Consider the following 72,089-nt stretch of genomic DNA (forward strand, 5'->3'; position numbering starts at 1 on the left):
GTTGGCGAGGGTGAGAGAGAAAGCAGCATGTATGAGAGGTAGATGGGGGCAGGGTGGGGAGGGGGTTGGCCATATTTGTTCCATCAGAGTGACAAGGGTGGGGGTTGTCTGTCCCCAGGGAAAAGGGTGGGTGACTCTGGAAAGGAGTCCTGCCATTCTGCCAGCCCAGTCCTGGGCAGACAGATATCTGCCGTGAACTCGCCCTGACTGTGCCAGGAATCCCAACTCCACTCATCCCTCCCTAGAAGAATCCCAACTCCACTCGCCCCTCCCTGGAAGAACCTACAACTCCACTCACCCCTCCCCGGAAGAATCTACAACTCCACTCGCCCCTCCCCGGAAGAACCTACAACTCCACTCACCCCTCCCCGGAAGAATCTACAACTCCACTCGCCCCTCCCCGGAAGAACCTACAACTCCACTCGCCCCTCCCCGGAAGAATCCCAACTCCACTCGCCCCTCCCTGGAAGAATCCCAACTCCACTCGCCCCTCCCCGGAAGAATCCCAACTCCACTCGCCCCTCCCTGGAAGAATCCCAACTCCACTCGCCCCTCCCTGGAAGAACCTACAACTATGTGAGCTTGTAAGACATTTGTGTCTTCATGTAAAACAATCCCACTGGCCTTCTTGCAGACTGACCGCTAGCCACAGCTACTCCTTGGGTCCCCACAGGGCCCTGGTGACCCCTGCCTCGGAGGAGGTGGGGTTCAGGTGTCACGGCCCCCTCAGGGCAGGCGCCAGCTGGGCTGGATGGGAGCCGATGGTGAGTGGCATCCTGCCTACAGCTAAAGGCACAACTGAGCTACAACACCTCCGTGTCACCAGCCTGGTGGCGTAGCCGCTGTGACAGGGCCACACTGGCCTGGGATGCCTGCTAGGCAAACATCCCTCATGCCCTCATCTCCCAGCGCATGCTAGAAGCCCTCTCCCTGAGCTGACATCACCCCTCCAGGTAATACTTCTAGCCACCTCCTCCAGGAAGCCCTCCTGGCCTCACCCCTCAGAGTGGCCCACACTCAGGATTCCTAAGGTCCCAGGGAGTGTGCAGTTTAGAGAGTGGACACGAATGAACACTAGTGCAGGCTTCACCTGGTAGAGTCCTGATGTCCCACCCAGAGCCACATTCAGGACTCAGGCCCCTGGGGTGTGTTGGGGGTAGGGTGGAGGCAGGAGAAGAACTGTGACTTCTGCAAAGGGATTTTCCTCTGTGCCAAACAACCCCAGTGGGGAACAAAGGGAGTTTGAGTGCCCGGTTCTCTCAGGGGCCCCCAGCTTCAAGTGTGCCATGGTGTCTAGTTTACCCAGGGAGCCTTGCCTCCAAACCAGCCTGGCCTCACATCCAGAATCCTCCAGCCTCAGCCCTAGTGTGATGAAGGCTGCCGCTCTCTGTTCTTTTGTTTGTTTTTTACCAGTTGTGAGACTTGAACTCAAGGCCTGGGCACTGTCCCTGAGCTCTTCTACTCAAGGCTATCCCTCTAGCACCTTGAGCTGCTGCTCCACTTCCAGTTTTCTTGTGGTTAATCCGAGATAAGAGTCTCACAGGCTTTCCTGCCCTGTCTAGCTCTGAATCACGATCCTCGGGTCTCAGCCTCGGCCGGCTCCAGCAGGTGCCAGGAGACCTGTTTTCAATGATGCCTCAGTTCCTACACCAACCCCCAACCCAAGGAGGACACAGCGTGTTTGTTTCTTGGCACCTGCAGCTCCCAGGCCTGGCTCTGGAGAGCGAGCGCTGTGTGCAGGCACAGCTTATTGGGTTTGCTGGTTTGCTTCGTTTTCTTGCCCCCCTCTTCACTGCGGCCTGAGGTTGAGACCAAATTCTGGTCTTGTTGGAAAACAACCCAGTGGCCAGCAGGAGCGGCTGTGGTTCTGCTGGGGACCACATTCTTTCGGCTTAGACTCCCCCTCCCCATCCCCACTCTGCTGGTTTCAGGCTTGAATCTGTCCCAGCCAAACAAAGCAAACCACCTCGCGGGGTGCCCACAGTGCACCCAGCACCACCTCTCTGGGCACAGTGCCCCCCTTTACTGAACCACAGGTCCCTCTGGCGGTGGTGCCTACTTACAGGAGAGGTCACGGAGGCGCTGGAGCTTGACCACAGTTACGCAACGCCTTGTTGGCAGAGCTGGGATCTGAACTGACGAGCTCAGATTTGAACTCCAGTCGGGCCTTGCATATTGGTTTGTTCCTTCGTTTATAGACAAGGCCTCCCTCTGGAGCCATGGGCTACAGATTGGCGAGTCAAGGCAGCAAATCATTTAGAATGTGGCAAAAGCTGTTGAGCCTGCCACAGTAAAGTCAGGCTGGGGCTATCACATCTCCAAGGCCACCCTGAGGACAGGGACTAAGGATGGTGTTAGAGACAAACATGGCCCCATGTCCAGCTTGTCCATGGATGTCTGGATGGCTCATTTGACCGTCAGGGCTGGGATAAGCAGCAGATGTCTTTCTGGGAGCCCCAGCTGATGGGGTCAGCTGCCTCCAGGGCTGGTGATGGAAACACAGACAGCCCGTGTAGCGAAGGCACTTCTGCACTTTGAAGAGTCATCAAGGTGGCCAGCGATGATCCTTCTGCAGCGCAGAGCTCACGGCTGTCATTTCCCCCGGAGATGTGGCGCTGGGGACACAGCTGTACTGGAGATGAGATGGACCAGCTCGGGACCAGTGGCTCCCCCAGGCCCCAACTTCAAGTTCACTTCCACGGTCCAGGAGGGCATTTCAGGCTGGTCCTGCGAGCCCCTCACCACTGAAGCATTCTTTTCCCAGAGGCAGACAACGGCTCTGTGTCCTGTTTAAGCCCCTGCTCCGGGGAGGGCCAGGGAGTCTCTGCAGTAATCCAAGTTGAAATCCAGCCCTGAACCCCGTCACGCACGAGATCATTGTCAGTCAGCACACCCCGCAGGCCAGCCATGATGCGCAGCGAAGGCAACCCACGCAGAGTCTCTCCATGGTCCCCGCAGCCGCTCCAGGGCGGTGTGACCCAGCCACCATTCTGTCAGTCACCTCTCCAGCCTTACAGGTCCTCGTAGAGGCACAGAGCTCTGTGTCCAGCCCTTCTGATTCTAGAATGTTCTCAGCATCCCTCCAAATAGGCCCCACCCCAGTCAGCGGTCCACCCTCGTGCTCCCTCCTGTGGGAGCCCTGTGGGTACTGGTAGCATGTTCTTGAAGAATAGTCCAGTGCCAGGCCAGGGTCCCAGCTGAAGATCCCAGGGTCGGGTCCCAGCAAGGTCCCCCTCACTGGCCTTATTGTAACCCCAGGCTCCATGGCGGGAAGCGGTGGGTAGGATTGGGCCACGGGACAGCAGGGAGGGGTCACGCCCACGGAAAGCCACGCCTCCAGCCACGGGGCTCTCCCAGGCCATATGCCACCCAAATGAGATTCGTAAATATTTTGTACCCAGAAGCCATCTGCAGGTTTGATAGCGCAGAGCCTGGCACCATTTGTGCCATAAGGTGTTTACTAAATGTATATTGATGTGCTGGTACCCAAACAAAGCTTGCGCTCCAAAAGGGGGTGTGAGGGGGGCTGGGTTCCCACGGCCGGCCCTTTCATGAACCGCAGCTCCCAGCAGTCCATGCTCCCTGGAAATGTTCAGAAACCAGCAATTCATACTTTGTAATATGCACATATGTCTTGAATAGTGTAATCAGATGTTGTCCCCAACAGTCACCCCACCCACGGTACTAATCACCTCCTGGGCAGTGTCTCCACGCTGTACACGCTGTCTTCCTGCTGGTTATGCAGTGGCCAGCTCTGTAGACCGGGGTCCCAGGACGGTAGCGCTCGTGCTCAAGTTACTCTTCTTCTCCTTGATTTTGCTTTTGGAGACAGGGCCTCAGTATGTGGCCCAGGTTAGCCTCAGACTTGCAATCCTCTTGTTTCATTCTCCCAAATGCTGTGATTACAGGTAGGTGCCACCAGGCCTGGCTTAACTATAGTTTTTTTTCTCTTTTTTTCCTTCCTTTATTTCTCCCATAACTCAGACCAACTTCTGCTAAAGACAGGCCATCCTTTAACAATACACCCATGTTTGTTTTATCACCCCAACTAAGCACATTCTCTTTCACCTCACTTTGGGGGCACCTTTGGCCTGGAGGGAAGTGCATTTTCATCTAGTTAAGGGCAAGGACGTGCATGTTGATTGCTCTCCCCTGCCAGCTCCATTTCTTAGAAAACCAAATTATCTAAATTGCCCGGTGCTACCTCTGAACCTCTCTACCTCATCACTGGGTCTTTGTCCTCAGATCCATGCCCATCTTTCTCCTGCTCTGTCACCAGCCCTCATCTCCCCTGTCTGGAGGCACCAGGCCAGGTTTGACTGAGTGATGGCCTTGCCTGGGGGCTGGAGATTGGGGTGGGTGTCTCCCTCTCACTTTCTGCCAAGAAGAGCTGCGCATTTCTGCAGCGCTGGCTCCCTCTCTGGTGTCCCAGGCCAGCCCTGGCCAGGTCTGTGCCCACTCAGTTGAGTATGACTGATGGATGGCCTCTCTCAGGAGGCCAGCGGGCAAGTTCACAGCCCAGCGCTTGCTGCCAGCTTCAGTGTGGTCAGGAGAAAACAGTTACCCCCATTTATGAGCAAATATTTTGAAGGTGAGCTTACTGAAGATGGTTTTCATCCCATGAAAGCAAACACGGTTCAGGGCTGTCCCCCACAGACCTGCCATTTAGCTGGTAAAATGGCAAAGTATCTGCTAATGGCTTTGGCATTCTGGTAATTGGAGGAAGGCCTGTTTGGAGGCATTTCCAGAACCAAGTTTGCAGTATCTTGGTAAGCTGCACATGACAGCTGCCATGCGCAGAACCCCAGGTTGGGGTTCAAGCCAACAGTGAAATGCAGCTATCTCGTATGCCTCTGCTCTATGAACCGCTCCAGTAAGCAATCCCCCTTGGTCTGTATCTCCACGTGCCCTTCTTGGCCACACAGAGACGGTTAAAGGAGGAAACAAGAGAGGGAGACGTGGGCAGCAGGAATTTTATTCTACAACAATTCTGTGGACTTGAATGCCCATACCTCTGGCACCCTGGCAAGCTGGATGGGCATTTCCTTTTTCTACCTAGGATTTTAGCCTGCAAAGAACGTGAGGTGGGAAGAAGGGGCAGGAGAAGCAGCAGGAATGCAGTCAGCCTGGCCTCCATCCTCCTGGCACAGCTTCAGCATGAGTGTCCTGGGGGCATTCGCGACCCCCCTTCTTCCCACGTGTGGCCTTTGAGATGAGTTGTCTTGCTTCTTTTTTGTGCAGGCTGAGCAAGCCTGAGGCACCTTTCTGGCCCCAGGCACTGCCTACCCCTGTCCCCAGCCAGGGAGGGGAGCAACGCCGCTCTCCACCCAGCCCCCGACAGCCAGGGTCTCGATCTGAAGAACACAGGCTCTGAGCTCTGGTATGAGCCCCCACGCCAGTGAGACATGACCCTGTGATCAGCCATGGACAGATGCTTCCCACTTGAGCCCTCATGAAGGCCGAATTACGTATGGAGGATGTGTGTGGACTGAAACTGGGTGAGGACATGGAGAAGAACCCCAAAGTTCTGACTTCCTCCCCAGGCTTAGTGCCCAGGTCATGAGTTCTGGCCAGGGCTCCCTGCAAGATTGCCCCCCCCCCCGCCCGACCATCCACCAGCTGCAACCTTGATTAGGCTGTTTCATTTCTGTGTGCCTCAGTTTCCCCACTGCAGGATAAGACAACACCGGCCCGGATCTAGCGATTATAGCAATTAAAGTAGATGTTGCTTCAACAGCTGTTTGGCGCTCCACTGGGGTACTCGGTGCCCTTATTTTAGCTCACGGGGAGACCATGAGAGGTTATTAGTCGCCCCCAAAACTCAGATTTATTCTTGGTGTCCCAAAAGGTAGTACCCCAGAGGTATGAATTTAAGCCACTCAGAAGGAATCCTGCTGAATTTTAATCCCCCACAGAAGGCTTATTTCTGTAGCCATAGGCAGACTCAGTTTTTTGCCATCAGACTAGTTCACCACCAGCCCAAGAGAAGCTCCTTGATTTCCTAGAGGGAAAGGGAGGGGAATCAGCAATTAGATATAGGACTGCATGACTGACACCTCTGCATTCCTACAGGTGCACCGACCCCAGGCACCTACTCCCCTCATCCCTCCCTCCCTCCCTGCCTCCCTCTCCCCAGTCCCCAAGTACCCCACACAATCTGCCATGCCAGGCTCGTGTCTGCACCTTCCACCAGCTTTCCAGCTCTGTTTTCCACAGGCTCACACAAGCCACCTCCTCACAGCCTGTCCCTCCCCCCCACACCCCCAAAGACTCGTCACCAACAAGTAGAGAGACAGCGGAGGCCTCTTCATTAACCAAGACATGATCTATCAGCCCCAGGCAGGGGCCCAAGAAAAGCGATTTTCCCCAAATGACCTAACACCATCATCAATCACCCACCCCAGTCTGTCCTGAGCGATGTCCTGGCTTTTACCTCCTTCCATTAATGTGAGTGGCTGGAATCGAGGTACATATTTGGGGTGTGGTCAGAGAGGTGCCCATACCTTTGCGAAAAATACAGATGCTAGGGCTTTGACCCCCTTTCCCTTTCCTTCTTCATTCCAAGGTCCATTTTCCCGAGGGAGCAGTAGTGTAGAATCTCCCAGGCCACCACTGAATCTTGAGCTTTCTGGCAGGTGATAAGGAGGCTGCCACATGGAGGCCACCGTCCCTCCCTGCGTGTCTAGTCTAGGAAAATCTCTCTTGGCTGGCCCCATCAACAAGCAGACTGAATTGATATGCAGAGGCCCTGTGGAAATTTCCTCCTGCATGTTTTATGTAAACAAGTTCATTTGTTCATTCAGGGAATCCACAGTTCTTCAAAAGGCCCTGTTTATAGTAAAAGAAAGAAGCAGAGAAATTTGGATTGGCTGGCAGCCAGCTCTACACCTCCAGAGCTGTCAAACTGTTAGAGCAACATTCAAAGCTCAGATGTTTATGTTGAGATGGGTTCTTAAGCCAAAATGAAAATATTGTTTTTGGATGTAACGGCCAGATATATGAGCAATGGACTCCCGGCTTGACAGACAAAAAGGCCAGTGTTTTGCAAAAGGGCGGACAGTTGGTGATAGGTGGGTCCTCAGGCTGCCCTGGGTCACAGGTCTGTCTCGAGTCCCTGGACAGCACACAGAGGCTTTTACATTTAACATTAAAGTAAGAAGAGAAAGTGCCCGAAGCCAAGACCTTAGCACAGCAATGGTCTGTTCTACTTCCTTGGATCCTAAGGGTGGCAGGTGGTGGGTGCGGGCTGGGGAGGAGTGGGGGATCTGCCTGGCAAAGACCTGAGGGTTGACTCCTTCCCAAGTTTAACGTTCTGTATTTGCTGTTAACCAGAACGAAGAGCAATCTAACCACGGTTTCCAGAAAAGGTTTACCAGGAAGAATATCTTCTATCTGTCAAGATTTGTTGTTTCTGAAAATCCAGTTGTGGCTGAAATAAAATGACCAAGTTTTATTGGGTCACAGTAAGAATATTCGAGTATTTTCTGTTGCTTTGGGTAGTGCTGGATCCGGGAACTCAAGATGTCAGCCTGCGGTTCTCTTTCTCCTTGTTTCAACTGGACATCCCATTGGGTTGGCTTCATCCTAAGGCAGGTGTTACCTGTAGGAAGGTGACTGCCACTGCTCTAGCTACTCACTCTTGCCCTTGCTGTCACTGAAAAGTCAGAGGGCCAGTCTCCTTCAGCTAAAAACAGGGATTTTTTTAAATAAAAGAATTAATTTTATATCATATTTCAAATGACGTGTCTAACAAATAAGTATTCAAGAAGGGAATCTCTATATATAATCACTTTAAATGGCCAGATGCCCACATGTTAGCACCCCATGGCCACAGTGATGGGCTAAGTTTGACTGGCCCAACCTGGGTCAGGTCCACAGCCTTGGACCCAGCCAAACCACATGGGCAGAGCCACAGAATTAACTATGAGAGCCAAAGAAGTAAGTTGAGATGGAGGGAAAAAAAAACTTGGTCTGGAGAACCTATCAGAGCAGTAGAAAACAGCAAGGATGTGAGGTGTTGGGTTTGAAGACGGGAAATCTGGGAGCATCTACTCCCAGTCTAGGTCAAGTTCTCAAAACTTATCTTCAAGGCAGTGAACCCCAGAGTCCATGGGATCATCCATGATGAAACCAGGTCGACGCTGAGCTCTAATCCAGAAAGGTCAGACCCCGGCCTGCTGCCCGCTCGCCTCTCCAGCTCCTGTTGCTCCATCCAGGGACTGAGAGAAAATGGCCCAACATTCCTGAGGATGAGCAAAGGGTCCCAGAATCGCACTGACTTCAAGAGCTGCGCCCCAGATCGATCCTCCTTCCACCTTAATTTTATCAAGGCGGTGCTGCTATGTTTTAATCAATTTTGTAATCTTTGGTAATCATATTAAAAAAAGAATAAGAAGCCGTTTATTCAGCCCAGGGTGCTCACAGCTGACCGTGTTAGGATAGAATTATTGGATATATATTTTTGATTTTGTTTTTATTCTTTCTATTGAAGAAAATGGCTCCAATTTTTTTTCTAATTTTCTTCCTTAAATGCACCTACCATATAAATGTATTTGCAGCACAATCATTTTCAGGTGGACAGCTCAGGGACAGGAAGCGCCCTGGGCATTGAGCAGTTACCACAGCCATCCTTCCCCAGGACCTCTGTGTCTGCCAGACTGAAACTCTGCATTTGTTAAATAGTAACACCTCACCGCCCTCCCCTAGTCCCCAGCAGGTATTTCTTTGACATGTTTATAAGGAAAACATAAATGTATGCGGATGGAATAATTTCCTGTGCAGTATCTGTACTATGATTTAGAGAGTTGGGAAACCCTGCAGGGGTTTTCAGATCTGAGCTTGTGGACATTTCAAAGCCCCACCTGATGGCAGATCCAGGACGACCTCCAGGACAGGAGTGAAGCCAACAACTTTCTCAGCCCACCTTCCACCCCTGCCCTAGAGAACCTCCCCTTCTCTACTGTCACTCAAGTTGATTAGGGAAGCTGACTCCACCCCCATGAGCTGGCACTAGCCAATGAGGGCTGTTCATTGCCCAGGCTGCAGTGATTGATTCAAACAATAGAACCCAACACAGGTGCCGGGCACTCAACCTCACCCACATCCTTCCCTAGGGGGAGCAGAATCCCGCCCCTTCATCAGCTGGTGTCCAAAGGTGGGGGCTCTACCATGATTTCCAGCTGAAGTTGTAGACCCAGCGAATGGCTCTGCCTAAGGACATCACGACTTTATTTACTCCTTGAAACCCCCCAGGAGGAACATCCTAGGACTATATTTCCAGGTAAGGAACCTGAGGCACAAAGGTGGCAGAGCAACCTTTCTGGGTTCCCATCAGCAGGGTACCTGAGCAGAGATTTGAACTCAGGCAGCCTGGCTGGAAACCATACCATGCCCTAGCTCTGGGAGTAGCTCTGGCGCAAAGGGGGTGCACGTGCAGACTTCTCTCTTTGAGAATTCACCCTGGTGATGACAAAGTGCTCGGCAAGGTCTCCCAAACCCAGCGCTTTTGAGTTTTCTATTTTGAAGCCTGTGAAGGACTTAAGAGCCCTTCTTCATGGAGACAGGGTAGGGGCTCTACAACAAGCCAGCCTTCTATCCTCCCTCTCCATTATCTGACCCCACAGGGCCAAGCACTCCCCTTTGCCTTGTGAGACTGAACACTGGTGGCAAGGGGCCAATGCAGCCTGGACATGGCCCCCTGGAAGAGCAGGCTTGGCTGGGATAACATCGGGTGCTGTCTGCACATGCAGAGTAGCCAGGGGCTGCAATTACAGTGCTCATCTGGAGTCTCGCTTGACTTCCATGAGTAATCGCCAGCGCCACGCCAGTGTTCAAAGCAGGAACCGGCCGTGTGAAGACTTCACCCGCTGCTCTCACACCCGCCATAGCCCCCAGAACACCTGCTCCAAGCAGCTGTCCCTGGTGCTTTCCCACGTTCCCCAGGTCAAAGGCAGCTAAGCACTCAGGACCTGGTATAGCTCACCAGCTATGGAACGTGGGAAACACAATGGCTAGCTAGTCTGGGGACATTTCAGACCCATCAAGAAATGGAAAAAAGCCTGGCAGTGGTGGCTCACACCTGTAATCCTAACTACCCCAGAGGTTGAGATCTGAGGACTGAGGTTCAAAGCCTGGCTAGACAAATCCAAGAGACTTCTCTCCAAGTAACCAGCAAAAAGCTGGAAGGGGGCGGTAGGGTTCAAGTGACGAGAGTGCCAGCTTTGAGAAAAAGAAAGTGAAAAACCCAAGCAAGAGTGAAAGGCTCTGAGGTAAATCCCTTGTGTCAACACAGACACACACACAGACACACACACACACACACACACACACACACACACACACACACGATTACAAGTCTTGATTAGGAAGTACGATTTTCCCTCTTTCTATTCTATGGAGCCCCAAGTCAATCTGCAAATCAGGGATCACTGTGTATGCCCAGTGAACAGAAAAGTGTGCAAGTGAGGCACAAGTTTCCACCTTTTCCAAAACGTGACTTCAACCAGCCAGGGCACCTCCCAGAGCCCAGTCTTCTCCATCTGCACAGCAGTGCTGATTATACAAGAGATTAGATTCCTCATCTCGAAAGTTTGTGCAGAAAAATGCATTCACTAAACTATGCGTTGTCACTAAGAGGTTATTTAAGCCAATTAAATTGGGCCTTGGCACTGGCTCACCAGCTCTCTCCAGCTCCCCATCCATCTCCATTAGAGGTGAGGTCACACAGGATGGCCTCCTTGGGGCTGGGCGCTGGAGGCTGGCGCGTTCCTACTTATACCGGGGCCTTCCCTGCTTTACATCTGACATCCTAGCCTACAGGCAAGTCTACTCCTTGCCCAGAAACCAAGACTTCTAGAAGACTTCTTTGAAGAAGCCATGCTGGCTAGCCCTGAAGGATGCTGGTGAAAGGCCCAAGATAGGAGAGAAGGGTCAATGTGAGCTCACGAAAGATGGGCCTCAGACAGATCCAAGAACACAAAAAAATCTACTCTGCCCACAGAGAGGAGACTTGAGCCACCGCCTCCTCAAGGCCCCTCTGCTGCCCCGAGTGTGAGATGACAATATCTCAACTAGATGGTGGCAGTTTCTTAGTTCACCTTTTAAGTCATGTATCCATCCATCCATGACTTGAGTTAGAACGCAGGATCTCACGGGCCAGGAGTTCGGCCTAGTGGCATAGTGCTTGCCTAGAATGCATGAAGACCCGGGTTCAATTTCATGGCAGCACATACATAGAAAAATCAGGAAGTGGTCTGTGGCTCAGTGGCAGAATGCTAGCCTTGAGCAAAGCTCAAGGACAGTGTTCAGGCCCTGAGTTCAAGCCCCGCCCCTGGCAAAAACAAAAAACAAAAAAATCTTCAGGGTCTCAGGTTTGCCAAGCAAATGCTCTACCACTGGAGTCCCAGCCCCAGCCCTTTATGTTTTAATACAGGATCTATCTAGCAGGTTAGATACTTAAGGTCTTCTGTGTATGGCCCTGGTGTGTCTCCTGGGCCACTAGGGGCCACTCCTGTGGCTGGGGAGTCGAGGAAGAGGCAGGCCACGTGGAATCAAGCCTGCCACTCTACACTGAGCCTTTATCCAAGAAAATGCCCGATGTCAGGAAAAGTTGGGAGATTTTGGTGAATAACCAGCACTCAGCTTGTTTGTCTCTGTGTCCTGGGGAAGCGGAGTATTGGAGGTCTTTCGCTCCATCATTCTGGATTAAAGTACCCGTAGGAGTTAATGTCTACTTAGGATTTGATCTCTGAGTAGGATTCTGTTGTTGTATTTGGAAGGAGATTTCTGTATTTATATTAGAGATGAATTTGTGTTCCCTGACTAGTAAGGAGGAGGGCGGGGGAGACTTTAGATCCAGAGCCTGGGCTTTGTGTGTCTCTCACCTGGCTGAATGCAGAGGCTCTGGCCAGGCAGATCTTCTCCAGGGAGTTTGGACAGCTAAGAACAAAGTAAGAGGTCCCTCCTTCGTGCTCAGCTGAGCTCGAAGTGCTAGAGAGGCTGCCTGGCCTTTCCAGGGGGGAAGAGGGCCAACAGAAGGCAGGGTGCTCTCAGGCTGACGGGTGGTCTGCAATGGCCAGCAAAGGCAACTTCCAGGCTGGGGTCAGCCCCTTTCCATCCCATCTCCACCCCCAGCCTGCTCCAGCAAACCAGCCTGCCTGCGTCTCACAGCTCCAAGTGCTTCCAGGACGGGGCTGGGAAAAGTCCTGGAAGGGGCCGGGAGTTCTGCCTAGTGGCAGAGTGCACGCATGAAGACCTGGATTCAAAGATTCCTTGGTACCACATACATAGAAAAGCCAAAAGTGGTGCTGTGGCTCAAGTGGTAGAGCACTAGCCTTGAGGAAAGCCCAAGGACAGCACTCAGGCCCTGAGTTCAGTCCCCAGGAATGGCAAAAATTAAAAATTAAGAAAAAAGAAGTCCCAGTAGTATGGGTATGAATGAGAAATAAGCAGGCTTAGAGTCTAAACAAACATTCCTGTTTACAGAGTGCTTTGTCTTTACTCTGGTCACCAACCTACAAGTAGCCTGGTTCTGCCTCTCACAGAGCTCTTGCTGACTGCCTTGCTGGCTTGGAGCAATTCAGGCACTGGATGAATTACTGGATGGATGGATGGATGGATGGATGGATGGATGGTTTAGCGGATGGATGAATTGACAGATGATGGCTTAGTGGATGGATGGTAGATTGGTGAATGGTACATGATCGGATGAATGGATAGTTTTGTGGATAGGTGGGTGGATGGATGGATAAATGGTGGATGGTTTAGTAGATAGATGGATATATGAAGGGATGGACAGATGGTATGCTAGATGGGTGGACTGGCGGTACTAGAATGTGCTGTTTTTACTGGTGTGAATGGTTTCACGCTCTTCATTGAAGGTAGGTTGTGTGCGCAGAGGTAGAAGGCATTTTGTGGCCATAGAGCACCAAACCAGGGAGGACCGGGTAACCATAGCATTGAAATTCCTCCAAGAGCAGGGGCTGAGGATCCCACAGACAATCCTGGCCCAGAACCTGTCCCCGCGTGGCTTCAAGAACAGTCACAAACAATCAGTCACCAAGGACCAGCCAGCACTGTGGAGCACCAGGCCAGCCACCAACCTTCCGGGGCCTCTCATTTTGCCCATCTGCTAAATTGTGCTTGTCAATCACCTGTCTGACACCTAACGTAGCACCAAAAAAAACCCCAAGCATGAGGTAGGTGTTGCCTCAGGCCCAGGCTGCCTGGCTCCAGTCCCAGGTCTGCCCCTTGACAGTGGCATGGCTTTGACCTCAATCTCTCCAGCCTCTGCTTCAGAGCCCAGCCGTTAGCTCAGGGCTGACGCTCAGAGAAGCTGTGTCAGAGCCTCGCAGCTCTCAGCAAGCACGGATGTCATGAGCTCTGCCTGCAGCAAGGGCCTGGCCTGCAGTAGGTCCTCGGTATTCTGAAATGAAGTCACTGAAGAAGCAGTTACAGGCCCCATGATAGATTTCCACTTGTCCTGGCTACCGCCTGGTTGCTTTCCCAGTCCCTCAGTCTGCCCAGCCTCTTCCGGGTGGTCAATTCCTGTCTCCTCCCATTCAGAGAACAAAATATCCAGACTCACGGCCCAGGAATCTTGTACCTCAGCTTCTCTCCACCTCAGCTTCTCTCCAGTTCTTCTAACAATCCCCCAGTCCTGTCTGGAGCAGAGGCAAGGGAGTCATGTCTTACAGATGGGCCTGGACAGTTGGCATCTCAGAACAACAGCCTGCTCTGGCACTGTTTCCACCCCTCTGGCTCCTGACCATCTGGTCCCAACCAGGGACCAGTGTCCTCACCAGCTGTGCCTCTTCTGTGTCCTGGGACAGATTTATGGCTCCCAGGCCTCCTCCGTCTGGCCTCGCGGACGGGCGGCCCCTGGCTCATCCCTCCCTCCTGCCTTATAGCTCCCAGAAGGCCATTTAGCCAGTGTCCAGATTAATGGTTTCTTGGCATCAACCACCAATTCTCTGATTTGCCATAAAACTGCCTTGGATTAGACCCCAAGGACAGTACTGGGAGGACAAGATGGTCAAGGGGAAGCCTACAGGGCAGGGACTGGAACCTACGTCTGCCAGCCCTACCTCCTCAAGACCAAGATGCCCAGCTACCTTGTCTCCCCGGTCCCAGGCTTCTGCCAGATCTCTGACTGCACTGTGTCCTGATAAGGACCAGGCCTGCTCCACGGCCTTTGCTCCTGTGGTTCCTTTGGCTGAGCCCAGGGCTGGCTCCCTATCCCTGCAGGGTTCACATCTAAAGCCACCTCCTTGGGCATCTGCCCTCACAGTCAGTGATCATCTTCATGAATTTGCTTCCCTGCATGGTGAGAGCCATCTTCCTCCTGGATTGAACCCTCAGAACCATCTGTCAGGCTACCGCTGTGCCCTTGAACCCCAGCAGTGCTCCGGGACTGTTCTCCAAGGATTCCCTTGCTGAGAATCCATTCCTTTAGACAACCATATCTGACAGGGACAATGACAGTCAGTATGGAGCAGGAGCACTGAGCGAGACACTGTTACGTATCACAATGTCCACTCCAGCCTTGGCCCATGCTGTGGCCCCTGCCAAGGGAGCTGGCCTGCGCTTCTATTCTGGGATGCATACGTCTCCCACAAGTCCTCTCCTGGCCCCTCCACTCCAGGGTAGGGCTTCTGGGAGAGGTCTCTCTGGAGGATCCAGCATAACCCTAGAGATCTGGCCTTTGCCTAGTCTCCACTTCTCACTTGCCTAGAGACAAGGTGGCTGGAAGCTGTGTGGCCCTTAGTGATGCAGCCACCAGGGGCCTGGCTCTGCTCCCTGCTTTCCATACATTCATTCGTGTTGGCCTGGACTCTACAGAATGGCTATTACTGCCCTGTTTCTTCAGATGGGCAAACAGAGGCACGAGGCAGCTGAATGGCATGTGCAAGGACACACAGCCCAGTAGTAGAGCAAAGAATGGGCCAGACGACAGATCACTTCGGCCACATCTGGACCCAGCACCCCCACGGTGATTTTAGTATGGAGTCTCTTCCCTTTGTGTTGGCTGCAGGGCTGGCAGTACGGGAGTCCCTAACTCTGTTCCATTATTTACCCCAGCAGGCCCCCAATTTCTCCAGTGAAAAGCTTGGAATTACTTCTCCTTCAACCTGATTGGTTTACAGGTGTGTACATCACTCTAGGCTAGCCAATCATGATGGTCAAAAGCATAACGACGTACTGAATGGCTAAACCCAGGTTTGATGTTCCTGCCCAGAGCCAAGTGTGGGGTTGGCACCACCTTAGGGAGGTAGTGGAGGGCCCTGCTTGGGTCAGCACTCTTGCTGGGGGGGCAGGGGGCAGGGGTGGGGGCGCCTGGAGGGGTCTGGTAGGGAAGTGCCAGTGCCATCAACGTGGCTGTGCTTATCCTGACACAGCACAGCCTGGAATGTGTGTGTGTAGGCACAGAGGTGCTTTTTTGTTTTGTATAACCTTTGTAGCCTCAGAATGATGTTCTCTGTACAGACTTCTAACACGCTACAAAGCAGGGCATGTGCAGGCCTTCCGGGAGATGAGGCTCTGACGGGAGAACGCTAGGCTCGGGGACAGAGCTGTGCTCTGGTGATTCACACGGGTCAAGGCGAGTCTGCAGCACTGACCTGGACCCCGAGACACACGCTCCTGACCAGCTCGAGGACAGAGCAGCACTGACCTGGACCCAGAGACACACGCTCCTGCCCGCTTCCAGAGAGGCCTGGGATGCAGCTCTTCAACCTCAGGAAGTGACACAGACAGATGGCGTGGGACTCAGGGCTCAGACCTTGGGAAAGAAATGAAAACAGTAGAAATTTGAAGAGCTCATGGATGGGGTGGGGGTCTGCACAGGGCTAGTGCCCAGTGTCAGCTCAGCGGTCACCAAGGGCTGGCAGTGAGGTTGAGGAGGGGAGCGAGAGTCCTGCCCAATGCGGGGCGGGGACATTCCTAACCCCACACGACAGTGTCCACTAAATGCTAGAAGCTGTGGACAGGTCAGTGCACTAGACTGCCAGGAATGGAAAACACAGCTAGAAGTGAATTGTAGGATGAAGACAACTTGACTTCCTGAGCTGGACAGGCCTGAGAGTTCCCGCAGAACTCCCTGGAGCCAGGGGCTTGGAAGCTGTGCAACCCCCAAGGTACAGGTCGAGGCCTGGCACCAAGAGGACACCCAAGAAAGGCCTCATGAGACATTCATCCATCCAACTTCAGGTCTGGTCGGCTGTGTGCTCCTGGTGCCACTGCTGAGAAGGGCTGAACACTTCCCTTTAAAGTTTCTTTTATTGTTATTATATAGGTGATGTACAAGTCAGGGAAAGAGGACATTTCACCCCTTCCCTTGCTCTCTCCGTTTTCTCCTATCCCCACCCATAAGCCATGCAGTTCATTTTCAACACTGTGTTGAAAAGCCCACAGAGAGCAGAGCTGGCAGTCCTTAGGCCAGGCTCTGCCATAGCCTGGGCTCTGAGATCCATATCCACAGCCTGAGATCCTGTTGGCCGTGTTTGCTTCCCGACTCCTCTCTGGTCACTGTGCCCCAGCTCAGGGAGTGAGGGGTTGGGTCTGCCAGAGACAGAGACCCATCCACCATCCTCCATATTCCAATAGCGACAGTGAGGACCTAAATCCAGCGCCATGTGCTTGGTCAGCTGCACTGCCTTTCTCTCATGTAGCAAATTTATAGGGCACTTGCACACAGACAATCAGTTCCTGATAGTTTATAATACCAAGGCTCTTTCATTTCCCCCCAATAAATTGAGTCAATATGGATCGGCAGATCAAACAGAACACTTCCCGGCAGCAGGAGGCTGAATGCTTTACAGCGATTTAGGAAACTGGAGAAGACCGAGGTTGGAGGTTCTATGCCCATTGGATGGAAACACATTTGTTTGGTCTGATTTCCTGCTGATGCAATTAGAGCAATGAACGCCAGGAGAAAGTCTTTCTCCCAAGACAGAGAAAGGTCTGCTTAGTATGCAAAAGAGCGCAGTTACTTGTGACACAGGCGCTCAGAGCGTGGTGAGGAAAGCACCCGGTCTGATTTGCAGCTTGAAAGCATTCAAAGATGAATAAAACATTGAATTAATTACTGAGGAACCGTCACCAGCCTGCAGAGGATCCGAGCACCTTGAAAAGCAAGCACGGGAGCGCGTATCTGCCCCATCCCTCTCACTGGGTGAACATTTACTGCGTCCCAGTCCGCCAGTCACCCACCCTCTGCTGCTGGTGCCTGGAAACAGCCAGAAGCAGCCTCGGCTATGCATGCCTGACCCCGAGGGGGGCAGGCAAGGCAGGAAGTGGGGGCTGCTTGTGGTTTTGGACCAGATTGGGCAGGCCTCATATGGTGTCACAGGGACCTGACCTGCAGTGTCCTTGGAAAGAGCATTGCAGGCCCCGGGATCCCACGGGGATGGCAGGCCGGGGCTCTGCTCTGTGGACTCACATGCTAAACAAACCTAAGGAAGGCAGGGGGAACCACGACAGAGAAGAGGGCTGGCTAGGCGTCAGGGCTCTGTCCCAGGCCATGGTGACCGGAGGAGGCAGGCTCTGCTGTCCTGAGACCTCCGGGCCTGCAATCCCAGCCGATTCTTCTGTGTCTCCGGAGTGACACTCTGAGCCCATAATACAGGTGGGAAAACGGGAGGCGCTCGGTGGGCAGGAATCCTGCTTCTGCTTTTTGGTCTTCCTCCATGGAGGCTGGGAACATGGAGGAGAGGATGGCCGCCCTTCCACGTCTGAGGTCAGCACTCAGCGAGCTGCAGGGGCCTCATCCCTCGCTCCCACTCTGAGACCCATGGTGTTGAGGAGCCAGAGGGAACCGAGGTGCTGAGAGGCTGCCATAGGCCTGGCCTCCGGGACACACAGCCCCCACTGTCCTCCATCTGCTCCGTCCGCAGAGCTGGGCCCGCTCCCAGGGAGACGCTGACATCCTGCTTGTAATTAAACTGTGATTTAATTAGCCGCTGAAATGAGGTTCCCGAATCCATCCTGGATGAATGTTAGACAGCGGCTCCCTGTCCCGCACTTAGAAAATGAGGCCATGGAGAGAAGGGGGCGGCCCAGTCTCGGGGCCCCTCTCAAAGGCAGCTGTCCAAGGTTGGGGGTGTGGGGTGTGGGGGACCCGGCTGTCCCAGACTCATGGCACCCAGGTGGATGTGGGCTGAGGCAGCGCTGTGCCCGGGGCCAGGGTGCCGACCTCATGTGGAAATCACATGGTGATGCTGCCCTTGCTGGGATCCAGTGTCCTGCTGGGGGCCTCAGCTCAGATGTCCCTTCTGAGCCACCTGGTGAGCGTGCCTGCCCCACCCTGGCGTGGTCCTCTCCCACACCCACCCTGGAGCAAGCAGCTGTTGTGTGCCTGGGACTGCCAGCCGTGCAGGCTCCATCACCATCTGTTTACTCTGCTTGTGGAAGTGTTGGGGATTCATCACCCTAAAGTGTGTGGTGGGGTGCTGACCAAGGGCCTCTGAGGAGGGGAGAGCCAGGGTGGCCACCCAAGGGTCCATGGTATGATGGGGCTGGCTGGGGCAGGGTGCTGGAGGAGGGGGTTCCTACAGTCTTCCATTACCCCCTTGGATTTTCTTCACCTGGGACACGCCCCTGCCACCCACTGGTCAATCAAGGGCAAGGGGTGGAGTCCTGAGTGCAGCGCCCACTGGGAAATGCCACCAGGGACCTGGTCTGGAGCCGAGGTCCTGGCAATGGGCAGAGGCTGATCCTGTGGCCTTGGGAATGGCTGAGAGCCCAGCGTCCTGCGATTGCTCCACACACATGGCGCGTGACCCAGCCTAAAGTAGACCGGTGTCTTTCTGGGCTCTGATTGGCCCTCGGTCCTCACAGCCACCCCCTGGCCCCCAACATGCAGGCATGAGCCCTGAGCCGCCAAGTGACCAGTCCATCCATCCATCCATCCGTCCGTCCATCCCATCTCATCCACTTTAGCCGCTGTGACCAGGCATGGCCAGCAGGGGCGCTGCTGAGGGAAACTCACCACCCATTGCCATGGACAAAGGCAGTCTGCCCTCAGAGAGGCTTGCAGACTTGGCCTGCCCTGGCCTCGCCTCCCTGGCCCCTAGAGCAGTGCTCTGTCCTCTCAGGCCACAGGGTGAGTGAACACTGTGGGACAGCAGAGAGCTGACATGATTTATAAAGGCTCCTGGCCCACTCACACCTTGGGAGCTGGAGGAGACACACACAGGCGCTCAGAGTGCAGCATTGTCCTGAACAGGGTCAGACTTCACCCCTCTTCACCTCTGCCAGTGGCTCCCACATCCCAGCTGCCATATCTCCCCTGTACAGAGTGGAGGCCCCGAGCTTGTCTGCTGTGGCCTGCTCATACAGGCACCAGGACCCGAGAAACCCAAGTCAATGTCCAAAGCAGAAAGTCTCTGCAGCCTTCTAAAGACACTGGGCAACTTGGCCCCATTTCATCTTATACTCCTCTCCTCTTGCCTTTCACACTCCCTGCTGCTCCTCAGACACACCAAATACAATGCAACCCCAGGGCCTTTGCACTTGCCATTCCCAATGCCTAGAATGTCCTTTCCCCAAGATAGCCGGGCCACGTGGCTTTCTTGCTCAACTAATCCAGATCTTTTCTCTGATGTCACCTGTGCAGGGAAACCTTCCCTGATTAAGAATTCAGTTGTGGCCAAGAGTTTGTGCATGCTAGGCAAACACTCTACACTAAGCCAAAGCCCTGGGATTCGATTCCTCAGTACCATATACACAGAAAAAGATGGGAGAAGGGCTGTGGATCAAGTGGTAGAGCACTAACCTTGAGAAAGCTCAAGGACAGTGCTGAGGCCCTGGGAAAATTTGTTTGCAATCCATCTGCACCGATTTTCTCCTGTGTGTTTTCATCACCCAATATGTTATTATTTTACGTGGTTCTTCTCCTGGCTCTCCTGCCGGAACTTCAGCTCCAGGACAGGAAGTCGGCTCAGGCTCCACAGTCATTCTCATCACTCCTTACATCCAATATTCTGTGGACTGAGAGATGGAGAGAGGAGGGCGGGAGGGTAAGTGAATAGATGGAGAAATGGGTGGACAAGTGGAGGATGGAGAAATAGATAGAGGGGGCTGGAAGGAGTGAGGGAGTGAAGGAGGCCAGGAAGGAGGGAGGTAGAGGCTAGGTGGATAGGTGGCTGAGTGAGGGATGAACAGATGGACTGGATGGATAGATGGCCATGTGTTTCCCTGGTAAACCGATGAAGGCTTTGCTCCCCCCCCCCCAGACCTCTGTAAGCCACAGAAACCTTGGGGGTCAACCTGAGCCACACTGCCTCGTGCCTACAGGAGGTAGTGGAGTCCCCGGGCTGGGGTCCTGGAGCTCAGCAGGGCAACTCCTGCCAGCACTTTCCTATGAAATATCCCAGTTTTTAAATATTAGCAAAAGTCCACTGAAAAGGTGTCCTGTGGGACAACAGGAAATGCTGGGCTCAGCTCACTCAGGGCTACTAGGGTGTCCTGGCCCTGCCTCCTGGCATCCATCCATCCATCCATCCATCCACTCTATCCATCCATCCATCCATCCACTTCTCCACCTATCCATTTCTCAGTCAACTGGTACCCAGTAACAGAGGCTGCCCACAGCTGCTTCCTGAACCACGTGGCCCAGACGGCTCTAATGCACATGTGTGCACACGGCACATGTGAGCACATGCACGCACACGCGCGCACACACCCACACCCACACACACACAGAGTCACCCTTCACATGGTCACAATCTGACTTTGTGTGCCACCTCTTAAGAAAGGGGTCCCGGGGAGTGGAAATGGAAGTCCTTATCAGTTAAAACAAAACCCAGACATCTACCAGCAATGGCTTTAGTCAGCGCCTCTGTCCTGCCATTGTGGGTGGGTCCCACATGAGCTGAGACATACAGGTGAGTAGGAGCTACCAGGAAGAGATGAGGAGAGGTAGCAAGTGCAAAGGGACTGGGGCAAGGAGGACCAAAGCAAATTGTGGCTGTAATAGAGTAATCACTGCAGGGACCATATGGAGAAACCAGCGCAGGAAGTGTGTGGAGAAGAGTCTGAAGCCAAGGGGAGCAGGGCCTGCGGAGAGTTAGAAGGCTTGGACTTTGTGGTAAGTGCAATGTGAAGTCACGCGGGTGCAGGGCAGGGAGGATGCCGGGATGGATGATATCTCTAAAGATTCATTCTCCATGCGGGGTGGCATGGAGTCACCCTCCATGGAGGGGCCTGAGTGGACACGGGAGACCAGGAGGTCAAGAGAGGTGACCATGAGATATTTAGGGGGTTCAGGCCCACCTTGGCACCCCGGCTGGGCCCTGTGGCACCCGCATTGAGGTGTGAAGCATGGATGTGTCCAGTGGTTCTCACTCCAGGACAGGTGGCCATCAGCTGTCAGGAAGCAACCCTGCTGGACCCCAAACCCCAGAGCCCCAGAGGCTTCCCCAAGGCCCCTCCCTCGACCAGGAGAAGCTCACCCAGAGTGCACACCGCCCAGCCGCAAAGCTCATGTTTGCGTTAGCTAATGGATATAAATGACTCGCCTCGCACAGCCAGGCACAGGCGCCGGGCACGTCCACAGTAATGTGGCTCCAGGAGGAAAATTAAGTGCTTCAATTTGCCACTTTTCAAGATGAAGAATGTGAGAGGGGGAAACCATTCTGCAGAGAGAGAGGCGCAAAGCTGGAGCCCCTCTGAAAAGCGGGGGATGCTGCCCTGGGGAGGGGCCAAGAGCTGCAGCTCAGGACAGAGGGATGACAGAGCCCAGCCCTCCAGATCTCAGACCTGTCATGGGCGGGGCCTGGTTGGTGTGCACGGCTGTGCTGTGGGTGTCCAGCGCCCAGTACTGGGTTAGACAGGATGTAAATTAGGCAGGGCAGGAAGTCCCACCCCCAGAAAGAGGGGCTCGTGATGGGCTCAGAGGATGGCAAAGCACCCAGGGGGATTGTGGCTTCAGGTAGGGCTGGACCTAGAAACCTGAGTTTGATGCCTGCTACTGGCATCAAAGAAGATGCTCTCTCCTTTCCCCTAGAGTGAAGCCATCTTCCAGTGCAGGGCCCCAGAGGGAAGAAAGAGTGCCTGCATCTCACACAGGCTCACTCCATGAGCCTCCTGCCTCCATCCTGGCTGGTCAAAGCCTGGGGAGGGGCGGGGAGGGGGGATTCTTGGACAGGACCACCTCTAAGGCGTTCTGGAGAGGCTCACAGCAAGGCAGAGGCAGAGGCAGAGGCAGACATCACCACTCCCTTGCTCCATTTTCCTCAGGAAGTGTTACTGGATCACATCATACGGTGATAACCAAGTGTGTTCATGGTGCAAACGTATTGATTGTGCCTGGTATTTGGCAATGAGAAAGACAATAAAAGCAGCCATTGTCTTGTCACCAGGCTGGCCAGGCTGTGACTGATTCCCAGGAGAGAGGGTCTCCCCATCCATACAGGGGTTACTCAGCCTGCTTGGGGTCGAGCTGAGGAGCATCTGAGGGCACGCTGGGCAGACACATAGCAGGGTAGGCAGGAGTGACGCCGGAACACAGTGTGGGGACACCGGAAGGGAAACCTCCTGCTGGGACTCAGGCCAGCCAGGTTGGTGACACATAGGTTTTGGACAGGGATAGCCATTCTTAAAGCAGCTGGAGTCACCATCTGCTACTACCCTGGGCCCTACCCACTGGGCCCCCAGCCCCCTATCTCCCAGCTCCCCTGCCCACCTCCTCCCAGCTCCCCTGCCCACCTCCTCCCAGGCTCCTGCCAGATAGTGCTGCACCAGCTCAGGCTGGCCTTAGCATCCTAGCCAAGCCCCTTCTGACTGCCAGGATGTGGAGGTGATGCGCCCTGAGGACCCAGAAGAAAAGAGGGTCTCATGTGGGGCATGTTCAGTCTGAGGGGTCCTGCGTCCCCCATGGGGCTGCCCCGTGGCTGCCGGACTTGCCTGGAGGGGAAGGCAGAATTGGGGTGTGGGCACCAATATTTCCTCCCTTCCGGTAGTTTACGGAGGCACAAGGCTGGCTGATGTCCCACCTCAGCCCTTCTGGCACCTCGTGAGGTGCTCCTGTCTCCTCTCCTGGCGTCTGTCAGCTAAGTGCACAGCTCATTTATGAAATGTGCTAATAAACCACCATGAGATCACGCTGGCAATTTCCAGCCGGTCCCCTCCCTCCCTTCTCTGCACGGCAGATACCTCACAGTCTGCCATCATCATCGCCCTGTTAGCCCAGCTAATTACCTCCTGCCCACAGGGGTGACAGACTCCCTGGGGAATCAGACTCCCTGGGGAATCAGCATGCTCAGAATACTGATTCTGGATTCCAGAAGGGTCCCCTGCGGGTCCACTTGGGAGGTCTGTGGGAGCAGCCACATCCGGGGTACTCAGATGAACCAGGAGCCCTGGGTAGGAGATGGCACTTCACTAACTCCAGCCTTGTCTCACCCCTCACCGCTCCTCCCTGAGCCTGATCTCTTGGGGAAGGCTTTGAACTGTGACCACTGGCAGAATGAGGGTTCAGATTTCCCAAACACTTGCACCAGCATTCTGGTCCTGAATGACTTTTTAGTCCCCTGTGTAGCCCAGAGCCCATCACTGTAGTCAGGGACGCTCGGATTGGGCAGGATGAAGAAAGGACTGTTCTGATTGGTCAGATGTGAACGTGGAATTCACTGAGCTGCAGCTGGTTGCTAAGCAACTTCATTGCTCTTCTCTGGTACCCAGGGTTCTGAATGTGGAATTACTGTGGAGAGAACCTCAGTACTGGACTCCTGCTCCTTGGCAGAGAGAGGGAAGCAAGGGTGACCTTGGTTCCAATCCTGGCAGTGATTCTAAGTAGGAGACCTCGGGCAAATGCTTCTCTGTGGGGTCCCTCTCATGTAAAGTACAGGTAGTAATGGCCCACTTTTGGAGCATTGGCCAGGAATCCATCACACTAATTGTGCATTTGTAGGGTGCCTGGAAGAAAGCCTCCCCTGGAGCAGGCATCAGGAGAGAGCCGACTTTGAACAGAAACCACTGTCTGAACATGCTCAGTTCTGAGTGACCCCCTCAAGGTCAGGCTCAGGTGGGAAGTTCCCGCAGGACCCAGGCCCTGCCCGCCCACCTTCCTAGCCACACGGAGCCAATTCTGCTCCACTTGCAGTCAGATCTGGATTCCAGTCCCAATTCCCCACCAAAGCCACTATGGAGGGCCTGGTGCGGCTGGCATCCTGTTACACACCTTGCGTGGACCTAGTGACATGTGTGTGCACACAGCTCAGGGTGCTGTCTGCACACGCCCACCTCTGTCACGACGTCATTACTGAGCAGCCGTGGGAGGTGTTCCAGATAGAACGGTGGACCTTGGGCGTGAAGGCCGGAGCCCAGGCCCAACTTCTGCTGACACCAGTGCCCGGGGGCTCTCTGGCCCCCACTCAACACAGGACGAGACAGAGCCTTCCATACCCTCAGATGCAGGCCAGGTCCTGCCAAGCCCAAATCCCCCTGCTCTCACACACGCTGTTACCCCTTCCTCAGATCAAGGTGATACAAGATCAGGTCACCAGGTCAGAGCAGGAAGGTTCTTGATTTCCTCAGAGGACAAAGCTCAAGGACAGATTCAAAGGACACTCAGCAGGAGCAGCTGATTAATGCAGAGCAAAATGAATGCAGAGGAGACGTGCGGTCTGGAGGGGCAGAGCTGGCAGGCTTGAAAACCAGCAGCTGAGCTGAGGCCCCAAGACCCCATAGTGTCATGAGCTTTTTATCCCCCCTGCCCTGCCATTAGGATTGAACTCAGGTCCTCACACTAGGCAACCGTCTCCAGCCTGCTCTGGTTATCTGGGAGATAAAATCTTGCTTTTTTTTGCCCAGGATGGCCTGGATCACAATTCTCCTATTTACAATTTCTACTATGATGCCAGGCAGAACCTCTGCATCCAGTTCTTGTCCGAGATGAGATCTCATGAGCTTCCTTTCCCCCCTCTCCACCCTGGGTTGGCCTGAGACCTCCACCCTCCTGATCACATCCCAGGCGATTAGGATGAGATCATAGCCAGGGGTCAGGGGCTCATACCTAAGGACTGGGGGTGGTCATTCCTGGAAAACTGTTTGTGGAGCATCCACACACCGGGCAGCCATGGCAGCCAGTCCCAGGCTGTCGTTTCTGAGCTGAAGGTATCTCAGGTGTGCTGTTCACATCTGCAAACCAACAGATCACCCAAGTCCTTGATCTTAGCCAATCCTGGTAACGCAGGGATTGGGTGAGGAGTTAGGGTGATGGCTAAGCTTTCCCTCTGTGCTCTCCCAGCATCTCCAGCCGTGCCTAGTTGCTATGATCTGACGGATACGATCCCCCACAAAATTAACCACAGTCCCCCTAGACTGAAGAGGTGTGGCCTTACGTATGCTTCCCAAAGGACATGAGTAGAAGGGGATCTCCCTTTCATCTTCATCCCCATGTGCAGACACAGCAGCAAGGCTCCATTTTGGAAGCTATTAAGAGTTCTGTCAGAGCCTCCACGCTGGACTCCTTAGCCTCCAGAACCACGGGAAATACAATTCTATGGTGGAAAGAAGGAACCCAGGGCAGAGCTGGGAAAATCGATTTTTGGCTGCCATTTATAACAAGGAAGGAGCAGACGTGAGAGCCAGGCTCGCTTTCTCTTAGGGGGACACTGGCCAAAGCTGGTTCCCAGCCGCTGCACACACCTGTCTCTTGAGGTATGCCACCTGAAAGATGACGCCTGGGCGCCCCTGGAGATGTGGAGTAAACGGCCTGCAGAGCTGCTCAAAACCAGAGTCCTGAAGATCATACAGATCCACCCCAGCAGTTTGGGTGGCAGTCAGCTTGGGGCGTTCTTGCCTGCCAGTTCCCTCTGTGTCTGGGTCTTTCCTGTACTGTGCCCACCTCTGCCCTTCCTGTCTACTGCCCAGCTTGCTCCCAAATGGGGTGCGATCCAATGGAGACATTTGTGCACAAAGGACACATGTGCATGAAGGGCACATTGCTGTAACTACTGAGCTTTATACACCACACACACACACGCACCAGATGACCTCATCCCCTCTGCCAGCCCTCGCCCAGGTGCAGACAGCTGGGGTGGGAGGTGAGAAGCTGCCTCGCCGGGGGCGACAGACCAGTTTCAATAGTTGAGGAGAAGCTGGGTCAGCCAGCCAAGACGTGTTTTCTCCAGCAGCAGCCTGGGAGGTGTGCAAAAAAACAGATCGGATTTCTCTCTGTGACTCAAGCTTCCCTCTGCCATGAGCCATGACTGAAGTCATCGCAACACCTTTCTGTGTGACTTCGGTGGGGTGGGGAGGGATGGGGGGAGGGAGGGCCATCCTGGAGTGCGGATGCTTAAATCCCAGACGGAAGTCATCCAGGCCGCCAGAGCTGAGAGCTCCCCAGCACCTCCCTGCAGTTCACACTTAGCAAGGCTGAGCAAAATGGCAGACGTGGGGCTAAGAGGTTTTAACAACTCACCTTCCCAATTCTAGCCTCAGAATGAGCAATATTGTCTAGGAAAGCACATATTGATGTGAATGTTTGTGTGCACATTGGTACTGGGGCTTGAACATTGTCTCCTAGCTTTTTCACTCAAGGCTGGCCCTCTACCACTTGAGCTACAACTTCACTTCTGATTTCATTGAAGATAAATGTTAAGACTTTCCTACCCAGGCTGGCTTTGAACCATGATCCTCAGACCTCACCTTCCTGACTAGCTAGGATTACAGGCATGGGCACTCAGTCCCAGCCTCCTCAGAAGTTTGGAATAAGGAGCTAAGGAGGCGCCAGGCACACAGGCAAGTCAAAGGTGCAGCATGTTTCCCAGTCCGTCTCAGAGGCTTCATGAGCTGGAAGCAGGTGCCCACAGCGCCCTCTGCAGGCCAAACCTCGGCAGCCCCTCTCTGTGGGAAGCCACCTTGGAGGAATGGCTAAGGAGATCATGCACCTGTGTGAGTGTGTGGGCACGCGTGCATGTGTGCAAATGTGTGCTTGTGTGCATTTCACTACAAGTAAGTCCTTAGATCTTACAAGACCAGGATTCTTTGGGAAGTGGAGGCTGGAATTTTCAGCTCTCACTACAGCCTCAGCTTTCAATAAGAGTTTATTCGCAAAGCAAAATGCACCAGAACAGGCATGAGCTAGGGTGTGTGTAGGACGAGGTGTTGGGGGCTAAGCTGCTGATCAGCAGCTTCCAGGCACCCCGGATGAGGTCATTCCCTTTCCCAAGTGTCAAGCTGTTTGTAAAATGCACACACCCCTTACTTATTCTAGACCTGTGGTCATGCATCAGGAATTTATTGAGCACCTACTAGACAGGAGCACAGTAGGAAAGAGGAGCCCCTGCTCTGTGAGCTAGTCATCAGCTGTGACCTGGGAGTGACTGTCACCTTGCAGTGCTGCATGTCACAAGTTCTCCTCTGTGAGACTGTTTTCTACAGCCTCTCATTGGCTTCAGTTCCAGTTACGGGCCAGGCCCCGTCTCTCCCCTAGGGCTCCCTGGAGTAGGCAGAGCGCATTTCCCACCCATGCTTTCCACCTAGCACCCTCCTTCCTCACCAGTAGAGAGATGTTGGATCCTCCTAGAGCTTCACATTTCCCTTTAGATTCTGCTGCTCCTCAAAGCTTATGTAATTTCATGCTCTCTGCCCAACTAATCCAGATTAATCTTCTTACATTCCAGGACCCAAGAATGAGGGCACAGGTGGCTTTGGGGGCTGCACTTCCACAAGGAAATGTATGGAGAGAACATTCCAGACAGAGCAGGGGTCACTGAGGCCACGCCCCGTGCATGTATTGAGTATTAGGGCTTGATCTCAGGACCTTGTGCTGGCTAGACACTATACCACTTGAACCACACACCCCAGATGTTTTGCCTTTCCATTTGCTTTTTAGATAGGGTCTGAAGCTGGCCTGGACAAAAGACCACCAAACAATCCTATTTCTGCCTCCTATACTACTGGGACCACTGGTGTATGCCACCATACTCAGCCCTAGCTGAGTGCTTAAGAAGATGGCTTTGGCTGATGCAGTGGAGATATCCCTTGAGCCAAACACAGACCAGGCTTCAGGAAACTTCCATCCTGAACTGTATCACCTTCCAGCTGGAAACAAAGTTCAAACTGAGCAAAACTCAGGAATCCACATCTGTGTCCTCAGCTCAATGCCAGGCTGTAGACAAATGCTGGGAGATAAAAATCTCAGTGTTACATTTCAGAGGACAGGGAACGTCCGGGCACACAAGCCACGGAGAACCACTTCACTGCAGCCTCTGTCCAACTGCAAGGTGGGGTGGTGCTGCTGGGCTGGAGGGGGGAGGCTCTGGGTTGATGATAGTCGCTGGGCTGCAGTCCTGGGGAGCACACAGGCCTTCAAAGTTCACGGCAGCCTCCGCTTCCCTGGCTCATCCCGAGATCAAACCGGGCAGCCGTCGGCACTGCCTTTGATTAGCTATGCATGAGACTCACGCAAAGGGCCTGAACGGCAAATAAGGCACGTAATTATTTTCCAAAGACACACTTCAGGGGATGAAACCAGGCCGAGTTCCAGGCCCTAGAAATGGGGCTGGCTTCCCGGGGCCAGGGTGTAGAAGGGTTCCTATTTGGTTTAACATGCTGCCCTCTGAAACATCTGAACAAGCTTTGAGGGCCCCATATTTGCATGCTGCAGCCGGCCCTGGTTGGACACAGTCCAGGAGCGGTCCTCCTCATCTGCATTTCAGAGGGGAGGGACAGTCCCAGGCTCTGAAGTGGAAGAGGAGCGATTGTCCTCATGGCTGCTCTGGTGTCTATGGATGAGGATCCTGGGAACGTGAGTGGGGCCTTGATTGACTGTGGCTTCCCATAAGCTAACCCGAACCACCATAGGCCAAGAAGTATCACTTTAGCCAAGGACAGATGATCAGAGGCTGGAACAGAAGTGTCCCCAACCTCCATCCTGTCGACAATGTAGCCATAGCTCGGTGACTCCCTGGATCAAATCCATGGAGCAGGGCCAAGGGGTGGGAGATGTTACCTCCCACACTCCCAGCCTCTCTTCAGCAATGTAATGAACTTGGCCAGAGGTGGAACAACTTGGTTCTCTGTGAACAAACCAAGCGGTGGCTACCTGGTGATCACAGAGCCAGTCAGCATGGCCCTGTCTCGGTGGGAACCTCAGCAATGCACTGAGATGACACCCTTAGGGCTTCCTCTAGCAAAGGGATTCTCCTTTGACCTAGAGGCAGATGCAAGCAAGCCTGGCTTCCTACAAGGAAGGCACTCATTGCAAAATAGAAATATAGGGTTCTTCCAGGCCGGGAGTTTGGCCTAGTGGTAGAGTACTTGCCTAGCATGCATGAAGACCCGGGTTTGATTCCTCGGTACCACATAGCAAAAAGCCGGAAGTGGTGCTGAGGCTCAAGTGGTAGAGTGCTAGCCTTGAGAAAGTCCAAAGACAGTGCTCAGGCCCTGAGCGCAAGCCTAGGACTGGCAAAAAAATAAAGATATAGGGTTCTTCCTCCACTGCCACTGATTTGAAATTCTTAAAACTTCTGGATGAAGTGTGTCCGCTCAGGGTGGGATTCGAGGACCAGTTTCCAGGGGATCGCTGAACTCTAGTATCCGCCCTTCATCCTGCCACAGATTTAAACAGCAGCAATCTGACCCACCCTCAAACGAGCCGAGACGAGGCTTCCAGCTGTTTCCTGTCAGAACACTGAGCAGTCACGCTGGGCTTAGAAAGAACAAGACCAGTGTGAGGAAGAGGAGACAGGTGGGCCATCCGAATCCAGGTCTCGTAAACCTCCCGTGCTGTAGGCCTCACAGCCCTGTCAGCAGCCCAGGCGCCGAGCTCTCCAACTTGATGACAACCGGCTGATCTGACATCTGGTCATCAGTGAGTCTCTCTGGCACGTCATAACCACAGGAAGACCTTAGGACGCCAGGGCTGTCGGCTCGGTCCTGCATCCCTCCCCCAAAGGACAGCCTGCCCCTTTGCTTTATCCCGCAGGCTCTCTGCAGCACTGATTTAGAAATTCCAGACAACCCATTGTGAGTTCTTTATTGCAGCAGCGGGCAACTGATCTACAATAACAGGTAAAAAGATACGGGTCCCTAGGCGGAGACAGCAGATGCAGTGAGAGTGGAAATCAGAGCTCAACTGTGTACAGAATCCACCTGCTGCTGAGATGGCTCTTCCTCTGGGGTAACTCCCCCTGTCCCTGATACACACACAAGCATACACACAGGCATACACACACACACACACACACACACACACACACACACACGAATACACAGCCTCAATGTCTCAATGTCTGGGAAGAATTCTTGGATAATAACCTACCTTGTATTAAACTTACTGAACTGTAATTTCCTTTTTTTTAATGGCACTAGCATGTAAATTCAGGATTTCCCACTTGTTAAGCAGTCACTCTACCACTGAGCCATGCTTCTGAGCCATTTTGCTCTACGATAGGACCTTGCTTTTTGCCCAAGCTGGCAAGAAGTACTGGATTTCCAGCCTCTCATGTGTATGCTTCTGTTGAGATAGGGTCTTACAAAGTACATTTTGCCCGGCCTCACCTGGAACTGTGATCCTTCAACTTCAGCCTGTGGCATCGCTATGGTTCTAGGCACACCTCACACTTTCTGAAGCCACACACAGCCAGTAGAAGGGGACAGAAATGTTGGGGAGCAAGTACTTTCATGTTCAATCTCAGTAGTATCTCGGCTTAGCCTTTATCAACTAGAATAGGAAGCACCTAAAGGTGGCTATGCCACCAGAGGAGGATCTCGTGGGAATTCAGGGATAGCCTGTAGGGTTGGCAGGGGTGGCCAGGACTTGATTTTGCCCCGACTTCTTTCCTGTGCCAGCTCTTACCCTCTGATGCCACTTCTTGTGGGGTTTAGGGCCCAGGGCATAGACTCCCAGCCACCAGCAGCTCTCCTCTCCACCTCCAGAAGTATCCTATCTTAGACACTACTGACATCGACACTGGGTACTTTCCAGGGACTTCTTGTCCTCCAACTTGTCACATTTAGAATTTGTGAGAACATGCTCACAGATGGGTTCTCTATTGATTTACTATCCAATTTTCATATTCTCAAGCAAAAATAGCTGTCTCTGCTCAGCTCGGCTGTCAGAGCGGAGGTGAGGTGGAAAGGCTCGGCTGCAGATGCCAGGGTAGCAGCTCAGTGGCACCCACAGCCACTCTGTTGGAAGGGACGAGTGACACGATGTCAGAGCTCTCCTTCTGCCAGCTATTGGATCAGGATGGGAGCTGAGGAGATGTTAGGAGCTCAGACTTTCTGTGAGAGACAGAAAATCTAGCTTCCAAAAGTCTGTGCAGCCAGAAATAAGGTTGGGGTTATCTCCAGTGGGGAGCCCCCAGTGGTGACAGCATGGCCTCCATGTAGACCCTGAGCTAGGCATCAGCTTTGCCGTCGTGGATGCATCCGAAAACAGGACATCTTTGTGCTACAGAACAGAACCTCACAGGGCCATCTTTCCCTCAGAAGTCCTTTAGGAGGGCACGTCCTGGCCACGTGACCTTGGAGGGTTCCATATGGATGTTCCTTGGCCAAGTTCTGATCTCCCAATCTCTGTGCTCTTGCTGAAGAGAAACTGAGACAGCATCTTTCAAGCTTTTTCTGTTGGAGATGGGTGGCTCGCTTGGGGAAATTGCCCAGGTATAGGATATATGTTTAGATAATGCAGTGCTGTTGAAGCCATGCTGAGGATCTCACACACAGGAGAGGCCTGATCTATCCCCATACTCTTATTTTTTTCCAGGTCTTCTCAGGCCAGTCTTACTAGAAGAGCATGTGGCCTCATGGTTTTTGCATTCTGGAGTCTCTTGAACTCCTGGTTTACCCACAGGAGAAACTGACTCTATGGAGATAAGCCACATCACAGGTTGATGAACATGAGGCATGCAAGATTGAGAAGGACAAAGTTGATCCACTAGGTTAAGAATACCGAGGGCCAGGGAGGTCTCAGGGCTCCAGACAGCAAGCAAGGAACACCAGGCCCTCCCTCCCCATTCACTCTGTGGTCTTGTTTCATGGCACAGCACGAAATTACCTTAGATTTGTACTTGCTGGTCCTCTTTCTTTTTCTTGTATCTCCACTTAAATCGAGACTAAGTGGGGTCTGTTCACTGTTTGGTGCCTAGAGCTCAGGTCAAGGCAGGTCCAGGGCAGCCCTCAGCAAAGTATGTATGAGATACATGTGCAGACAGCTTAGTGAAGAAAGGGCCTGAGCTCTGGGTTTGCTAATCCTCGTCCTCTAATCTCTGTCATCTGGAGGTTACAGATTCTGTAATCTCCCAGCCCAGCATGGGGAGCTGGGAAGCACTGGGTTTGGAATAACCAGATCCCCTCACTTCCTCTTACATTACGATGGATGGTTCTACCGAGAACCCCCAGTTTACTGTCCTTGGTCTTCCTTGGAGACTTGATCTCCTGCTCACGATCAGATATTTTCTATTTGCCAACAGAAGACTACCTGATGGAGGCATACTCAGGTCACAGGGGAGATGTGAGCCCTGTCTGTTACTCCACAGGAACCTGTCCTTGACTTAGGGTTTTCTGTCCTAGGTCACAGATCCTGGGTACTAAGACATTTCAATTTAAAATGCATACAGAGTTTTGGGTTTTTCTTTCTTTTGGGGGGGGGAAGTGCTGAAATGGAGAGGGGTGGACAAATGATGTCATGGTATTCAGTAGACACTGTAGAAAATGAACTATGACTTGTGGGCAGGGACAGGAGGCGGAAACTCCCAGAGAGCAAAGGAGAGGGGACATTGTGTTCCCAAAAGAAATGTATTCATCGCCCATCTTCAGAAGTGGTAACACCTCTGTATTGCATATATCTATATACATATTTTTTGCTAGTCCAGGTGCTTGAACTCAGAGCTGTGGCACTGTCCTTTGCTCAAGGCACTTGAGCCACAGGCCACTTCTGGCCTTTTCTGTGTATGTGGTACCCAGGAATTGAACCCAGGGCTTGAGTGCTAAGTAAGCTCTCTACCACTAGGCCACATTCCTAGCCTAAAACTTTTTTTAAATGTAATAGGGAGCTTAAGTGCTGATGTTTAAACTGTAACAAATTTGTCCCTGAAGTCCAAGTTAGAAATATAGATGAGATGCCTGATCTTGTAACAATCTCAAATCTCATGTTAAAGAAATAATATGAACATCCACATTAAATCCAATTGCTGTCATTACCAATAAATATTATAAAGATTGTTTTTCCAGATGAGGGGTAGGAATAGACAACTGTTACCCAAACAAAGGCCTACTGTATTTTTTAAGCCACACAGAAATAAACACAATGAATTTAGCTACTTAATTATTCCTCCTGGCTCCTTCACACTGAAATTCACCCAGCCCCATGCTTAATCACATTGCTTCCTTCTAAGAAAAACTTACTACCCAGATGGCTTGAGGGCATTCCCCCATCCCTTCCCCTTTTTTTCCATTGACTCTGGTTAAATAAACTATTGATTTGTTTTCAAGGTAATTTAAGAGGGTAATACAGTTGTGATTTGATAAGTGTACCCACAACGCACTCAGGGTAAACATACTTTAGGGGTTCGATTAGGTCTCCTTATTCTGTTAAGAAATCAAATTGACCAAACAGTGACTGGTCACTGGGGGCTTTCTAGGTAGGACGGATGGATAGGAGACTGCATGTGATATTAATAATTCAGAACAAATTAGCCAAAGGAAAATTGATGTTCAAGGCCGGGGAGGTTCCTGCAGACAAACACCCCACCAGGAAGCATGGACTCCAGAGAATCAGAGCCAAGTCCAGAGTTTGAAGACTGAATGCTCCTCTTCCCGGAGTGGACAGATGGTCTGGCCACTCCCTGATGGGTGTTCAGAGCCCACGGAGAACTTACTTTCTTGGCTTCCAAAAACACACGTCAGTCATATCCACCAGGACACATTTGCAAAGCCTAAGACACCTGAGTATGGCTAACTTCAGATCAAGCTTGAGCTTGGGCATGTCTGTTTCCAGAGTCTCAGACCTCCTTATCAGAACTTGAACTCCTGTTCTATTTCAGAAAATCTGCCTGAACTGGCCTCCCACTGAGGCCACTGCCTCCCTTGGGGGGTTCCAGAAGCCTTCTTACATTTACATCTTAGGTCCCCTCCCTACAGCCAAGGCCTGGGATTGGTTCAGGAATGGCACACGACCCAGTCAGAGCCAATCATGTGACCAGAGTCCTTTGGTGCCTGATTGGCCAACCCTGAATCACATGTTTACCTGTGACTCCAGCCCTGTAGAGACCAGAGAAGACAAAGACAGCACAGACTCTGAGCCCTGGGGAAGAGGTGCGTCCAGCCTTCTGTCTTCTACGCACAGTGTCCTCTGGAGCCCACCTGAGGCCCTGTGTCACCCTGTCCTCAGATGACCTTTAGTGTCTGGACCTCTCCTCCTTTGACCTCCTTTTCCAAGCCCATGCCTCCAGTGTGACCTCCCTCTCTTCCCACCTTCCAACTAAGACTCCCTGCGCTGTCGGGGCCTCTCCTGACTCTGCATTCTTCCCAGTGTGTGGACTCTGATCTCCACTATGTTACCATTCAAGATTCTGAGCTCTTAATGGTCCTGGATCTCTCTCATGAGGCTGTGGTAACTGGGGGTCCCCAGAGACTGCACAGCATGCTTTGGTCTCCAAGCAAAAGCGGTCACATAAGGGGGTTTTCATGGACACAGAAGCAGCAGGGGGTTTGTATATTTTACCATATCATATTATAGTACCTATACATGTACACACACACACACACACATATCCTAAAATTAGAGAATACGCTTGACAATTCATCTGCTTATAGGCTACAGATTAGCAGGGAAAGTAAGACTTAATCTTTGTGGTGGTGATGGTAATGACTAACTGCATGCCATTTTGAACTTTTGTTTTCATGTTATTTCCTTCTTTTATCACAAGCCTCCTCTGTGAGTTATATTTCTGTTCTCATTTGCAACAGTGAGTAAAGACACAGAAAAACCAAGGCACAGAAAACTCCAGTGGCTTTCCCAAGATCACACAGGTAGCCAGTCAAGTTACATGGTGGCATTGACTTTGCAAGGCCTTGAAGTTGAGAAGTGGTTGTGGGTTCAGCTCTGGCCCTGCAATGAGCCGGGAAGCCATCTGCATCCAGTGCCTTTGTGATGCAATCTAGACCAGCCACACAGGTGCATGAGTAAAAGCATGGTGGTACAGACTCTCCCACAGCCCTGGGGCTGAATAGAGCTTGCACAGTAAACTCAGGCAAGAGACCAAATCACAGCAGTTCAATGTGACTATTATGTCACTGCAAGATTTAACACCAGATGCCTTGGGAGACTTGAGCCTCATGCTAGTGTTTTCATTATTTTTAATAAGGAAAAAAATGGACTCAAATAACACTGGTGTGATTAAAATGACACTTAATAAAAAGAAACCTGAGATGCTACAATGGTGGTAGAATTCATCTTTACTCTGAAACCCTAATGAATTAAGACATTCCAGATGCCTATGCTTTCCTCAATGGTTAATGAGTAACAATTAAAATCTGGTTTTCTAGGTAAAGAATTTTGGTTGTTTTTCTAAAAGGATAGTGATTTGTCTGCCCTGAACCATTCTCTCTAGTATTTTTGGTGCTAGAAATTGGACTCCAGGCTTTGTGCTTACAAGACAGGCACCTTACCATTTGAGTATGCCTCTAGCCACTTTGTGTGTGTGCTAGGGAGTGGGGGTGGGGGCTTGAACTTGGGGCCTAAGTGCTGTCCCTTAGCTTTTTCACTCAAATCTGCGACTATCACTTGAGCTAGTTTCACTTGCAGCTTTTTGGTTGTTCCTCAGAGATCAAAATCTTTCCTAGACTTTCCTGCTTGGGCTGCAGAAGAAAGGAGGAAGAGGAGGAGGAGGAACATGGCAAGCATACCACCTTCAGTGTGAGTCCTGCTGGGGTGCTGGGGTTTGGAGTGGTTGCTCTTAGTACCCAAGCACAGGTCTCCATGTTGAATCAGGGCCATGGTGACAGATTTGGGACATTTGTCTTGATGCTGACCAGGCAGAGCATTCTGTTTCTACTTGGTTTTGTTTACATTTATCTGAGCTGAACACTCCGTGTGATTTCACTTTACATATTATCTTGCCAGGGCGCTAGCATGGACTGGAGAGACAGCCAGAGCACCCGCTCCAAGACGATTTTTCGCACTGTCACAAGAATATTAAACCCAGAACTCAGGTGTTTGGGGACTTCGTAAGGGCCACCTCTTATTGCAACTTAATTAAGAAGCTGTGTTGAGAAGCGCTGGGCTATTAAACAGGATGGCGGGCTGTGCTATTCCGAGCTGCAGAGCGCCGCCGCCTTTATTACTCTTATCCGCTTCTATGAAAGCAAAGTAGGTTTGCGTTCCACTTGGGGACTAATCCATTAGTCACTGCGGAATCTCCGAGGACAGGCAGGTCCATTTCAAACCTAATTTGCAGTTGGTTTTTCATTTTAGTGGTTTTGGAATAGAATTCATCTCCAAAACCCTAGAGTGTTTGGTTACGTCATGCAAATATCCAATACCCAGGGTGAAATTTCAATGTAACACTAACAATTTGTCTTCCTTGCCCTCAACCTCATTTGTCAAAGCTATTGACCCAGGTCTGTAAAGAAATGTCACACTTGGCCCTTCTACAGTGGTTTTCTGAAAATAGCTTTCCAGACCATTCTGCTAGGCAGGCTAGGCCAAAGCAGGAAATGCAAAGATGGCAGGAAGGAAGACAGCAAGGGCAGGGGCCGGGAGAGCCTGGGAGGAAGGAGCCAGCAAGAGGCAGGCAGGGAACAGTGGGTTGGATAGCTCCGCTTTTGCTGGGCCCTGTGCATTCACTAAAGTCTAATTTTGAATCTGCAGCAGAACCTGGCTCAGATGAAAGGGCACCGTCAACTTTGTGATCACCAGACCCAGATTCATCAATAACCATTTTGTGTGGAAGACAAGCGCCCCCTCAATGTTGTTTCTCCTTTTTCTCTTAAAAAATCAAAAGTCCAAAGTTCAGAAGCCCACCTCATTCCTGTTCTGTTTCAGGAATTGTCCCTGGAGAGAGGTGACTAAGTTTGAGCTGTGGGTCAGTGGGGCCACACCCGGGACCTGGGGCAACCTGACCCCAGCCTCTATTCTACTGAAGCTGAAATCGGCACCTCTGAAAATGGCAGAAGGGTCCTGAAGTGCTCGTCTTCCCATGGAATACATCTCCTCTCTCTGCCCTTCATGTTGTCATTTATTTAGCATATTTGGGGCAGGGGTTGCAGGGGGCTGACCCTAACTTGAGACCCTGGGGGGTCTAAAAACCCAATTTCACAACCAGACCTCCCTCAACTAAAGGCCAGGGAGCGATGGCCGCTGGGTGGAGAGGATTGGGTCCTGCCTCGGCTGCACCAGGCAGCATCACCAGGAGATGATACCACGACGTCTCCCATCACATCTGTGGAAAGACACCAGGACCAGACTGTCGTGAATGGATCAAAAATAACCCGCAAGGGATAGTCAAGGTGACATCCATGTCACTTGTGAAGTTCGTGGGGGCAGAGACTGCTGGCGTGGACTTTATTCTCTTCCCCGTGTCTATGAACGGAAGTAGGTATGCGTTCCACGCGGAGACTAATCCATTCCTCACCGCTTCCAGGGGAGCTGGCAGCTGTGTGGCTGGCATGTCTGTCTCCCCTCCTCTTCCCATTGTGCCAAAAAAGGGGTAACCACCCAGGGGGGATGCCCTGTAACGAAACCGAGTCAGGAGAGTATAGAACAAAGAAAAGGCTGAACTTGAACTCAACAGGCCTGATTGGGGAGCAAGGCTTGGGAAGGGAGTTCAAGTCTCCTTCAGCCTGGCTGAAGGGGAAATGGCACACCCCTTTTTAAGTATTAGTCAAAATAACACTGTTCACTCGGCCAGCCTCCATCTCCCTCCCCACCCCCACAACCACCTCACTCTTCAGTCTGAGTTTCAAGGTCTGGACAGCCTCAGTATTTGTCAGGGGAGTCAACGTCAGATGTGGCCTTGGCTCAGGCTCCCTTCCAAGGCTGCTGATGGTGTGTTTCTGCAGGGGGGAGGAAGAGATGATTCAGATGGGTTGGCAGCAAGGCCAGTTCTAAGATATGGCTGTTGGCAGGGAGGTGAGTGTTTTGAGTTTAAGTCATTTTCCATCAGGCCTCAACCTGCCACAGAGCCCGTGGTCCTTCAGCTCTTAAGGATGCACGTCCAGTAGAAGCAAGCTCACTGTAATAGCAATTGCCACTCACCCCCTTCGATTCCAGCGAACCCCCCCAATCAAATTAGAAGGCCCTAGAATGCTTGTGCATGGCAAGCATAAATGTTAAATGTAAGTGTCCAGAAACAACAGGGGTGGGGGCCCCAAGTACACTCCCCTCCCCTCCCCCAGAGCATCTGCTTATTCTGACCATTGCTGCAGGTGGGTCGTGACTCGGGGGCCACAGAGATCCCACATCTGCCGGCAGCTCTGTGGCCTGGCATAGGGCCTGGCTTGGATTCTCTACAAAGCACAACTCCTCAAGCTGCCATCCCCTCAGCTCGTCTATTGATTTTTTTTAAAAAGCTTGTTCAACATAAGACACAACCACATCCATTCCCTTAGACTCAGGCATTCGTGTTTCACTGTTCTATTTTTCTTTTCTAAAAAGAGTCATTTTCTGGCTGAGACCATTGGTTTTCTTCTTTTACACTTCTCTACTTGTTGAGTTCAACATTCACTTCAAATGCAGAATCTGACTCTTAATCAGTTACTGATTGGACAATCACGTGCATAAAAGACCAGGCCACATGACTTAGGAGCACAGCTGGCCTGGAACTCAGCCTGGGGAACCAAACAGAACTCCCGCCTCCCCCACCAACCCCAGCTCTGTGGTGGGGGGTCTGAGTCACCCTGCAGCAAAGCTGCATGCAGTGGACACGGGAAGCCACCAGTGCTGCTCGCTAGGCAGTGCAGCCCTCTTCCCGCCTTTTGGTAGAACATCGCATCTTTGCCATCCTTGAAGCTCGGGCAGTCTTGTGACACCTTTGTTCTCTGCAGCCACTGTTCAGCAGCCATGTGAACAACTGCCATCTGCTGCAGTGATTTTTCGAGAAGCATGTGTCAAGATGAAGCCTGGCTCTCTGGAGGAAAGACAATGTACAGAGACCCCCCAGGGAGGCAGAGACGGAAACAGTGAGATCCAGCTGCTTCTTAATGTAACTTGCTGCTATGATTTGGGAACCTTTGTTACTGCAGCGTCAGGGGGCCTCTCCTGACTTATACACAATTGTGTACAAGCAGCTACAGTGTGCTAGATCTGAACCGACAAGCCCTACTACATGCATCTTGCTTCATGAGGTGGGTGTTTTTATTGTTTGCATGGAGCAGCTCAACCCTCCTCTGGATCGGAGCTTCACACCGGCCTTTAGGGTGGACCCTGGCCATGCTGTGTTGGCCGCTGGGTGCACTGAGTGCACTTTCATGCTGCGTTCTGGTGCCTGGCGCTGCCCTTTGAGCAGAACGTCTGTGCTCACTTGGCTGATCCTGCAGCTCCTGACCTTTGACATTCCTCCCAAATCCCATTTCCTGCTTTGACCCAGGGTCAGAGAAACCGGTCGATAAGTAAGGTGGTTGTCCATCAAAAATGGCTTTAACTAAGCATGTGAACAGAAAGGTCTTTACAAGAGAAATCCCACATGTAGCTAATGGAGAGCAGAGAAAGGCAGTCATTAGCCCAAAAGCTCAGAAAGAAAGAAAAAAAAAACTAATTAGCAAGGCCAGAGGACATGACCCGAAACCCAATACCCAGTGACAGACTGCCGCTGTCCTAAGTGTGTATGTTACACAAGCCCCACAGAACGAGCAGGCTTCCCCAAAGGCTGGAGGGACCCTTTGCTCCAACCCAGTGATATCCACAACACGGAAAGGTGGAGTAGACGATGAACAATCACAGAATGATTAAAAAGCCTCCTGGGACCAGAGGGATTTCTCCCTCTGTCTCTCCTCATCTAGCTGGCTCTTTTGTGAGGCCGTAGCAGATCAGACATCCAGCACTGCAAACTGGAGTGGGAACCCAGACCCAGGAGCAAAAATCTGAACAGCAGCATCTTATCACATTCCAGTGGCTCTGGCTTCAGTGAAGGCTTAATTGAAACCACATCCACACACTCAAGCCACATGGCTACCCTGTCTGAAAGGTACAGGAAATAACTTAGCTGAAATAGAGGCAGAGACTTGGTCTGCACAAAGCGCCATTGTGTTATCCAGTTGAACTTCCCTGTGTGATTTCAGAGACCTGTGCCTGCTGCACAGCCATGAGCCTGTGAACACCCCTCATCGAGGCTCCTTTTTAGGGCAAGCGGCTAAATGTACCCATTATCCTAAAATCATCACATTCTGTCAGGCAAGAGCCATCCCACGCTCACCATCTACAGTGGACACACAGGATGGAGGTCTCCTAAGAGCACATCAGCAGGCCATGACAGTTTTTAGTCTGGGTAATCACAAACTGTGATATTCCCAGTGATGGAATTGCCTAGTGACACATTCCTCAAGAGTTGTCACCGCTACAGGATGCCCAACTGCGGTTAAAAGATTGAAGCAGTCAGGACTCAATTGCACTCAACAGAAACCCTGAGCTAACTAGCTTTAAATGCAGGGAATTTATAATAGCAATAACTAGTTTGCACTCGTGTTGCTTGTTTCAGGCACCTCTGGACCCACAGGCTCTAAGGGCACCATCGGGACCTGACCAGAGTCTGGGGGGGTCTGGCAACTCTCTCAGGGTCACCCCTCAAGGCACTTCCTGTCCTGCCAGTGGCCAGCAAACTTTGGCCTAGTAGTAAAGAGTACATTCCCTCTCAGAAGCCACAACAGAAGTCCCATCATATCTCATTGGCCCTCACCATGTCATGTGCCCATCCCTAGGCAATCAGAGTAGCTGGGAAGGAGTACCCATGACCTTCATCTGGCAGGAGGGTTGGGCCAGACATTGGGTTAGAATAAGTATCCCAGAGAACACCTGGCTTATTCAAAGATGGAGAAACATTCATAAGGAGATTCATAAGTGGAAGCGAAAGGCACATCCTCCTGTCTGAAAAGCATCTTCCCTATTTCCAGGGTTGGTTTCTCAGACCAGGTCTGTAGTATGGGAGGCAAAGAGTCAATGCCCATAACACCGCAGGTCTCTGTGTGAGAGAAAGTGTTGCCCCTCCCTCTACCTGTCCCAGGTGACTGCAGCTGCAGAGATGGCCGGGTACAAACAGCAGATGCCCACTCTGGTCAGAAACACACACTGGAAGCTAGTCGTGGACTTTCCTTCAAGAGAGTCCAGTGAAAAAGAGCTAAATGAAAAAGAGCTAAATGAAAAAGAGCTAAATGAAAAAGAGCTAAATGAAAAAGAGCTAAAGGGCTGTTTTTGTCCATCATTACTTTCCCCTAGCAGCCTTTTCAGGGGCCCAGACAACATGGGAATGTGTGTCTATCCCCACATATCCAAGTGTCTAGCAGGAGGGATCCTGACACCCCCACTCAGCTGGGGTCAAATGTCCACTTCTGGCCAGCATGGAGGAAAAAGAAACACTTGGACTCACCAGAGCATCACCCAGCTGGTATGAGAAGTGAGTCCCCAAAGCCCCAAAAGGTGCTATCACCCCAACTTGATTCTGGCCCTCTAAAGCAGTTTTAGAGGTAAACTCTGACCTCAGTCACCTTAACTCCTGACCTTGGCCTCAACTCTCTAGCTCTTCTTGGTTTGCTCAAAGCCTGAAAAAGCGATCTCCTTCCACTCGTCTCTATGTGAGCACATGCACAAGGTCTAGCTTCCAGAGCTTCTGTCACAGTGCAGGCTCCAACAAGAATGCAAAGGCAGCCTGGGTGTGTCCATTCGCTGAAGACAACAGATTGCGTTCAAATAAGCTGGAACCATGAGTGGAAGTGTAGACAGTCACCAAGGAAGCAGAAAAGAGGCACACGCTGTAGTAAATCAACTTCAGGGTGGCTCCAGGATGGAGGGAGAGAGGAACGGACCGTGACAGAGTTAGACAGGTGAAAGAGCCTCCAACTGCTCACTAAGTTGATGTTCTTTGTTTTTTGGAGCAGGGGGGCCAGTCCTGAGACTTGAACTGAGGGCCTGAGCACCGTCCTTGGACTTTCTCAAGGCTAGCATTACCACTAGGCCATGCTCCTGGCCCTAGCATGCATGAAGCTCTGGTTTCGATTTCTCAGTACCACATACATGAAAAAAGCCAGAAGTGTTGGTGTGGCTCACGTGGTAGAGTGCTTGCCTAAGCTGATATTCTTTAGTAAAGTGGTTTACTGCCTAACAGTTTTCTATATGCTTAAAATATTTAAAAATAAGTCACAGAAACCCAGGTGTGCCCAGAGCGGTCTCTCCTGTGTCTCAAATCGTTTGTCCCTTGTAGGCCTGCATGCCTTCCTTACGACACCTCAGCAATACAGGAGGCTCTGGCTGGCCCCTGCGTGCCGCAGGCTTGGGCCTGCCTCCACTTTCTGGATCCCCATAGGTTCCTTCTCTTCCGTGTCTGGCAGGGTGGGCAGTGATGGAGCCCTCCTCCCTGCAGCACGCTGTACTTGTGGCTTGGCTGTCAATCAGTCAATCATTATCCGGGACCCAAGAGGGAGCTGCCTGCCCAGCTGCCTGCCCTCAGGGACCCAGAAGTCCAGCGTGGGGAGGAAAGTCTTCAGGTGTGATTCTGAGATCTGAGACCTAAGCAGAACCACAGCCTGGGTTGGACATGAGAGGCCAGCTAAGGGCGGGGGGAGGGTGTCTGGTGTCTGTCTCTCTTCCCTCAAAAGGCGGCTGAGGTAGAGGCTGCCTGCCCCGCTGGCAGCCCCAGGAGTGGGTTCCAGAGTAGCAGAGGGTCTTCCTCTCATTTTTCCCCCCATCCTATTTTATAACTGCAATATCTCCCAGTATGCTGGAGCCGTCTCAATCCACACTGTAGCAGGGGCTTCTGGGCAGGGTCTGTCCCACATCTAGAGCAGTGCTCAGAATGGTGACAGGACAGGGGAGGAGGCAGGAGAAGCTGCCTGGTGTTTCCTCCCTGCCCTCACCCCAGTGCAGCCAGGGCAGCTCTATTGTAGCCTTTCCTATAAAGTCACCTCCGAAGAACGACATCAAGTCTACCTCCTTTGAGAAAGACTACGCTGTGATCAGTTGATTTCAAAAATTAGCCATAAATAGACAAATAAAATTGTTGGCGGAAAAGCTGGGGGTGGTGGTTCACTCCTGTGATTTCACTACTTAGGGGGCTGAGAAAGGAGGAGCGTGAGATCGAGGCTCGTCTGACAATATAGTGAGGCCTGTTCTCAATAACATTAACAAAACCAACAAGATGAATAACAAGATTGTCAGCTAGGAGATTCAGCATCACTGTGCATGTCACGGTCCCTTCCACTAGATGTGGCTGGCTGCATAGTTCCGTTTTGCTAGACAGGTCAGCACACATTTTAGGGTTTCAAGGCCACTCGTGTGTGTCCTCTGTTTTGTGTGTCAGGACGTGACTGGCAGGACTTGGCTCCACCTAGACTCCACCCAAGGGTCTCACTTCTCCAGTGGCCGTTAGTGGTGAGCCCTGCCCCGCTCAGCCCTGACCCCCAGGGGAGCCCACGAAAACAGGCACGAGGGCCAGATGCCTCGTCACAGGCTGCAGTCCTGTCCTTGCAAAATGGCACCCATCCCTTCTGTCTCCAGGTCCCAGGCACACTCAGGGCGGGGGTGGGGAGGGAAGGGGGAGGGGCTGGCCACCAGAAGGTGGGCTCACCGGGCATCCTTTTAGAACCAGCCTGCCACGTGGGTTCAGAGTAAATTTGCAGAGCCGTCAGACCACATTCTGACTAATCTACAGGCTGCAGATTCTTCCAGCTCCCTATTTCAGGAGGGATCTCTCTCCTGAAAATAGCCCTCATTCGCACCAGCGTTGGGAACTGAAATTCTTGTGTGTTGCCAGTCTCAGACTCCTAGGAAAGTGAGACATTTCAGGCAAAGGCGCCCCCACTTTTTATTTGTGCCTCTTTTTTTTTTTTGCCTGACTGGGGGCTTTATGGAGTTCTGTAGACAGGGCAGGGTGGGAGGAAAGGAGCAGGGAGGTCTACCTCGTTCTCTTTATTGGAGAAAAACTTGGCTGCAGTAAATGCCAGCTTCAGCTGAAGGTCAGGAGACACTGTCTCTGCTCCTGCCTCCCCTAACTTTCACCCAGCCTGAGGCCAGCTTCTCTCAGCAGTGGGCTCTGATAAGCCCTGTGGAGGAGGGGCCCCAGCTGCCGCCTCTCTAGGACAAGTTAGCCTGGCATGGTACCAGGCATTACTTATCAACGCCAAGGGGCACCGTCCCTGGGCCCGGCACTGCTGGTGGCACTTGCTGCAGGTGGGCTGCAGCAAGAGCGCAGGAGTGCCCGGCTCTCCTTGGTGGACTCAGGGCCCAGTCCCAGCTCCTGGCTGGGACACTGCATGGTTCTGGCTCAGTCTGGGCTCCATGGAGATGGAAACCAGGAAGGGAAAATGACTCACCTGGCCAGAATCCCAGGACGTACATGCTCCACCTTCACACAAAGTAAGAGCACAGTAAGTGCTGGACCTGGAACAGGTCCCAGCAGCCCCGTCGCCTGCTGAGAGCCAAAGACAGCCAGCACATGGCAAATCAAGTCTCTCCCACGCTGGCCTGGCAATGGGAGCCAACTGCACCCTGACCTGCAGGTCAGACACCCCCCCCCAAACCACCTCACTCAGTAAGGATGGGCAGGGATGCACTGCTTCCAGGGAGATTGACATCGAAACATGGTGGGGGCTCGGTCACCCAAGACCTCAGAGTAAAATAAAGGCCTGCCAATAACCCCAGTTAGCACACATGAGGGAAGGTTCTGGTGCAAGGCCAGGGCCATTTGGGTGGTTTTTGGTGCAGTGTCGCCTTGCCAACCTGACCACCAAGTCCATGGTCCAGTCACATTAAAAGCTCACAACTTCAAGTCACCTCAGATCAAACAGGTCCTGCATCACTCCTCACAAAAACACCTAACTCCACCGACAAGACAGCCCGCCGACTTCAGCAGACAACAACAGAGCCCCATACGTGAAGGCAAAGAAAGAATGGAGCCTTGAAAAGCCGACACTGGGGACAGATTCCTTCATGAGTGAGTGGAGAAGACTGGAAAAACATGTGAGCTGGGCTATTTCCAAGTGTATTTCCAATGACAAGACAACCTGCGGGACGTAGGTAATCATGTGGGAATTACTGGAGATAAGCGATTGCTGCTATATGAACTATAACGTGTGTGTTGTGTTTCAATCTCTACGACACAAGGGAGAAGGTAGGAGCAAAATGCTCTACATGGTTTGGGGTTTTTTCCCACCCCCTTACAGACTGGACAGTAAGCACAGCCTCAGAAATCAAAGGAGCCCTGATTGCTTTTGCTCCTGTCATAAGTGAACTATGAAGAGATGCCAGAAGGTGACAAAATTACAGGCAGGAAGCGCTGAACCTGCCTTGCAATCACGAAATAAAAGCACACGTGTTCTGCACAATGGCAAGTGTTGCTTCCATCCCTTGGCATTCATTTGAAATGATGCTGAATAAATTATGACCCCTTGGGTAGTGGTACTCCTGGCCTCCACCCCAGCTCCGAGAGCAAATGGGCTGTTTGCTCACTCTGGAATCTACAGGTCAATGGCACATCTCTGCTGAAAAACACAGGCCAGATTCGGCTCCACAGCCCTCTAGCCTGGGCTCAGCGCACACTGACCCCTCTGCATGCCCACACCTCAACGACAGATAACTGCCAGGCCCATCATCAGGCGCTCCTTGTGTCATACCCACGTTGTCCTGTGGCCCAAGGAAGCTACAAGGCCCAGACTGTTCCCCTATGAGTTGCTTTGGCTCTGAACCCCTCTGCCACACTGTCAACCCTACCTATATTGCTCACTCCGCTACCGTGCCACTCCCGCCAGCACCCTGCCAGCTCCTGGCCACACCCACCCATGCTCACCACTTTCAGAGGAACTTTGCTCTTGCCCAGGCATCTGATCCATGGCCAGAGGACCAAATCCAAGGTCCCAATCCCCCGCCCCCTTTTTTTTTCCTTTCCAAAGCAGCATTTGAGCATTATTTCAGAAGATTCTTTCTCGAGCTAAGGCCACCCTGAATGAAGGGAGAGGCCAAATCAACAACTCACAAAATGAACCGTGTTGTTCCTGTTCCTTTTGGAGGCCTGTAGATCTCTTGTGGGCACTATTAGTTAATCGGTGTATGAACTGGATCACACAGCTGAGCCTGGCTCTAAACAAAGGACTCGTCCTCCCTTCCCATGAAACCTTCCAAAATGTCTCCTTGATAATCCTCAGGGCCAGACCCTCTGCATGAGGCTGAACCTGGGTCCCAGGCAAGTGTATATACCTCTCTGGATCAAAAGTTCCAGAAACCTTATTCCTGCCTTTCAACCACCCCCCATCCCCCACCCCCACCCCCCGATGGTTATCTGTCCTCTTTCCAGGCGCCTCCTTTGGGAGCCAAGATGGTGGATAATACTTCTGTCTCTCCTCCATGGGCATGGCTCTCTCATTGCATGATTTTCATTCCCGATACTCTGCCAGTCAGTAACGAGTGAGCTCAGCACTGAAGTCATTTCCTGATCATCAACTTTTTGCATAAATAAGCTTGTACTTACTACCCCCAAGGGACACCTATCAGCGTGCATGCTACGCCCTGAGGATTATTATTTTCCTAAGATGGATCCAGATCAGCCCTTAGATAACAAATGCAAGCATTCTGAAGGTTCAGAGCACCACAGAACCATGACATCTAGCATTAGGAGGAACTTCCAGACTCATTAAAACAGAGTTGTTTGGGTGGCAAGACTGATAACAGTCTTTAAAAATCTATGCATATTCCCGAACACACTTAGGGCGAGTACGCTTTTCTCCCCTCCACTCTTGGCGTTGCGCCTCTGCACTTCCATTCTTCACAGTTACTGAGTAGCTCAGCCCGGCTCTAAGTAAAGTTCCAGGTCTTACCTGGGAGCCTCCAGACATGCTCTCCCTTCTCCCAGGGACCCGATGGGAACATGGTGCTGGCTCTGAGGCCATTACTTCTGGATGTCTCTGAAAGTGAAGCCAAAACCAAGTCAACTCCTTAAGGCCATACTCGAGCATGGAGCCCAGTAGGATCCGAAGACGGACTGAAGGGACTGTCACACTTCCTGTCTACCCCCAGACACTGGTGCCAATGAAGGAGAGTACTCTGGGCAGGCCTCCCGGGATTCATTAACAAGCAGAAGTCAGGACTGTCCCCAGCAAACCTGACTGATACTTCTCAGTCCCATGAGCCTCGAAAGTCCATTTTTGACAAGGGCTGTGAGGATGCATCCTTGTAACGCTTTTCTGCTGCCATCAGCCATGCTCTGGGACTTGACAGGTGGACAGAGCAGCTGCTGTTCAACCTGAGCTCCACATCCAGGATGGAGGAGGAGCCAGAGGCCTGGTCTGGCCAATCAGCTGGCAGAACTTCCAGACCTGTAAGTGGTCATGGGAGCAGGTGACCAGAGGGACTGGAGCAATGCCCCCAGGGACTGGTCTGCTGGTCCCCCAGTCTAGAGGCTGCATGCACCATCCCAGGCTTTGCCATCCTCCTTGCTATGATGTGTCACATGCCTTGTCCCAGCTCATGGAACCTGCTGAGCAGGCGCTATGTGAGGAAGATTCCCCCGCCCGTTAGACCTGGATGCTGGGCTCCTCCTGCCTTCCTCCCTGGAAGGCACTGGGCACTGTGTTTGGTGGCCCTTTTATCATGAGCAAGGGAAGAGAAGCATGGCCAGAGCTCTGATCTTCAGTCACTGGAAGCCAACTACCTTCAGGCTCCCAATGGGGAGAAGAATACCCTAATTAAATGACTGACAAGATCTTGTTCATGTATTCAGTCTGGTAAATGGAGCTGAGCTGCTATCCACTGGGCACAAGAATGACCCCTCCCCTTCTCTCCCCACTACTAGCAGGACCCCCACCCCCCAGAGAAGCAGAGCCAGAATGGCTCCCAAAGTGTCAGCTCTCCATCCCAGCAGGACTTCCCTCTGCACTGCCAGCCATGCTATCTATTCTGGCATCTCCTTAGCTGACCAGAATCAGGGTTCACTTTTGTTAGGTCCGCCTGGAAGAAATGATTTCTTGCCCTGGCTCTCACCCACTGCACCCTGGAACTCCCTGCTCAGCACCCGTAACCCTGGCAACTGGCACGCCTGGGGCAGGGGGAGGTCCCCCAGTCTGAGGTATTCCCCATCCCCTGAGATCACATCCACTTCCACTGTGGCTACACCCCTCCCCCTAGATAATCTCTCACTTTCCTCCATAAGGGCTCTTGCTCCGCCCCTCTCCATCTTGGGCAGCAGGAGGTCTGCTCTCTCCTCACACAATAAACACTCTTCTCTTGAACTGCATGGAGTTTCCTTTCGGCAGACCTTACAACTTTATCTCAAAATCGAGTCCACAGGAGACAGACGATCCCACGCCACAGGCAGGGATTTCTGGTGGATTGTTCCACCAGAAGAGCGGGGACCGGGAGACATGAAGAAGCGTAAGTCCCAGAGTCATTCTCCCACTTCCTGGGCAAGCATCACTAGTCACCCCTGTGTTTTCTGGCTGCCTGGAGCCCCCCTTTCTGTAGGATCACCCTCAGGTCATGGAATGGCCACACCTTAGAGGGGCTCAGCTTCCGAGTGCAGTCTCCCAGATGCCCAGGGACTCTCCCCGTCCCAAGGCAGGGCCCCACAATGAGGCAGAAGGCCTGTGCTCCCCACCCCTCCCCTCCCAGCCCTCTGCCCAAGGCCACCCCATCCCTGCAGCTCTGGGGCCTGGCAGCAGAGCCAGTCCTTCAGGGTTCTCTCCACAGGACACCAGCAGCCCCTCCTGCCTTGGGTACAACCCCTGATGTCCCTTTCATTGCTGGTGGCTAGTAGGTCTCCAGATCAGGACTGACTGACTGCCAGCAACAGCAGCTGGAGCAGCAGCAGTCAAAGACCACAACTTGTGTTATGTCCAGCAGGTCTTGGCCCTGGACAGGGCTGAGCTCAGGAGCTGGGAGCCCTGATCAAGTTGGAGTCTTTCTGGGCTCCAGCCCTGCTTTTCACTTTCTCTGCTGGAGCTGAAGAAATAAACACACCGTGGTATTGATGGACCTATGCCTGGCTTTGGATCCCTGACCCAAGCTGGCAACATCTTCAGAATTAAGATGCAGAGAGGGCAGGGGTCACTGCTGGAGCCACCAGAATGCCATTCCCTGCATTGCATGGATGTCTGCACTGTGTCTGCCCTGGGAAGCTCTGAGCTCGGAGGCAGAAAGCCTTAGAAAACGACAGGTGCCCAAATGTCACCCATAGAATACAAGTTGGGCCCAAGGTCTCAAAACTCTTCTGGCTGTCTGGTGACTCAGATACAATGACTTCCCCAGCAGGTGAGGAACAGAGATGTTGCTGGCTGCTTTTTGAAAGGGAGCTGGGCTTCTTTTCCTCTTTGGGGATTTCATCTGTTCACTCTGGGTGCATTTACCCACTGGATGTACTTGGGTGAGTCTTACCTTCTCACTATGCTTTGGTATCTGCTTTTCTTTTTCACTCCTCATGGATATATTAAAACAACTGCTTTACTAGCTGGGCATTGGTGCTCATGTCTAGAACCCCAGCTACTCAGGATATGGAGATCTGACAATAGAAGTTCAACACCAGCCTAAGCAGATACAAATCCATGAGACTATCTCCAATTAAGCCATCGAAAAGCTAAATGTGGACTTGTGATTCAAGTGGCAGGGCTCCAACCTAAAAAACTAATCATTTAACCTGCTGAATTATTCCCACCCCCAGTTTAATCCTGTTTTACCAACCTCTGAAGGCATCTTCTATCTCTTTAGTGTACTCCTGGCTAACTTAATCATCCGTGGGGATATTTACCTTCTGTTTCTTAGTCATGTCTGCATTTTCCTACTGAGGATCACTCTTCCTGCCAATGGAAAAAACTCCATTTAAGATGTTTTAATACAGGCTGGCCAACCATTATTATCTGGTTTGGATTAGGTGACAGCATTTATTTGCCTTCATGTTTTCCATAGAATGAAAATTCAGATTGGCAGTTGCTGTTTACTTGATTTTCAGGACACATCTGTTATCTCATTAGCCTCTGCTTCCATCATTCCTGTTAAATGCTTGCTTTCTCATCGATCCGCCTTTCAAAGTAATTCCACGAGTTCTCAGCCATTTTCCATATATAACTAGATCTTACAGAGGCATCTTTCCTTTTGTACTTCTTTTCTTCCTTTACACTTTCTTTGGGGGGTGGGAGTGGGGGTTCAATCCTGCTCTCTCTCTCTCTCTCTCTCTCTCTCTCTCTCTCTCTCTCTCTCTCTCTCTCTCACACACACACACACACACACACACACACACAGAGCTTGATTACTTGGCTGATGTTTTCACTTGAGCCATGCTTCTAAGCTGGCATTTTGCTGGTTATTTGGGATGGAATCTCAGACTTTTCTTCCAGGTCTGGTCTCAAACTGAGTTGCTTGGGTTATTAAATGTGCGCCATCAGCGCCCAGCTCATTGCTGTTTCTTGGCTTTGTTTCTATGACTTCCCACTGTCCTCCTGTCAACTTTGAAGACCTCAAAGTTGCACACGCACATGCCCTTCAGCCCAATTCCCCGTCTTCAGGATTTGTGCAAGGTCCTGTTTGAAGTTCCTTCACATTTCTGCACTTCCCTCTGCTCCTCAGGGTTCAGGACTGGGTGTGTGTCTCATCGACCTACTTTATTTTCAGATACAGTTATTTTTCAGTGAGCAACTGCTCATGTCACTTTTAGATAGCCCATTTCATAAAATTCACCAATATGTTATTACCCATCAACGTGATATTAACAGATATTTATCTTATTAGCCAGTCTTCTATGAGTTTTTGCTATCATTTCTAGTTATTTGTTCTTTGTAATATTTTGGAAAAAAATTTTGGGGGAAAGTATTTTTAGGGGAAAAAAGTTATCTCTGGAAGACACCACTTTTCTGTGGAGAAAATGTATGCCCTCCCCCTCCCACTACCCTCCTCCTCCTCCCCTCCTCCTCTCCTCTCCCCTCCACCCCCCGGCCACAGCCACTCAGGTCAGAGTAGACCACCAAGGTGGTCACCACATGAGATGGCTTCTTCATCCTTCTGGGATCTGGTTTACTTTGGTCCCTCTCTAGAGTCTTTCAGGGACATTGGAAGATATGGTGCAGTCTCTACACCTTCACCTGCTGAGTGGTGAGTCCCTGCACTCCAGGACACAGGGAAACAGGCTGGGTTTCCACTCTTAGTGCACTTCCTGCCAGGCTACAGAGCAGGCTGTGTGGTGCAAGGCGAGTCTCTGCCTTCGAGGGAACATATTGTAGAAAAGTAAGCTCAGAGCACAGAGTTCTGTGCTCTGAAATCTTGGGTCTTCAAATCTTAGAGACTTCTGAATTTCAAGTTTTTATGTCCCCAGGTCTGTGAACTTGCTGGAAGTTTCCCAGTTCCTGTGATGCTCGGTTCCTATGATTTCTCTCCACTGGCAAACTGGCTTGTTCCTCAAAGGAATTGAAGACGGTCTGACCCCTGGCGGCCCCAGACCTGGCAGCTAACATTGCCATGTGATGTTTTCAGATCTCTCTCCCTCCCCAAGTCCACCCCCACCCCCTGCACAGTGAAAGCTCAGACAGTTATTAGGGTCTCTGGGAAGCATCTTTCCAAGCCCAGCAAAACTGGGACAGCGCTTGCCAAGCCCCCAAGTGTTTCCTATGCAGATTTTTTAAATAGCAAAACATAAATGCTGCATACTTGAGTGACTAAGTTCTTTGAAGCTGTGTTTCAACAGTGAAGTCTGGCCAGCCAGGCTGACATCTTGCCTTCACTCTCTCCTAGCAGGTGCCCCTGGCTGGGCATTTGACCCTTCTTGGCTGCTTCCAAATCTGTCCCCTGGGACTGATGTGGACGCCCGTCTCCAGGGACATTTGGAGAATCACACACGTGCGTGCACTTCTGGAACGCACGCCCACCTTGATCACCAGCTCCAGGCATGTGCTCACGGAAGACCGGCTGCCCACAGCATCTTTAACCACATCCAGCCACCGCCACTCAGAGCCATCGGGTCTGCGCCTCCGAGCCCACAGCCAGGCAGATGGGATGTGGGGAGGGGCCGCTGGGTGCACACACAGCCCCAGAGTCAGAAAGCAGACCCCAAGACTGGAACCCACGCCTCTGCAGCATCTCAACTAAACAGTGGGCCCAGTAGGCCAAGCAGCCAATTTCCCTTGAAGACAGAGGGTGAAATCTCCCTCAAACTCTAGATAATTCTCTAATGGGCGCGTGGGCTCCGAGTCGGCTGCAGTCATTAGCAGAGCCCGGCGTGCTCGGCTGGGAGAGGGAGGGGAGGCCCGGCTTCCACGGCCCCTCGCCATGTCTAATCACGTCCTGACCTTCAGATCGCTGGCTAATCAAACCCGAATTAGCCTGATCCTCAAAGCCTCAGCCTAACAAGGGAGTGCACGGAGGAGGTTCCCGTGATGAAAATTTCATCAGGGCAGATTCTCGTGGAATATTAAGGCCTTGGCTTGAAGACGACATCAGAGCGGAGGCGCTGCCACCTTGACCTTTATCCTCAGGCCCGAGGGCAGCGGCGATGCTGCTCCACGGTGGGCGACACTCGGCAGTGGAGGCCGTGGGAGCTGGGGACCCGGCTCTGGCCTGGCTTCATCATTCCTAAGGTGTCTCTGCTCCGTGTCCTCTCAGCGTCTCTCCTCTCCCTGCTGCTCTTCTGGACCTCTCATCTTCCATCCACAGCCCGCAGTTCCTCCAGGCGCTCAGGCCAAGTCCTGGGGTCCACCTGCTGTGTTCTCCTGCTACTGTAAGGGAGCACCACAAAGTCATTTTTTGTTGCTGTGATCGTGGGGTTTGAACACAGGGCCATGTGTTGTCCCTGAGCCCTTTCTGCCCAAGGCTACTGCTCCACCACATTGAGCCACAGCTCCGCTTCCAGCTTCTTTGGTGTTCAATTAGGGGTAAGAGTCTTACAGATATTCTTGCCTAGGCTGGCTTTGAACGACAATCCTCAGATCTCAGCCTCCTGAGCAGCTAGGTTCATAGGTGCCCAGAGACCAAATCATTTTTAGTGAACACACGGTTACCTGATCTACAACTTACATCTACAACCACGGACCAAGGGGCCCAGTTCTACAGGGTCTTACGCCGAGTCCCATTGCTTTGGAAGGCTTGGGTGGCCAGGGGTGGGTGGGAGAGGGGCGGAGCTTACCCTTTCAAGGCCAGCACAGCGGTGACCTCCCACAGCAGGCTAGCTGGATTCTCTCTTTTCCCTTGTCCATAGTCTCGATACCACACCTAGTAGGCTCAGTCCCCACCCTCCTCGCGGGTCCTCCCTGGCAGAGATGAAGCTGTGCCTCTACATTAACCTAAAGATGCAGGAGCCAGAGTGATAGCTAGACTTCACCTGGAATCACCACAAATACAGAGTGCAAATAAAACTTCAGTGCTGTTTTTTTTTTGTTGTTTTGGTTTTTTTTTTTGCCAGGCCTGGGCTTGAGCTCAGGGCCTGAGCACTGTCCTTGGACTTTCTCAAGGCTAGAGCTCTACCACTTGAGCCTCAGCACCATTCCTGGCTTTTTTCTATATATGTGGAGGAATCGGACCCAGGTCTTCATGCATGCTAGGCAAGCACTCTACCACTAGGCCAAACTCCCATCCTCAACTTCAGTGCTTTTATTGCCAACCTCCCTCACCCCGAGTGCCTTGAGCATGGAAATTATTTGACAGCTAAGCCACCACTTACCATCTAGCAACAATAAAAGCAAGACTACAAACTAGTCATTTCCAATCTCCGGTAATCTGTAAGGAATCTCCAAATAAAAACACAGCAGTTTGAAATCTCTACCAAAATTTGGACCCAGATGGACCCAGATGGACCCAGATGCATGAGTCTAAGTAAGAGTCATAAGTCCTCAAAAGCCAGCATCACCAAAAACTCTAGGGTCAGTGAAGAGGAGGCGAGTTCCAGCAGTAAACTAAGACAATGATGAGAATGATCTGGGAAGAAAGGTGAGGTTTAACACCCGATTTTGAATTCAAAGAAGGCCAAACAAAAAAAAAGATTTCTAATAAACAGAAAATACAACTGAATGAAATAAATAAATGGGGGATCCAAAAGAGGAATATAATAAAGACAGTGGGGGGAAAATAAGTTAAATGCAATATTCATTTCCAGGATTTTGATAGGCCAAATTTTTAAAAAATGCAATAGAAAGTTTAGGTTATAGAATAAGTTGAAAATACAGTATCAAAGATAGAAGGTAAAGGGGAGAAAGTAGACCAAGAAGGTAGATCAAACAGCCAAATATATTGGGAAAACAAAACAAGACCCCTTGCACCCAGTCAGGAAAAAAAAAAACCAAACCCACAGATCCTAGGTAGAGAAGGCAAAGAGAACTAAAGCATTGAAAATCTACTCGATGAAATGAGAGCAGAAAACATCCCCAGCCGTGTGAGGACTGATCAGCTATGTGGAGGAGGCGTAAATATACCAAACAGGTAAGATCAAAGTGGAAACAACCGTGGACACACCATCCTTATTCTGTTTTTAGTGTTATTCTGCATATTTAGTAAAGAAATATCGAACCCTATACAAAAGAGAACAATTTATGCTGGTGACCCCATTAGAGTAACAACAGGTCTCTTTGCAAGGAAAAAAAAAATCATTCGAACCCTGAAAGATGACAACTGCTAACAAAGATAAGCTCAAAATGTAGCGACATCTGAGGAACGTTCCATCCAGCAGTTGCGCAGCACATGTCTCTCAGAAGCCCAGGAGACTTGCTCTAAAATAGGCCATCTTCCAGGACATGAAGCTAGTGTCAGCAAATACAAGAAACTTAAAAAATCACTATTCTACCAGATCATAATGGAATTAAACTAGAAGCCAACAGCAAAAGATACTACAGAAAATATTCAAACACGTGGAAACTGAACAGCATGTTGTTGAATTGTCAGTAGGTCACTGAAGAAATAAAGTGGGAAACGAGAAGCCCATGGACGCTAGTGAAAATGGAAACACAGACTGATAAGAATTTGTGGGATACAGCAAAGGCGGTGCAGAGAGAAAAAGCTTATCGCAACAAATGACTACATCAAAGCAACAAATGACTACATCAAAACAAAACAGGAAGATCTCAGATAACATACTTCTAACAGACAAATAGGAACAAAACAAACCTAAAATTATCAGATAAAGATTAGGCCAATTTCACCTTGGTATCTGATATATTGTATATATGTTTACTTGGTTGTTTGAAATAGGATAGGGAAGGGAGGAAAACAAGATGAGGGGTGGGGGTGGGGGGTGGGAAATGGGAACCAAGAATGAGAAAGGGTATCCATGTCTGTGAAGTAATGCACCTTCTATCTGGTGAATATAATGTAACTCTTCTATTTATTGTAATAAAAATACATGGGAGGAAAAAAAAGATTAGGCCAGAAATAAATGAAATTGAAACCAATACAAAGAATCACTGGAGTCTGGTGCCCGGGGCTCACGCCTGCAATCCTAATAACTCAGGAAACTGAGATCCGAGGATCATGGTTCAAAGCCACCTCAGGCAAGAAAGTCCATGAGACTATTATACCCAAATAATCATTCAAAAGTCAGAAGTAATGGGGCCAAGAGCGTGGCCTAGTGGTAGAGCATGCACAAAAACCCAGGTTCACTTCCTCCATACCACATACATAGAAGCTGGGGTTCAAGTGACAGAGCTCTAGCCTTGAGAAAGTCCAAGGACAGTGCTCACTTTGAGTTCAAGCCCCAGGACTGGCAAAAAAAAAAAAAAAAAAAAAAAAAAAACAAGTTTTGAGCACAAAAGCTCAGTTCTCTAAATACCATTGATAAAGTCCTAGCTTAATTTAGCCAAAATAAGGAGGGAAGAAACTCCAATTAAATCAAAACTGAAAAAGGAAGTATCCCAACAAATATGCAAGAAACCTAAGAGTTCATGAAAGAATACTTGGAAACCTGAGCTCAGATAAACCAGAAAATGTAGAATAAATGTTTAGACACAATTGGCCTACCGGAATTGAATCAAGAGGCTATAAATCCCTTCAACAGATCTGTAACAAGCAACAAGATTGAGGCAAGAGTAGAGTCACCAGAGATGGATGGATGGATGGATGTGCTGTCAAGTCCTGGCCCTGCTCAGGGCCCCATGAAGGGAGAGGCCAGATACCCATACCCTGCTCTGCCCAAGCCATGTCCGCTGCTCACACAGCACCACCAGGGGCACAGAGAAGCCCAGCGGCCTCTGTTCTGATGACACCTATGCATGCACAAAGCAGGGAGGCACCTTGCCCTGGAAGCATGCGCCAGCCTCGGAGTCAAGAGTCGTCCCCAACTGTTCTAGGTCCCAGCTTCATGCTATTGCTCTGGCAGCAGCCACTGGAAGGACCTGAACCCTCCAGACCTTTTTCTTCCCTGTGAAGCAGCCACCATGATACATGTTTTCTAGGTCCGTCTTATTTCTTCAAAAGAGGCACATTGGGTACTGTGATACATGCCTGAAAACTAGCTACGTGGGAAGCAGAAGTAGGGAAGACCTCTGTCCCAGGCTGGCCCTGGGCAAAAGTGTGAGACCCAACATGGAAAACAAACTACAGTAAACAGGGCTTGGAGAAGAGAGAAGAGTTATTAGCTAAAATCATTAAGTCCAAGGACAACAGCTTCAGGTATGGCTGGATCTGAGTGCACAAATGATGCGATGAGGAAATAGTTTCTTCCCACTTCTGGGCTGTCCTGTATGGTTTGCTCTTTCTTGGCACCTATTCAGACACTCAGGAGTTCTAGAGAAAGGCACTGTCCCATGGTTTTCAGCGAGAGCCCCAGACACCAGCTTCAAATGTTCACCTGTGATTCAATCTCTATAGCCAAGAGCATGACATATTGATGACTCAAGCTCACTGCACTTGCAGAGGAACAAGGATCAAGGCTCCTGTGTCTACATGATGGCACCAGATTCTACATGATCTCTGACCTGGCCTGGGTCAGATTCAAGGAGAGAAAATGCTGACCCAGCTCTCACAGGAAGAGGGTAGAAAGCCTTGGATTTGTTAGGCTCAAATCGCAACAGTGGTGTGGCCAATCAGAGCACCGCCCAGGCCAGTGTCTTTTCCTGCTCCAGGTCATTCTTTCCAGCCCCTAAATTCAAGTCCTCCAGTTTGGGAATGTCCCAGGATATAGGAGGTGACAAAGCAAAAAGAACTCAGCGAGGCAAAATTCTACTGCTGCTGAAGTGCCACAGACCAAGCACACAGCACGCAGGGAGAAAACACTCCGCCTAGGTTTTATGTCTATTACTGACCCTCATTGCGACTGGTCAGAATTTAGGATCACAAACTTTCACAAGAAATTAGCTTGAAGCAAGTCAGAAAGTTTATCTGACCAATCATCTGGCTCAGGACTGTGGCCCAAGCAGGAACTTGCCAGAAAAACAATTGCTTTGGGACAGTCATGGGGCTTGAATGTAGAGCCTGGGCAGTGCCCTTGAGCATTTTGCTCAAGCCTCGCACTCTAGCACTTTCAGTGAGCTCCAGTTCTCTAGTGGTTAACTGGAGATAAGAGTTTCGTGGATTTTCCTGCCCGGGCTGGCTTTGAACTGCGATCCACAGATCTCAGCCTCTTGAGTAGCTAGAATGACAGGACTGAGTTTCCAGCACCACTTCTGGGTTTAAAGACATCTGTGGTTCTTTGCTGATATTTTAGAAAATGGAAGCTACCCCTTGCTTGTTAAGCAAACATTTGAACAGAAAAGATTTCAATTTCTATAGAGCACCACTCTCCAAAACAACCTTCCTGCAAGCTCCTATCTGGGGCTCGAGTGGGGTGACCCTAGGTGGGGTCGGGGGTGCAGAGCACAGCCCAGCTCCCACCACAGGCACCCTGGGGAGGAGCTAGGCTTAGGAGATAGGAGTAGGCTTAAAAGGAATCGAGGCCTTTGAACCCACTTTGGGTAGAATCTGATCACTTAGGAAATTGGCCCAGGAGTAAATTCTAACAAATACATTTTCTACTTTCCTTCCGTAGACTTATTTTATCTTCCACTGTTAAAGAGCTCTCTGCTGACATTCTCTGAATCCTATTTTAATTATCTTTTAATTCTTCAATTTTCTGATGCATCAGTGTGTATAAAAGGTGAGAAACCACTCCCTCCCTTTTCTTCAGTTTCACCCTTCCTGGGGTGGGGTCTGGTTTATCTCAGATGATCCCCGCTCTGGGAAGCCCCATTCACCAGCAATCCCCAGGGAGCTGGGATTTGCTGGGAGGTGTGGGGGAGGAAGCAAGACCATCTCATTCCTCCAGCTGGGAACATAAGTCAATGTATGTTTGACCTGTTTCTAAGCCGAGATTGTTCTGGGCCCTTCCTTCCCTCCCCTCTCTGAAAGAAGTCAGAAGCTTTTTAGTTCTTTGCAAGAAAAAAGTATGGGTAAAATCACCATGGATTTAGAAATTGCTTCCAAGATACTTACTGTATCCCCTAAGTAAAACAGATGGAATCAAACAGCTTTCATTAAAGAGAAAAAACAATGTATCAGTTACTAACAGGGCTAAGGAACCACCACTTAAAGATTCTTCCCCTCAAATTCCAGAGTGGACTGTTGAGGCACAGGCAGATTGCCATGCCACAAGCGGCTCTGTGGGTTCCACCCCAAGACAGCTGCCAGACCTCACACCTACTAGGTACTCAGGAGGCCGAGAGTTAAGAATCATGGTTCAAAGCCAGCCTGGGCAGGAAAGCCTGTGAGACCATTTCCAATCAACCACCAGAAAAATCAGAAGTGGAGCTGTGGCTCGAAGTGAGAGAACTCTAGCCCTCGAGTGAAAGCTCCAGGACAACACCCAGGCAAGGAATAGATCTAAAGAGATCCTTTGGAGTGTTTATGGGTCCTCTCCTCAAGATCCTACTGGTGTTCCTCTACCGTCAAGCACGGAAAAGAAAACCAAGGCCCAGAAAGCTCAAATACTGCCCCCAAAGGTGTCATGGCCTTGAACTCAGAACTCAAACTCCAGAGCTTTGACAATCACCACTCAGCCAACCGTCTGGGCACCAAGAAAATGGTCTTTTTATTGGGGAGGGGCAGCTCATTCTACACATGGAAGTACAGGTTGTCCTCTGAATTAAAAAATTCACCATAGCTCATCCTGAAATTTTACCCAGCCACTTTAGGAGATCCCATGAGCAAGACAGACAAGACGGTGGCCCGTGGGGACAGATGGGTGGCTGCATCCTCTGGTGAGAGGACTCACCACCAAGCATTGAGCACAGCCACTGTCAAGTCTGCAGCCACATTTGAAGCCCATTTGAATTCACTCAGGTGCTAAACACCTGTGGAGGAGAGGACAAGACCAGAAAGACAGAAGTGGCTCCCAATGTGTGACTGTTCCTGGGGGTGAAATGTCATCTTTGTCCAGGCCACCTCGGTGTAGAGGCTAGAAGGCCACAAACACTGCTGCAGAGTTTCCTCATTGAGAGCCCTACTGTGCCACGTCGTTTCCTTTATTCAAACAAACAGAAAACTTAAACCACATCAGCAATATCAGTGTAATTCTCATGTCACTCTGAATGGCTGTCATCTATGAGGAAACATTGGATAAGAAGAATGCTAGGCAAATGAATTGATGCTAGGGGCTATAAAATATTCATTCTACATTTTAGTTTGACTGAGAAATCTGGTTAAGATTTTTTATACTCTTGAGTTATTTCTAAGTAAATCACTGTTAATTATCCTTTAGAGAACCTCAACCAGACCCAAAACACCTGAATCCAGAGGAGTCACGACAAACCAAGACAGCACCCATGTCTCCAACCAAACCCTTGTGAGACAAGAGGTGCTCCCCTCCAGAGATGGATTCCTTTAATGGGCCTGTTAGAAATATGTTCTCCAAGAACTGCTGGAGTCACGGGGATAGACAAAATAAGGAACTGTCTCCGCAAAGCAAAATGTACTTCTGCAAGAGGATGTGCTATCAGCCAGAAATCAGCTGAACAAGAACAGGGATTCTTAGGCACAGCCTGCCCACTCTCCTAACAGGGCAGGCCCCGCCTCTCTGCACCAATTTGAGCCCAAGTTTACAGTCTGCTTGTGATTGGCTAATTCCCATAGGGAAGATGTATTTACATGAAGTGATCATTAAAGACTTTTGAAATAAGTAGACAAGTTATCTCAAAACAAGCCCACAGCCTCTGCTATTTCCTGAACTAAGTGAGTCGTGTTTGAGAGGTGTCTAAATTCTCTTAGGAAAAAACGTAGCATTTCAAAAATCCTTTCCTATGGCAAAGTAGTTCTTTTCCTTTTGTAGTTGTTGGCTTAGTAGTCTCCGCAGATCAATCCAACAAAAGCCAAGCCTCAAAGCCAAAAGCAGGAACTTTGAAGCATCCTACTTTGATAGAAAAGACCATGTTTATGTTTTTGTGAAATCTCCAGGAGAATGTAGCTTGCTGACATGGAAGGGTTAATGGAGTACTCAGGGAAACAGTTCCTTGTTAGAGACACTTGGAAGGATTCTAACAATTACTCTAATCATCCCAGGTGTTTAACAGCCACACACCAACACCTCTTCCCCAGGTCTCTGCAGGGCCTCCCACCTCCCATGAGGCAGGGTAGACATCCCACCACGGGATTTGAAGCTGATCACAGAACTTGCTTGGACCAGTGAGAGAAGACTTTGTGTAGATCTGAGCGGAGAGGCTGCACTGCCTTCCAGCATCTGCTGCCCCTCCAGACAGGGCCCCAGAACAGCAGACACAAAGCCAGATTGAAACTACACCATGACTGGAGCTGGCCTGCATCTCGAGCCACAGCCAAAAAAGCAAGCCAGGAACAGCCAACCCCCAGTCCCAGCTAGCCATCCTTCCACGTTAATATAGTACTGGTGGTTGTTCAAGGTGACTCAACTTGGGACTCGTGTGTTCTTTCTCCAGAGTAAAGGAAAAAAAAAAACATGAATATACTTCTCTACTTGGAAACAGAGCCCTCTCTGCTCTGGCCCCATTGAAGTCTGCCTCCCAGGGAGCCCCCATGCCATGAACAGAGAACGGCTCTGAGCCGCCAGCACACCATGAGAAGGATTTTCTCTGGCCTTCAAAAGAAGAAACCTCAGGGTCTCCTTAGCTTTCCCACTCCTTCGACATCAAAGCCATTCAGTCGAGTTCACCAGTCTCTCCCTGGAGCCCAGCAACCCAGCATCCAGCGATGACCAGAGAGGAGAGATTGAAGAAGAAAGGGCGTGCTTCCTGCCTAGCTCCTTCCATCTTTCTGCTCTTTGATTTCAGAATGAATAACAGGAACATTCTCATCTCAGTCACCTGTGACAAGTCGGAGACGAGGGTAGAAATGAATGCATTGATTAGGCAGCATTCCTTCTTTTGAAAAAAAAAAAAAAAAGCTGTGATAACCAACAGTTTGAAATACTAAACAGAAATGCATCACATTGCCTGAGAAAAAGATCTTCTCAATCACACCACAGGGGGAAAACCTTTGACAATCTATTCCTAAGGCACTGGAGGTGACATTTTCTGTCCCTAAATCACCAGCTCCTGACTCTACTTTCCAGATGATTTCCATCCTAGAATTTTTTTTAACACTGCAAAGTGCTGGCAGCTTATCTTCCCCCTGGCGGAATGGTCTCTTCTGTATTTTACAGTTAATTTGAAACCTACAAGTTGATGACTTGCTCTTTAGTGCTGAGTCACTGGGTTGGCCTGAAGTTTCAGGTCTGTGTGGACTGAGATGAGCGACCTGTGACCAGGAGAAAAGCAGAGCTCAGCAAACCCCTGGAAGGCTAAGAACAGACGACGCCCCCAAGTGGAGGAGCCCTCTCCTTACTCCACGACAGACACCAGGAGTCTTTCTGGCCACCTTTCAAGACCCAGTCAAGCCAAGAAACATTGGAAGCCGGTCCAGGGAGCATTTTAGAGACTGCGAAAGAGACAGACGGAGAAATCTCTTCTGGGAACCCACAAGATTTTTGACACGACAAGATTTAAAAACATACAGGAAGGAGGTATTCACAAGCCAGACAAGCATGATAGAGCCTCGGATTGCTCCCCGAAAGAACCTCCATTATCAGTTATGTGACATCTTGCTGCTTCCCCTGCTAGACCCTAGAGGCTGGGAAGCCCAAGTCTTTTTCTTTTGTGCTGGTACTGGAACTTGAACTCAGGGTCTGGACAGCTGTCCCTTGACTTTTCCACCCAAGGCTGGTGTTCTACCAGCCACATCTCCCCTGTAAAAGCTCCTGAAAGCATACTGATAGGAAAGAGTTGACTTAGGAGGAACCGAACTACCAGGCTGCACTCTAGAGTGCAGCACGAGGCAATGGCCAGGAGAGATTATATAGAGAAGGGCGAGAAGGAGGTGTGGCCACAGAGTCTCCCTGACTCAGGTGATTGACAGCTACAGCTGATTACCAGTTTCAGGCAGGTGATTTCTGGTAAGGCTAACAGCTGTGCTTCTGAAAGAAGAAGTGGGGGAGAGAGGGACTGCGATCCCGGGTGGACCTAGCTTTTTGCTGGTTCATTGGAGATAAGAGTCTCACAGACTTTTCCACCCCAGACCTCAGATCTCAGCCTCCTGAGCAGCTAGGATTCTAAGCGTGAGCCCAGCTTCAGAATTTAACTTGGAGTGATCTTAGCCTCCGCTCACGTTGAGCCAAGGAATAAGAAATCCTCAGTTAATTCTGGTCAGCAATTTCATGACTCCCTGAAGCCTGGGAAGAAAGAACGCTGAAAGAAGCCAAGTCTTCCTTCTGTGAGGGATTGTCCTGTCCCTGGCACGTGGTGAAATGGGAGGTATGTCTCCCGTCAAAGCCAAATGGCCACCCAACATGAACCCAAGCTTGGCCCATAGTTTGTCCCTGGCCAGATGGCACCTCTGCAGGTTTCCTGTCCCTGCACGAGTGTCCCATGTCATCGCATATAGAGAGGAAAGTGCACTTATACCTTCGAATATTAATATTTGTGCACGTGCACATGCACACACAGAGACTCTTGTCTCACTGCTGAACTGATCTGAGGGAAACTCGCATCCCAAAGAGAAATGCTTTCTCAGCCACAAGTTATTGAGCAATGACATGCTGAACCGACCAGCAAACAAGTGTGGATAATTAACACGGGATTGTTATTTTCGAAAATGAGAACATTAAGCTGGGCACTGGTGGCTCACACCTGTAATCATAGCTACTCACGAGGCTGAGATCTGAGGATCACGGTTCAAAGCCAGCTCAGGGAAGTAGTGCTGTAGCTCAAAGTGCTAGAGCACTAGGCATGAGCTAAAGAGCTCAGGGACAGTGCCCAGGCCCAGAGTTCAAGGCCCATGACTTACCAAAATAACGCACACACAAAAAAAAGAAGTACGTGAGAGAGAACATTAGAATAACAACCTAGGTTTTATGTTCCCTGCCAGGGCAGAGGTAGAAACAGGTCACGGCTTGAGTACGGGTAGGGATCCTCTATCTTCCTTCTTGCCCGCACTCCCTTTGCTGCTCTGGATCCTGGACCTGAGAATGCACAGCCTTGGTCCTGCCCGCTGGTATCCAGTTAGCTTTTAAAGCCAAGGAGGGAGAGGCATGGGGACACAGCCATCCCTGCGTCCTCCGGCAGCCCTGCCTGGGCGGGTCCTCCCAGGCTCTCAGTGCTCTCCCTCCACCCCTCCCTCAGCCCAGGGCTGCCAGCCGCTCCCTTCTCTTGCTGGGCCCAGCTTTACCACCTCCTGGGTTCCCTTAATTCTGCTTGGTGCCCTGTACAACTTCTTTGGTCCTGATGCAGCTGTGTCTGATAGAAACCACTGGACAGGCACCCTGAAGACCACAGGAGCAAAAAGAAACCTGGAAAGTTCTGGGGGTGGGAGTGGGGGTGGATTCTTGTTGGTTTGTTTTGTTTTAACTGAGTTCCGACTAGAAAAGTTTCAGCTAAGGAAAGTGTGATTGCTAAAGAGACTGACAAGAGGAAGAAGAAGAAGAAGGAGGAGGAGGAGGAGGAGGAGGAGGAGGAGGAGGAGGAGGAGGAGGAGGAGGAGGAAGGAGAAGCCAAGTGCTTAGCCCTGGGACAATGGGAAAGATGCCTGGGGTGTACGGGAGAGCTGCCAGCACGTTCTCATGTTCCGGAGGCTTCGGGAGGAAAAGGATACAGCCCAGCAGCTCTGCTGTGCAGCGCCATCCCCAGAACTGTTTCCCTGGGAATCACGTCACCACGATATCACCAATCATGCTCAGCCAGCCCAGCACCCAGAGGCCACTCACCACGCTCCACACAGACCACTGCTGGGTCTGGTGGCATCCATCCCTTCGTCTCCGGGCATTTTGCTGGCCTGAAGAATGCAAGGGCCGTGGAGACTTCCACCAAGATGTCAAAGGCAGGCCTAGGAAGTTATTGGCAGAGTGGGTCCTGCAGAGTGTCCCCCAAGTGAGCAGTACACGAGGCGCCAGGAAAGGAGACTGAGGAAAGCCACCTCTGCCAGGGGGAGCCAGCCCCGAGAGGCCAGTCATGGGGCCTTTTGAACTCACATAGAAACAGGGTAGGGACCCACGCCTCCCTGGGGCAATGGAGCAGTGGTTAAGCTTTGTTAGAGCACTCTTCTGAAAGTTTATCTTTCCTTTAAATGTGCTGGGTTGTCCTGTACTGGGGAGACTTAATGCCTAAGTGACAGTTGCAAGACTTCTCTGCCCCTCAGGCCAATACCCACAGCAGCTCCAGAAGGCCTGGTCCCAGAAAGCAGCCTGTGTTGAACTTTCTGTCCCCATAACAACCACTTCCACAAATGAGGGACACTGTCCCAGCAGAAGACCTGTGATTGGTAGAAACTCGATTCTTCATTTGCATCACAGGCTGTATCAGGACTGGAATAAAAAATGAGGGGAATGTTGTGATTGGTATTGTGATTGGTCACCCAGTGACCAGGCCCTGCCCACAGGTGCCCTTTCTGGCTTTGATTTTCATCCATATATGATGGAGAAAATAATGAAAAACAAATGAAAGGCACTTATGAGATTGCCTGAGTGATGGAGCTATTTGGTCTTTAGCATCAATAATTGACGCAGTCCTCATTGTGTTCCTGGCGCCACCAAGACATCAGGGTCACAGGGTCCCTGTCCTGGGGCTTCTCAGGAAGCTGGGGCATCTGTGGGGCTGGGGCCAGGCAGGGAGGAGAGATGCTTCACACCTGAGACCGCCTTCTCTCTTAGCTGTTCTGTTCTTTCCATAATACAAGTTTAGAGAACATTTCTTAGACATACAGAGAAAGGTCATACCCACTGCCAGTGTTTTTTTTTAATGGACCTATTTTTGGAGCACAAAATCATAATGACCATCTCAAGGTACTTATGAATCTACTCTTTTCAAACATGTTTAAAATTTGTTGCTAACATAATAATTGTATGTCTCTGTGATGCATAGTGTGATATTTTAATGCATGCATTTAATAGGTGCCAATCAAATCAAAACACATGATGCCTCTCCTTATCGTTACTTTGCATGTGCCCACTTCTAACTCTTCTCTCTAGTTATTCACAAAATAACGTAAGTTGTTATGAACTAGTCACCCCACCTCCAGTTCCAAGGTTAGGGGTGTTTATTCCAGTATTGGAGATGGAACCCCAGGGCCTTGCCCGTGCTAATTAAGCACTTTATCACAAAGGCCACCCCCTAGTCTTTTTTTTTTTTTTTGGCCGGTCCTGGAGTTTGAACTCAGGAACTAGGCACTGTCCCTGAGCTGCTTTTTTGCCCAAGGCTAGCGCTCTACCACTTGAGCCACAGCACTACTTCCACCTTTTTCTGTTTCTGTAGTGTTGAGGAATCAAACCCAGGGCTTCATGCATGTGAGGCAAGCACTCTACCACGAAGCCACATTCCTTGCCCCGTGGTTTTGATTTTAAGATAGAGTCTCCCTGCCACCTTTTCCTTCACTGGCCTTGAATTCATGACTGCAGATTTTAACATCATCACACTCAGCTTTAAAAGCTCAGAATTCCTAATACTTTAATACTACATTGTCCCTTTTACAGAGTTGTCTACAGGCATTGTGTGTCTATTTTAGGACCAATAAGGGTAGCTCTTACAGGTTAGCAGTTCCCAGCAGCTATAATTTGGGTTAGCATCCCCCAAGGGGGGGTTAGTCCCTAACCATGACTCTATTAGAAAGTGGTGGACAGATAGGAAGACCTAACTCTTCTACAGGTATGAGGCAGAGACAGGTTAGTATTAGAAAAGTAAAGTTCCATGGAAGAAAAAAAAAACTTGTCAAATCTTTTGCTGTAAGTACACCTTAATGTTTCTCTTAGAATAATTGAAGCTGTTAAAGTTGACTAGCTGACTGACAGCTTTCAGGCCTTCCCTTTATTCTGTCAAATGAGTGGTTCTGTCTTTGGAGAGCAGAGGGACTGATATCCTGACAGCCAAGCTGCTTTGAACTCTCAACTGACACACTAAGTACAATCCATCGCAGCTAAGAAGACCACTGAAAACACGGCTGCTGTGGAACTCATGACTTGACTTAGAAAGCCTTGCTCCCGTCACCACTACTGTGGACAGCTTGCATCAGCTCCAGAGACTCCACTTTGGCTGTGAGAAGTCTCAGGTGAATTTCCAGGTGACTTTACCTGTCTTGCAGATAGTCCTACTCGGGCCAGGGAAAAAGCGCTGATACCAGAGCCTCTTCAAGTTAAATCCCTTCTAGCTCCGCAGGCATCAGTGACCACTGCTGTAAGGCCACAGGTAATGTCTGCTAGAATATTATCACAACTCTACTACCTACCAGCTCCTTGGGTTCCTGTCTCGAGAGCTCAAAGAAAGAAATCTACTAATAATGAGGTAAGTAGGAATTCCTTTACACAGGTGACAGAGCCCTGGTCAAAGACTGCTTCTGTTCCCAAGTAGCTGAGTCTAGGGGTTTTAATATCCTGGTCTGTGCTCTGATAGGTCATTGCATGCTCTGCAATTGAGGTATAAGACAAGAGGACTTGCTGAGGCTCTGCAGACCTGCAACTGTGCCTTGCAGTCAGGTTCCCCTAAGATTGTGTGAAGTAGGAAGGATGGAGGTGGAACATTCCTTTCTCTGAGGCTGAGAATTTTTTTAAATAATTTTGCATTTTTTACAGTTTGATCTCCGCTGTTCAGGATAGCAATGCCTTCTGCTGCAAGATGTTCTCTGGTAACTCTGGGCCATAATGAACTTACCAAAATAACTACTTAGCACTTTGCCCAGGACTCAACGCTGAGTAGTTACGGGTGGAAGTATGCCTGCTCATGCCATCCACCTCATCCGGCTGCAGTAGCAGCCTGCTTCTCTGCCTTCTGGGCAGTCCTGGAGGCTTCTTCACAACAAACTGGGCATGGCCTTCTCCTGGTGTATCTATACAAATTAAAACTTTGTGCTCCTCAATGAAAATTAAACTATCTGGCGCTGGCTCATGAAATGTACATGGGAAATTAGTGGAAAGAACAAACATGAGATTCAATCAAAAAAAAAAATTGTTCATCCTAAGATAGAAGCAAAGAAGAAGCTACAAGAAGAGACCCAGAGACCCAGAACCTGACCAGGCCGAGGCCCACTTTCTCCAACTAAACCAATCCGATGCGAACAATCAGTATTTTTATGACATTAAATAGTGAGACAGAGTAGAAAAGACTATCATCATATTACTTTACAAAAATCTTGACTCGTGTGTACTTATTGTGCATGTACACACACATATGCTAAGCTTCATTGTAAAACACGTTTGTTAAATGATGGGTTGTGGTCAAACAGCTTGAAAAATACTCTATGGAATTAAATTACAGAGGGAAATAATTAAATATCTGTCAACAAATTTTGCAAATAAAAAGAGCTAGGAAATGACTGCCTCTAGGGAAACTGTAGGAGAAAGAAAACGCCACTGTTTTGTAATAGTTGGCCCTGCAGAGAACAGTATTTACCTGGTCATATAATAAAAATCCAACCCCTCCACCCACTGAACCAATGGGGGCCATCACCTGAGGTCATTACGAGGAGAAAGCAGCTGCTACCCCACTCTGTCGCTGGGATTAGAGGCTCTGCACAAATGGGTGAATTTATACCCCAATAGATATAGGACTACACCTTTAATTTTAGTGATTATTGTGTCCTTTAATGTGTTCTAGAAGTCAACCAGACCTGTGATTTCCTAAGGTGACTGTGGTACCCCAGTGAGTCAATTTTTTTAAGGCATTAGGTTTGTTGAGGAGAAAATATTTAAATGACACAGCAGCACAGTCTCTGCATCTGGGAAGATGGTTCTCACTGCTGTGACATCATTCTGTGGAAGAATGTGCATCCCCTGCCCCACAGCCACGCCCCCTGCCCCCCACAGCCACGCCCCTGCCCCCACAGCCACGCCCCCTGCCCCACAGCCACGCCTCTGCCCCCCACAGCCACGCCCCCTGCCCCACAGCCACGCCGCTGCCCCATAGCCACGCCTCTGCTCCACAGCCACGCCCCCTGCCCCACAGCCACGCCTCTGCCCCCACAGCCACGCCCCCTGCCCCACAGCCACGCCCCTGCCCCCACAGCCACGCCCCTGCCCCGCAGCCACGCCCCCTGCCCCACAGCCACGCCCCCTGCCCCACAGCCACGCCCCTTAGGTGACAATGTGAAGAATCTCAGAACAGCAAAACAAACCAAGTGCGGAGTCAGAGGCACCAGACTTCTACTCAGAAAATACACAATTGCTGGCAGTACAGAACCACAAATGCCTCTCCTCCCAGCCCCTCCTGACATGGGGTCCTGAAGGTAACCTCCCTAGCAGATAGGCTCAGCACCTGCAGTGACCACGTGACCAGTTCCAGAGCTCACACTACTTGGGTGAGACTTGACACTCAGGGTCACTCCCTGGAGTTGCTCACTGCAGCCTAAGTCACACACAGACCCCGTAATTAGGCTTCCAGGCTCCCAGCCATCCACAGCAGAAGGCACACAAAGCCACAATCAGTCCCTGGGGCCTGACTCTGATCGACCCTGGCCTGTGGTTCCTGCCACTGGCCAGGCCTGTCTGGGGTCAGGGGTCATCCCAGCGTCCGCAGTGTGCAGCAGTGGCCTGAACACTGCAGTAACCCCACAGGACGCCCAGGCCCAGCAGGACCATAGGGCAGCCCAGCACAGACGAGAAAGCACAGGAGATGACATGGTGACAGGGATGTAATGAGAGGACCTGCTGACCTGTGATGTAGCAACGCGTGAGGCGGTGGTAGGGAGATGCTGTGACACGGTGATATGATGGCATGGTGATGTGGAATGATGTGGTAACGAGGTCGTGTGTGACATGGTGACATGGAGGATGATGACATAGTGACATGATAACATAGGATGTGGTGACATGGTCACATGGTGTGTGATGATGTGGTGATGTGTGATGCGGTGACACGGTGATATGGTGACAGTGACTTGGTAACATATGATGTGGTACGCGGTGTCTCCAGCAGTGAAAACAGGAGCCAATGTTTCTGTGTCCAGCTCATTGTCATCTACAGAGTGGGAGGGACCCAGGGCCTAACAGTGACCTAGGAGGTCCCGGGCCCCGCCCGCCTGCGGTGACACCATGTGACTTACTGCCTGAGCTCGCTGGCCCAGCCCATAACAAACCTTCTCTTAGAGACCCTATGGCATATGGTTCTGCAAAGGGTTCATCCGACGCTTGCAAACGTCCCTGCGCTCGGGAGGGGCCTCAGCTTGACCAATGAGAAATGAGAAGATGAGAGGCTTCAGGAAAATGTAAGTATCATCCTCCGTAAGTCTGTCCACAAGCAGAAGGAAAAGAAAATGCTTCCTCAAAGCAAACGAGGTTTTGCTTTGATTCTTTTCACACCAGGAGAAATGACAGCAGTTGTTTTACATCCTTTTGCACATTCAGTCACCTTCCACATGCCTAGCCAGGCCTCAGGCAGACCACAGGGGACGGGACAGATGAAGTTTTAACCAGTTTTCTTTTGACGTGTGACAGCCTTTGTTTCATCACCAGCCCGGAGGAGCCCAGCCTGTTCACTTTCAAGCCAGGTCCTACCCAAGCCTGGGACAGGATTTTAGCTATGCCAGCGGCTGGTGGCTCAGTTCTGTAATCCTAGCAACTCAGGAGGCTGAGATCTGAGGATCATGGTTCAAAGCCAGCCCCAGCAACAAAATCCATAGACGCTTTGTTTTGGTTTGGGGGGGAGGGCTGTCATCGGTTCTAGGGCTTAAACTCAGGAAAAGTCTCACACAGACTTTCCTGCCCCGGCTGGCTCTGAATTATGATTCTCAGATGTCAGCCTCCGAGTAGCTAGGATTATAGGTGTGAGCCACTGGCTTCAAGCTCTATGAGAGTCTTGTCTCCAATGAACCGCTAGAAAGCTGGAAGTGGAGCTGTGACTCAAATGGCAGAGTGCTAGCCTTGAGGGAAATAAAACTCAGGGACAGTGGCTCCAGGGCCAACAAACAATAAGATAAAATAAATAAAAAAGTTAGCTATGGCTATCTAGGCCAAACAAGTTTTACGTGTAATAGACACCATTTGCTTTTCCTCCCTCCATGCTGTGGAGCCCACCTGCAGAAAGGCCTAGGTCCCAGGCAGCTGGGACAGGCAGGTTCATTTCACTGTGGCAGATACCATGGTTTCTGGAGCTCATCTCAGTCCCAGCAATGCCCTTGGAATAAGTATCTTCCCCACCCTGCCTCAGTTTCCCCACAGCCACTGCCTGGGAATCAGCAGAGAGAATTACAAGCTCTCCTGGTGGTTCCATGGTGACTGACTTTGGGCCATCCCATGGGGTGACTTCAGCCCTGTGCATTCCTGACCAAATTCAGGAATGGGTTGGTGGCCTGTTGGGACCCCTGTGGTCCAGTGCTGCAGCCTGTGTGTCGGGAGATAGCCCCTGAAAATGATCTGCCTGCTCCCATCAGCGCAGAGCTGCCTGGCTTCCACCGGGGAGCCACACATGGCATGAGAAGTAAGAGAAAGCGCAGGGGGCTCGTGGTCCACCACCAGGGATTGAGCTTTGCCACCAGATCCTGTAGAATTTCTGGAAAAGTGACAAGGAAGAGTTGGGAAGAAGAGTTGGGGACACACACCTGAGAAGGAGAGCCCACCAGGACAGTGCAGCTGAATTAGAAGACACCCACCCCTAGTCTAGGCCCCCCTTTAAAATGAGTCGGCAGCCTCGGGGACAGAGCAGGAGGCCAGGGCAGATGGGGGCGGGGGAGGGTGTGAGCGAGGGCCTTTCCCCAGTCTTTGCACCCAGGCAAAGAGTTCTGTCCTGCTGAGCTGTCTTCCCAGACCTCAGTGGACCTGAGGAAGGATCAGGAGACACTGGCCTGGTGAGGGCTGTCCATGTCACCACTCTGTGGTAGGGCAGACAAGTCCTTCACGGGAAGGACTTATGTGTGTGCCATGTGCAGCCATAGCCCACGGGCTTCACTCAGGGCTGAAGTCACCCAAGGTGGGGTGGCAGGAGGGAGGGACTGTCCCCTCAGCTTCCAGCCAGCAGCCTCTGGCATTTTCAAGCAGAAACCATGGCCACTGGGCAATGATTTCTCCCCAGGACCCCATCCACATTGCCAGGGACAGACACGGGCCAGCAAGAAGCGGAGACACCTCACTGGCCTGCGCACAGTGCCTGCTGAGATTTCCAGGGCAGAACACATAAAATTGGGGCAATGAGTACCAGGTCCCCCCAGAACGACTAAGGCCCCACCTCAGGGGGGGTCCCACTGGGTGTGGTAAGTGCTAGCAGCCTCGTGGTCAGAAGCAGGGTTGTGTGTGATGCTGTGGCCCCGGCCTTGAACTGTGGACAGTAATTCCACCTTTCTAGGCCACTGACTGGATCGTGGCGGGCTCTCCTGTCACCCGCCACCCGTGCCCTTGGTCCTTAGTAAGGTGGTATGTTAATGGCCACATGCCCCCCGGCGGCTCAGCCCATGGGACACATGGCCTCCTCTGCCTCCTGAGAGCTCTGTCCACCTCCAGTCCCGGGCCCAGCTGCTTTCCGTTGCTCACCATGGATGTTCCGCCTGTCCACAGCCCCCACCTTTGCAGCAGGCACCTGTGCAATGCCACATCCCTCTC

This window comes from Megascapheus bottae, chromosome 18 (assembly GCF_031878675.1).
Source record: "Megascapheus bottae isolate mThoBot1 chromosome 18, mThoBot2.hap1, whole genome shotgun sequence".
NCBI lineage: Eukaryota > Metazoa > Chordata > Mammalia > Rodentia > Geomyidae > Megascapheus > Megascapheus bottae.